The sequence below is a fragment of the Chrysemys picta genome, chromosome 9 (genome assembly GCF_011386835.1).
Source record: "Chrysemys picta bellii isolate R12L10 chromosome 9, ASM1138683v2, whole genome shotgun sequence".
NCBI lineage: Eukaryota > Metazoa > Chordata > Testudines > Emydidae > Chrysemys > Chrysemys picta.
Genome location: NC_088799.1, coordinates 43,333,497 through 43,405,585, shown reverse-complemented (window position 1 = coordinate 43,405,585; position 72,089 = coordinate 43,333,497). Strand labels below are relative to the sequence as shown.

Sequence of the window (72,089 nt, the reverse complement as noted above, 5' to 3'; positions counted from 1 at the left end):
GCATTATAATTCTTTCCATGTCAACCCACAGTGACATCACAAACAGAAATTTTCATTTTATTTCCTGTTAGCTACACTATAATGTCTGTGTTGTCTCCTACCCACAAGTATGTAGGGGGAGAATGAGTCCTCATTTAAGGGGAAGACTGTCATGCTGACTCAAACTCTGAACTAAGAGTTTGTGGTTCTTCCAGGCCACAGCAACACTACAAACTTTGTTTAAAGAAAATTATGTAGGCCTACAACTGCAAATGTTTGAGTGGGCATACTTGGCTGCTGACGTTGGTGCTGCACGTACTCACAAGCAGGGCTGGGCTCCACAGGTAGGTATCCCTGTGTGCCTCACACCGCTGTCTAGTGCAAAACCTTTTGGGAATTTCTCACAATGTGTTGTGGGGTAGACATGAGTCACCCAGAGTTCTCTGGGAGCTAGGGGTCAAGTTGACAGCATGCTACTTTCTCCATCCCATAATGCCATCTATATCCCACAATTTTTGCATTTGGCATTCACAGAGCAGCTGCAGCTGGTGAAGTATCACTTCTGGGCCCAAGAAACTAGCCCAGGTGGGTGGGATCACATTGTAATGCAGGTTCATGGCAAGAAGTATGACTGCAGAACTTTTGGATGCAAAAGGCCACATTTCTAGATCTGTGTGCCGAGCTTGCCCCAGCCCTTCTGAGAGGGACACCAGAATGAGAGCAGCACTGACAGTGGAGAAGCGAGTGGCGATCGCACTATGGGAAGTTGCAATACCAGATTGCTACTGGTCAGTGGGAAATCATTTTGGGGTTGAAGAATCCACAGTGGGGCCATTGTCATACAAGTGTGTAGGGCATTAATCATCTCCTGCTACACGGGACTGACATTGTGCAGGACACAGTGGGTGGATCTGCAGAAATAGATGCTTTGGGTGCTGCTAGGAACGGTGCAGTACTTGCTATATGTTTATAGGCGTGAAACTTCCTTGCACTGGCCCTGCCTGCCAGGGCAGGGGGGAGAAATTTCAGTTGCATGAAACAATATAATTTCAGCCCCTATTCCACGGGCACAAGTATAGGCCAATGCTGCTGAACACTGGCACAAGTTTTCACAGGTAGTGGTGGTTTTAGCTACAGTCTCACTCCTGAGGGTAACAAAGGCACAGAAAGCATAGCTGCTACTGGTGTCCTGAAGCTGCCCAAGGCTGTATGCTACTAGACTGTTTACTGCAGTGGTGCCAGTTGAACTCATTGCAGAGTGGCGTGGGAAAGTGTCCTACCACAGAGGAAGAAATGAGGCTGCAGTTCCTAGAAACCTTCAGGAGTAGATTGCAGAGTATTGGTGTGAAAGTTGCACCAAGATCTCTCAAGAGATTACACAGATAAACTGCTCTTCATGCCCCACCTAACCCAACAGGGGAATGAAAAGCAGCTGCCAACTCTACCTCTTTGTTGTACTGCTACCTCTTCTCATACAAGTAAAACAAAAGTTGATGAAAAATCTATGTCTGTGTCTTGTTAACTCAGGCACCATCTTTACATTTAAACATTGCATACACGCACCCAAGGTCCCCTCCCTTCATTGGATTAGTTCATGCTCAGCTGGCAGGACTGGCTGACTGTGGTGGAGACCATGGCTTGCGGCATGACTGGGTCCCACCGCTGAATCTCTTCCCTCTTCCTCCTCACTGTTCATGGCAGGGGTCTCTGTCTCAGGCTCCTCCAAAGTACCCATGGTAGTCTATGGGGTACTTTTGGGGTCTCTGCCAAATGTGGCATGCAGTTGATTGTAATAGTGGCAGGTCTGTGGCTCAGCACCAGATCAATTATTGGCCTCCCTGGCCTTGTAGTGTGCCTGGCACAGTTCCTTCACTTTCACACAGCACTGCTGCTGATCCCTGTCATATCCCTTTACCTGCATCCCCTGCACAATCTTTTCATAGATGTTCATTCACATTTCTACAACTGGCCCATAGCTGTGCTTGCACGGTATTTTCATCCCGCAGGCCCAGGAGATGCAATACCCTGTCTAGTCCAAGCAGGAGCGCATCTAGTTCCTCTCTGAGTGTGGAGCTGGCGTGGTTGGTTGGGTAGTTGCACATAAAAAGGGAGAGCTGCAGGGCATATTCACCAAGGCTGGCAATCAGGAAAAGACATTTCAAAAATATGCTGAGGGGTGTAGTTTCCAGTCTCCATAACCCATGGGCAGTGGAGTTTATAACTGTGACCAAACTGGTCACTGTCACAGGGAAAAGTGCATTGTGGGACAACCTCTGGAGGACACTTATGCTCAACACTGGTCATGAGATATATACTCTTGCACTATGTTGACCTCAGCTGATTAACCATGCGGTGACAGCGTGCTTACATCGTCTGGAGACAAATTTTACAAATGCACCAACAGGTTAATGCAAGGTGACTTATGTCAGCCTCACTTTGTAGTGCACAGCAGGCCTCCGTGTGGCATTTGCTTATTTTACATTGTGAAAAATTTGGCTCACTGGTGAAAATAGCAAAATGACGCCCTTCACTAGATCTGCATATTCTTGAGAAAACATGCACAATTCTCAGGTTTTCTGTGCAGCACATGCTATAATGGAAGGTGCTGCACTATGGCTCCAGTTACTTTGCCCTACATGGTATTTGATTTGCATTAGAGACATCTCTTTTGAGTTCTTATACTGCCACTGTGTGACAGTAAACAGTAATGCATATACAGATGGCCACAGCTGAACAGTCTTCTCTGTCAAGTGAGAACTCATAACCAGATGATGGTTAACTTATCACCATTATTATTATTTGTATTACCATAATAATTAGAAGCCCCGGCTATGGACCAGGACTCCCATTCAGTTAGCCTCTGTACAAACATTGAGCAATTCAGCTTTCAGATCCTGGGGTTAGGAGAAGATAAGGAGAAATGAGGACTCCAAGGGGAGAGAGAATGGGGGGGGGTGTACCCAATAGGGCAGCAGGAGAGAGAAAAAGGGAAACACTCACAGGGTAGACCTAGAGAAGCCAGGGGAGAACAGAAGAACAAAGGGACACTAGGAAAAGGAATTCCTACACAGTGCCCTTCCCATTGTTCAAGGATAGGGGTGAAAAGACCCAATGCTGTCCTCTGACCTGTTGCTAACAGCAGATGGGTGACTAGTCTTTTCTGAGTTTCAGAGTAGCAGCCGTGTTAGTCAGTATCCACAAAAAGAACAGGAGTACTTGTGGCACCTTACTAACAAATTTATTTGAGCCTAAGCTTTTGTGGACAAAAACCCACTTCATCAGACGCATGCAGTGGAAAATACAGTAGGAAGATATATATATATATATATATATATATATATATATATATATATATATATATATATATATATATATTACACACACACACACACACTGAGCACATGAAACAATGGGTGTTACCATACACACTATAACAGGGGTCAGCAACGTTCAGCACGCGGCTCACCAGGGTAAGCACCCTGGCGGGCCGGGCCAGTTTTATTTACCTGCTGACACGGCAGGTTCGGCCGATCGCGGCCCCCATTGGCCACCGTTCGCCGTCCCGGGCCAATGGGGGCGGTGAGAAGCGGTGCGGGCGAGCGATGTGCTGGCTGCGGCTTCTTGCCACCCCCATTGGCCCAGGACAGCAAACCGTGGACAGTGGGGGCTGAGATCGGCCGAACCTGCCGCGTCAGCAGGTAAATAAAACTGGCCCGGCCCGCCAGGGTGCTTACCCTGGCGAGCTGCGTGCCGAACTTTGCCGACCCTTGCACTATAACGAGAGTGATCAGTTAAGGTGAACTATTACCAGCAGGAGAGGGAAAAAAAATACTTTTTGTAGTGGTAATCAAAATGGACCATTTCCAGCAGTTGACAAGAAGGTGTAAGGAACCATAGGGGGGAAAAATAAACATGGGGTAATAGTTTTACTTTGTGTAATGACCCATCCACGCCCAGTCTTTATTCAAGCCTAATTTAATGGTGTCCAATTTGCAAATTAATTACAATTCACCAGTCTCTCATTGGAGTCTGTTTTTGAAGTTTTTTTGTTGTAATATTGTGACTTTTAGGTCTGTAATCGAGTGACATGGGAGATTGAAGTGTTCCCCAACAGGTTTTTGAATGTTATAATTCTTGACATCTGATTTGTGTCCATTTATTCTTTTACGTAGAGACTGCCTGGTTTGGCCAATGTACATGGCAGAGGGGCATTGCTGGCATTATCTTTGAAAACTCATGGTGATTGGGGGAGGTCCCAGATGACTGGAAAAAGGCTAATGTATTGCCCATCTTTAAAAAAGGGAAGGAGGAGGATCCGGGGAACTACGGGCCAGTCAGCCTCACCTCAGTCCCTGGAAAAATCATGGAGCAGGTCCTCAAGGAATCAATTCTGAAGCACTTAGAGGAGAGGAAACTGATCAGGAACAGTCAGCATGGATTCACCAAGGGCAAGTCATGCCTGACTAACCTAATTGCCTTCTATGAGGAGATAACTGGGTCTGTGGATGAGGGGAAAGCAGTGGATGTGTTATTCCTTGACTTTAGCAAAGCTTTTGATACAGTCTCCCACAGTATTCTTTCAGCAAGTTAAAGAAGTATGGGCTGGATGAATGGACTAGAGGTGGATAGAAAGCTAGAAATGGACTAAAGGTGGATAGACTATAAGGTGGATAGAAAGCTGGCTAGATCGTCGAGCTCAACGGGTAGTGATCAACGGCTCCATGTCTAGTTGGCAGCCGGTTTCAAGCGGAGTGCCCCAAGGGTCAGTTCTGGGGCCAGTTTTGTTCAATATCTTCATTAATGATCTGGAGGATGGCATGGACTGCACTCTCAGTAAGTTTGCAGATGACACTAAACTGGAAGGAGTGTAGATACGCTGGAGGGTAGGGATAGGATACAGAGGGACCTAGACAAATTAGAGGATTGGGCCAAAAGAAACCTCTATTCGACATTGGTGAGGCCTCATCTGGAGTACTGTGTCCAGTTTTGGGCCCCACACTACAAGAAGGATGTGGAAAAAATGGAAAGAGTCCAGCGGAGGGCAACAAAAATGATTAGGGGGCTGGAGCACATGACTTATGAGGAGAAGCTGAGGGAACTGGGATTGTTTAGTCTCCAGAAGAGAAGAATGAGGGGGGATTTGATAGCTGCCTTCAACTACCTGAAAGGGGGTTCCAAAGAGGATAGATCTAGACTGTTCTCAGTGGTACCTGATGACAGAACAAGGAGTAATGGTCTCAAGTTGCAGTGGGGGAGGTTTAGGTTGGATATTAGGAAAAACTTTTTCACTAGGAGGGTGGTGAAACATTGGAATGGGTTACCTAGGGAGGTGGTGGAATCTCCTTCCTTAGAGGTTTTTAAGGTCAGGCTTGACAAAGCCTTGGCTGGGATGATTTAGTTGGGAATTGGTCCTGCTTTGAGCAGGGGGTTGGACTAGATGACCTCCTGAGGCCCCTTCCAACCCTGATATTCTATGATATATCACATTTGTAGATGTGCAGGTGAAGGAGCCTCTGATAGTGTGGCTGATGTGATTAGGTCCTTTTCTGGATGTCTCCAGAACCGGGCCCTCAGAAAGCCCACGGTCATATTTGCATAAATGTGAATGCCAACTCCTACCCTCATTGCCCCAATGGCAAATGAAGCATATTTTCATCTCTGTGTCCTCAGGGCAGATGACAAATGTACTCCCTTCCCCGCACACAGCAACCACAGGGCAGCTCATCCACTGTCTCTGTGAGGCTATGCAACTCCCTCACTCATCCTCTGGGTTTCTCTTCTCTCTTCCTCCTGAATTCCCTCATCTTATTGTTAATATCATTATTCATCATTTATTGAATGGTAGCATCCAAAGGCCTCTGTCAGGATCAGGGCCCTGTTGTGCTGGGAGCTGGACAAACATGAAGAGACATTCCCTTCTCTGGAGGGCTTCTTCCTCTATTTCTCTGTTCCCTCTCCCTTATGTCTAAATCCCTGTTAATTATATCCATCCAGTATTGTCTCCTGTCCTTTCCCTTCTAGCTCGTGACCCTCACTGTTTCTGTTCCCCTAGAGGTCTCTCGTCTCTGTATCCCCTCTTTGAGAACTAGAGACTGAAGTGGGAGATGGGAGCCAGTGCTGTTGATCTTGTCTCCTCCGTATATGCATCCACTGCAGGCTGAGTGGCTGGCCAGGGAAAGGAGAGGGGAAGTTCCTCCTGCCTGCCCAATCAGCAGCCAGAAAAGCCCCTAATGACAGCCAGTAGGCGAAGCACTTTCAAGAAAATCCACAAGAGAGCCAGAAAAGCTGGAGTAGGAAGGGCTGTGGGCAGCCAGAGTTAAGATCAGAAAGCTGGAGCCTCCAGACAGATGCAGAAGTTAGATAGCTCTCCATTCCCCCTTCTAACCTCCCTCCTGTTACCCAAGCGGAATGAGAATGAAGAAAACCCTTCAGCTCCCCTCCCGCTCCCCTCACAACTCCCTTCCAGTGCCCAGTGGACAACATGTGAAGAGAAGTTCCCAATCTCAAAGGACCTCTCCTCCTACAGATGCTGACACCTACCTGAACCTCCACAGGGTCCTTTATCCCAAAATGGCCTGGAAGCCATTAAGTCTTTTCAGGTATTGCCAGCTTTAATGATTTTATCATGAATCTCGCAATACTTGATGTTTTTCTTAAGGCACCCAGCTCCTGGAGTCAAGGATTAACTGTAAATCTCAGCTTTCATTGAAAAACAAGTAACTTTCTACACCTCAGAGTTGCAGAGAAAAGCCTGAAAATGTGGCCTCTAATGATTCTAATCAAAGCAGATAAAAAGAATCCAACATGTATTTTTTTTAAATCTCATGATTTTTAAACCAATCTCCTATTTTTGGGGCCTGACCAATTGAATGTTTGAGGTTAGCAATAGAATCACAGAAATTATGACTGGAAGGGACCTGCCCGAACTGCCGAAGGGAAAAAAAAAAAAAAAAGCCGCCAGGACTGCGCTGCCCCAAGAATGGACGGAATGCTGCCCCTTCCCATGTGCCACCCTAGGCATGTGTTTTCTCCACTGGTGCCTGGAGCCGGCCCTGAGTCCAGTCCCTGCACTGAGGCAGGACTAAGTATTATCAAGACCATCCCTGGCAAGCATTTGTCTAACCTGGTCTTAAAAATGTCTAATGATGGAGATTCCACAACCTCTGTAGGTAATTTATTCCAGTGCTTAACCATCTTTACACGGTTAGAGGAGCTTTATCTAGGGGTGAAGGATTTAAAGTGATGCTAATTTCCTGGAAGTAGTAAGTTTTCACCCCGTACCCTTTTGTATTTCTGTTGTTTGGCTAACACTCTTTGGATCTCACTCCCACTTCCTGAACCATCCTTGGAGCAGACCTGCTGATAAAAGGGGCAAACATACTCAGTCTTATTTTTACACTCATTCTAGCTTATTGTATTCTTGCACATTATTGCCACACTATAGGGACTATTCATCCTGCTGTCTCCAACAGATGATTAAACAACACACTAAACTACGAGCTAGGAAGCTATGAAATCTGCTGTAGCCCTGCACTTTATTGCAATGGTCCTGTACATTATGGTATTATCTGTTAGTGAGCCACCCGTAAGAAAAATTGTGACGTACAGGGAAAGGTAAGAAAGCGTATATGCATATATCTGGCCACAGGAGTGCAGTGTTACCTACACTTGCCAGGTGTAGTGCACGAGTGTAGCTGTGTGAAATATGCATCTTTATAATGAGAACCCCTATGCCTAGGAAGAGTGGCTGTGTGAAAGGATTTAACAAACATACTTCCATAGGGCACAGGCAAGTGGTATTCATGGGGTTCCAGTAACTGGCTGAAGCTTCTGTCTTTAAGGAAATTACTCCAAGCCATTGGTAATCAGAAGAGACTTTCCTTTTATATGGAAATAGCCTCTTAGAGAGGAACCAGAAAAGGTCAGCACCTCTTTACAGTGAATTTCTGCTCAGAATGACATTTTTTCCCATGTGAACACTTATTTCAGACATCCAGGAGCTCCAGAGACACCCAAAGTGACTGAGAATTTCTTCTAAAAACACCATCACGGGCCTCCTGAGAATGGCAGCAGAGTCCTGCTCCGAGTCTCTTCAATTAGTGCTTGGACAACTCAATGGTTCTCAATCTGCGGCCCATGGGCCACTTGCAGCCCAATCAGTACAGAGATGGCCCATGTGACATCCTCAGTGCCATACTGGTAGTACTGGATGCCTCCCACGTAAGTTAACACACTGTGGTCTGCATATGCAGCCCACAATAGTAAATAGGTTGAAAACAACAGGCTTGGAGCAAGTCAGTCGGGCATTACCAGAAGGGGTTTCATGGTGTCACCAAGACAGAGTTCTGCTCTGATCTCCTACCTCTAAAGTGTCCACAGCTCCAAAATGATACAGGCCAACAGACAACTCTTGCAACAAAATCTTATTTAGATCATTGTTAAACATTTATCTGCTTATCTTTCACAGGCAACAAGTGAGACCAAACTAGATTTTCAAGGTCGTGTCTAAGCCCTGAAGCAACAGAAGGGTCACAGAGGCTGGCATCAGGGACTCAGGACCATGGGAGCAGTCAGAGATAATAATGAAGAGGCCCAATTAGCTCTCTCCCCTAAATGTATCCCTATTTTTGGGAATACTCTTTATTTAATTATAATATTTTCATGGCCATTGTAGCAGAAGCTGCCTTTCTAGTCTTTTTTTTAATATAAATTAGAATATCATTGAATTTAGAGATGGGGAACACATATTAAGCCCTTGCTCATGCCACTACAGGATTGTTCAATACAGTATATTCTCTAGTTCCTTGTTCAGTCTAGTTGCCTCTTAAGCAATGAGATTTCATCACTTCCTTTAGAAAAGTCTGTTAAAGAATTTCCTGAACAGCAGCCTAATTTATCTGTTCCTTAAATTCATCAAATCACACCCCTGGAGCAACCCTAAACAATTCCTATGTACATTTTAATTACCTTGTATTTAGGGATGTCATTTGGCAAAGATACATTTCATTAGGTATATGGGTCAAACAGTAAGTATTCATAGTCAGAATATAGTTTTCAGCCTCAGGTATGTGAAATATTTGGGGATTCAAAATTCAGATCAGGATAATAACATAAATAATGCTTCCCAATAGGTCAAAGAAAACCTGTGGGTAAAACCACAGAAAACACAAAGATAAACACTCCCCAACACCACCAACACGCCATCCAACCATGTATAGATACTTGGGTACGGGGAAAGAGTATTGCTCATTCCCTAGGTGGGGAAGTGGGAAGCAGCACATCATTATTTGTATTGTGTGTCCAAGGACAAAGAAATTCAACTTCAGGGGAAAAAGCTACACTACATGACTGGGATTTAACCTTGTGTGGATGCCACAACTCAACTATGCTAAAAATCCTCTGATTCACACTAACTGGGGAGGCAAGCACCAGCATCAGTGTCAACCAAAAGATGTGACATACAGCTTTGACCACAAGTGTGACCCTTCGGCCCAATCTGTAATTGGGTCCAGTGAAATAGCTGAGAAGAATTCAACAAGTTATGTCTCAGTACCATCCATGGAAACATTTGAGTGTCCATCCAATTCTCTCCTCTTTCTGCTCAGCAGGGGGGATAAACTTACTTCTGCTTAGCAGTCCCCATTGTAAGTACTCATTATTTCAATTGGGGCATCAAGGCCATCACCACAAACAGCACATAGATCAGTATCATTTCTAACAGGAGTCCAAAGGGAAAAAGATGGGTTTGCGGACAGTGCTTGGGAGAATACCACTAACTCTGTATACTCATGCCACTAAAATGAGATGCTTCTCACAGTACCTTGTATAGATCTTCAGAATATGATTGGCCCTCTTATTTCTTGGGAGTTTTGATCAGCAGGGAAATAGTTAACAATACTGACATTTAAAATATCATAATTATGCTTCAGAACCATTGAAATGAATTGGAACAGTTCAGACCTCTCAATGTGCAAAATGTACATATAGTGTGGAGAACAGGATTTCACTAGTTTTGCATTGATGTGGCATATCAGATGGTGATTCGTGTCTCATGTAGAGTGGATAATATTAAATCTGATGATGGGAATTGTCTTGCAGTTCACCACTACATAATCTCTTCAACTGAATGGGTCCTATATACTTCCAAAGAAGAATGATTTTCAATTTCATAACGTAAAACATCACGGACTACTCAATTTTCACATGTGTATTAGGACAGCAATTTCACAGGTTAATTATTTGCCACACAATAAATGTTCATTCTTCAAACTGCCTGAAGGACCCACATCCTTCACCCTGAAAACAGATGGCAAAATTGGGGGAAACAAACATGCCAATACATAGAGAAATGCTACAATGATATCATTGTACATCAGACTTCTGACATAATTAAGGCCTTTTTCATATGCAAATTCTTTAGAATTGAGTAGCACTTCTATATGATGGTAATTGGATGCTTTATAAATGTCTAGACAATCAAAAGAGATATTGCAGTGGAACCTGTGACAATGGAGACCACATACTAGAGTTAATGAAATCTAAATCAGTATTGAACTGGACAGGATTTGTAGAATATACCAGTGAAGGACCTTAATAAAACACTATGAGCTCACATTTTAACAGAGACACTGCTGAAGTTTCTTTGTCTTAAAATTAAACTTGTTGAACACTTATCTAATTTTGCAGCTCTACAGAAAGGCTTTCAAACCAAGTTGGAGTTTTTAAGCTGATACTAGTTGCAGTGCAAAACTTAAACCAAAGCTTTAAACTCACTTTGCATTGCACTGCAGGGGAAAGTGACAATCTCCAATTCTTATTGCAACATGTAGTCTGATGGATCTATTAATCAAAGGTAAAACAAATTGGGTTTTAGCTGTGACCATATTAACCCTTATTTGTAGTGTTTAAATTGGCCTGTTGAATGCTTCAAAAGCAATCATGGTAGATTTGCTTCCTATCCTTTTCCATGTTCCTGCTGTTAGTTCAGATAAAGCAGTTTCCATCAGGCAAAGACAAAAATTAAAAAGTAGAATTGAGTTAGAATCTAAAAGTAGCCAGGGGCTATTTACCACAATAGGGAACCAAGCCTGAATGTTCTAAGAAATCACTAAATGAAGATACACTTAAGTATATTCAGGACACACCAAATTAAAGTTATGTTGCATCAGCACATCCATATTTAAATGGACAAGGGAAAACTATTTACCCATGTAACTATTTCTTTCAGGACAATATCCTCACGGGACTCCCGCTCTCAGGTCCCAAGCCTTCTGTCAGGAAAGCCTGAAGTGAGATGGCTGCACCATGCCCACTCCACACACACATACCCATTCCAGTGGTAAGTGGAACGGCCCAACTGCCTCCACCAGTCAGTTCCCTTATTGAGTTAAAGGTTGAAGTGCTGATCAAGGCCAACCTGTGTTGTTAGCCGTAGAAGTTGTAAGCATAGCAGCATGTCCCCGGTCAGGATAAACACAAGGCAATACAGGATATCTGTGACACATCACACTCCCTCACAGGGCAGAGCCCCCAAATGGAAGGGAGGGGAGTTGTTTCCTTTATTTTAGAGATACCATTACCCCGGGATTCTCACTCTTGGAGAGTAAGGTGTGTGAGATTTCCTACAGGATCAAAGCAAGCACAAGCACAACCCTGGGTGTGAGGAAGGCTGGAGTCAACATAAAATATTTCGTTTTGTTGGTTGGCTAGTTTATGCTCATCTACTTCAGAAAGAGAGAGGCCAAAGGAGAATTCTTTGCTAGAGGTTGAATCCAAGAAACAGAGTTTGGTCAATTTTGGAGCACAGTCTTCTTGGCAGCGTGCAATTGAAATTTCTCTGAGGAAGGATGCTCTTCCTTGGATCAGATGAGACTCAAGATGGCCCATGGAGTTTAAAAGCAACCAACTCACAGCACTGCGTAATGGACAGAGTCAGTCATCCAGACGTGCTCATCTCAGCGACAGCACTGCTCCGGGAACTGGTGCCAAATGAAAAAACGAAAAAAAAACAAAAAATGGAGTGAACTTTCTAAGGGCTTTAGTCCACCCCAAGGACCCTTAATGTTGAGTGTAGGTTTGGAGGGCTGTACCACCTCCTCTCCATATGCCCTCCAGCACCTGCACATTCCCGTGGGGGGGGAAGGGGGGGTACAGTCCAACTGACATTGTCTCCAACTGTCAGTTCCCTTAGCAGGTGAAAGGTTAAAATGCTGATCCAGGCCAATTTGTGGTGTTAGCTGTGGAGATTGGAAGCATGGCAGCAAGCGTTTCCAGTTGTATATTTGTCCTCAGTGAGGCAGGTGTCAGGATGACATTGGCAGGTCGACAGGGTTGTCTTGGAGATAAATCCCAGCTAAGTCCAGATCTTCAACCTATCCTTGTCAAGCTGGATATAGGCTTCACTAGGCCCTGGCTCACTCTGCCAGATGGGATCACTGCCCCCAAGAAAATGCCCCCCCCCCACACCCATGCTAGACACCCAGGCTCAGAGGAAGACTGGTTCAAAGAAGCTTTTCTTAGCTCTGCAAGGACCACACATTAATACCCCACAACACAGGTTGGGAGCTTAATGGGGTGGGGGTCCAAAAGCATCAAGCCTGCATGAGCCTGCACAGGGTGATGCAGACACACTTCTCCAGCTAATTCCTGCTAAGGTGAAGTTGCTGCCAAGTGTAGCTGGCTGAGGGTAGCCTGCAAGACAGCCCCAAAGGGGAAAGGGGGCTTTGCATGGGGAACTGACAAGCAACCAGCAATCGGCTAGAAATGCTGCAGGAACCCTCAGGAGGGAGCAGCGAGAAGTGGGAATGGCTGTGGCTGCTCCTAGGGACGGCCAGAGGGAGCTCCTATCCATCACAGTAATGGAATGGGAACTGACAGTTGGAGGCAGTTGGGCCGTACTACTTGGATGGCAGTATTGGAATGTTCCAACAGTTGGGGGCAGGGGGCAGCCACAACCCTCATTGCCTTTGAAGTTCCAACCCTCACCCCTCTCCCAAAAACTGGAGAAGCCGCCCTTCAAGTAACAGTCCAAACCCTTGGTGAGATCTATTATTCATTCCCTTGGGGGTGACAATGGAGCCTCCAAGCAACTACTTGACCATTTCAGATGCTCAACAGATCAGTCTAGGACCTCATTTCCCAAGAAGCTACTCTGGCCACAACTGACTTTTCGCTTTGGGAAAGCTTCTGGAATGTACATTGATAGCTTCCCTGTATAACCACTGTGTAACTCCAATCAAAATCCCTGTGTGTTACCGTTCATCTGCTCACATTCCCAGATAAGCAGCTATTCTAAACTGGAGTTAAGGTTGAACATGTGTGAGTAACACATTATAGTGATGCTAGTGATCCCCAAACTCACGAGTAAGGTAACATTTAAAACAAAACATGTTATGGTAGGGAAATGCTCAGTTAAGGCACCCAAACTGTAACACTACATCTGCTTTGTACATCTCTCTTTTCTTTGCTCCCTTCCCATTTTTCTGTCCTGCTTCTTTCCCTTCCCTCTCTCACAGAACAGCCTTCATCACCCGCAGCTCTCTTAACACACGGACCCCAGTCCAGAGTACACCGTTTTTCCAAATTCCCCTTATCCCATCTGCCCCATTCTTTTCACTTCATGCCCTTCAATGCCCCATGGTCCATCGTCTGTCCTGCTCTCTACCTATATCTTCTCTCTTCCATAATCTCTTACCTTCTGCCCTTACCACTCATCTGTCTCTTGCCTTCTCCTTCCCCACACCCCCCACTAACCTACCTCCAATCCTACCAGGCCATTCAGGACCCGCAGCTCCAATCCATCCACCTCTTGTCCTCCATCTATTCTCTGTCCTTTCAACCTCAGCAGTCTTCTGCCCCAACTAATTTTGTCCTCAAATCCATTGTTTTCTCCACAAGCCTCTCCACTCACTTCCCCCCCCCGCCACATGTACACAATCTAGCTTCTGTCTTCAACTCTCCAATGCATCTTCTTTCCCTGCAGTCTTCCCAGTCCCAGCTCTATGCCCATCATTCAGTTCCCTCCTCCCACCCATCTGAATAATTCTTAGGCTCCTCAGATCCTCCAATCAAGTTCTGCCTGAGGCAACCCCCTACCCTGTCCTCCACCTCAGCCTCCAATCCACCCTCTAGATTTGGCCTACATTCTTTGCCTGCCCTCCAGCTCAACCATTCAACAGATGCTCTACTCCAGGGGTTCTCAAAGTGGGGGTCAAGATGCCTCAGGGAGTCATGAGGTTATTACATGGGGGGTCACTAGCTGTCAGCCTCCACCCCAAACCCCACTTCACCTCCAGCATTTATAATAGTGTTAAATATAAAAAAAAGTTTTTAATTTATAAGGGGGGGGTCGTACTCAGAGACTTGCTGTGTGAAAGGGGTCACCAGTACAAAAGTTTGAGAACCACTGCTCTACTCCATCTCAAACCACTACCTCCAATCACATCCCCCACCCCCCCGCCCGCCCTTCTCTGGCCTTCGCCATATCCTCCATCCTACCAGGCCCATCAATTCATAGTCTGGTCCCCACTCAACCCATCCTTTTCTACCTCCAAATGCTCACTCAATCCATCCTCTGTGACTCCCTGCCCCCACACTGTGCATGTCTGCTCAGTCCCCTGGAAATTGATTCTCTCTCTCCTGGCAGCCTCCTCATCAAATTGATTTTTCCTTCCCAGGCTCCGCAGGACTCCCCGCAACTGGATTTCCCCTACCTTTCCACTCCCCACTTGGTGGGAGGAGGGGGTTCCCCATAAATACATTTGATGGTTTCATGAGATGGGAGCAATCCTGTGCAGGGCCCTACAGGTCTTAGGCTCAAGCAATGGAGCACCTCTTCCCCTGCCCTGTATGGAAAGTGGCACAGACCATCTCCACAAAGTTATGAGCCTGGGAAAATCTCTGCTTCCAGACCACAGAGGGACAACCCAAAGCTGTTTAAAAGTCTATGGATATTCATCTGATCATTCCCTTTGGCCATGTTCGCTCCTCCCTTCTGTGTTTGTTTTCTGGTCCACTTCGCAGACACAAATGTTCAAATTTGCAACATTCCTAACTTGTACTGAGAACTAAATTCAAAAATGCATTTGTGGAATAAATTCAGACATTGGGATTTGCTTGCTGATATTCTTTGAGCAAAATGATTGGTTGAATTTGTTAAAGTAGTTGTCTTGTGAATTATATACTCTCACATATTCTTGACAGACTCATTAAAAGTCCATTGTAATAGGATTTTCCAAAATTTCTTCCTTTATCCTTCAAATGTTATTCTGCCAGGCATAAGATTTAAGAAAGTAATGGCCAAAATGGAGAGACTTCCAGATGATATGAAAACAATTAGAACATACGGATTTCTTATTTTGGTCAATATTGAGATTTATTGTCCCCAGAGATAAATATTGACCTCCGCTTCTCCTCAGTCAATATTCACCTTACGGCAATAAACTGATATTTGCCGTAAAATCTCTCATTAGAATGCACAGCCCAGACTTCAACTTCCATTAATAGTTCTCTTTTTCAGAACCGTAGGAATTTCCTGTCGTCTGACTGCAAAGGAATGCAGTAGAAAGCTTCATCCAGAGAAATGTCAGAAAGTCAACTTTGTAAAAGTATAACATTTTAGCTTTTGATGATGTCTGGTCATGGTCAGTCATGAAGAGCAGCAGTTTTGGAGACTGCAGTTGTTACAAGACGCATCTTTTTTACTGAACTCTCATAGTTGTGGTGAATAGCCTGGTGAGGAGCACAGTAAAAGAATCTAAATGGAAGAGAATAAAAAAAAGCAACTACAGTACTTCAAAAATTGACCAGAGGGGGTGATGGGTGCAGGCTCTGGGAGAGAGTTTGGGGACAGGAGGGGGTGCAGGCTCTGGAATGGAGTTTGGATGTAGGCTCTGAGCTGGAGCAGGGGTGTAGGAGGGGGTGAGGGGTGCAGGCTCTGGGAGGGAGTTTGGGGGTAGGAGGGGGTGTGTGGGAAGGGGTGGCGGTGCAGGATCTGGGAGGGAGTTTTGGGATGGAACGGGGTGCTGGGTGCAGGCTCCGGGCTGGGGCAGGCAGTGCGGTAGGGGCTAAGGGGTGCAAGCTCTGGGACAGAGTTTGGGGGCAAGAGGCGGGTGTAGGAAGGGGAGGGGGTGCAGACTCTGGGAGGGGGTGGTGGGGTGCGGTGTTTACCTGGGGGGCTCCTAAGCAGGGCGGGCCGGGGTGCCTCCGTGTGCTGCTACCCCCAGGCACTGCCCCCCAGCTTCCTATTGGCCGCCGGGGCGCTTGGAGCAGGATACAGACCCACCACGCCCACGGCTGCAGTGGAGCAAGCAGGCAGGAAGCCGCTCAGCTCTTCTGCGCTGCCAGTGGTGGGCGGGGGCCCCGGGCAGTTTTAAATCACATGGGGGACACATGGGGGGAGTGCCCGGGGGGGTGGCAGGCAGGGCCAAAAGAGAGTCCTGGCCTCAAACGTTGCTGAAGCCGGGCCCCGGGCCAGGAATATTCCTGGTGCCCAGGCACCATGGGCCCATAGAACTCGCCGCCCATGGTATGGAGAAGTCCCCAGCAGGTGTACACAGAGCCAGCACAACCAAGTTCTATGCCACTCACCTTGCAGCTCCAGGAGCTGGAGATGGGAAAGTGAGCTAGAGTAATGTTCTGTTCTAGCTATCCCCAGCTGGCACAAGTTAGAGTAGCCCCTAAGGCTGGGCCAGACTATCAGGGAGACATAATTGATTGCTACTCCAGGATACTCAGCTTCTCTTCTCTCCTGCTCTTCTGGGCTACCCTTTGTCATCCTTGGTCAGGTACTCCCTAAATGTCAGACAGAGCCAACTGAGCTCCTACCTTCGCTCCTACCCCACTGGTGACTGCATTTCTCAGTCATCCCTAGAGGTGATCCCTCCAAACCCAGGATGATGGCACACTGGTATAGCAGCTTCCACTGCTGCTGTCTGTGCTTGATCTGTACTGGGACAAAACAGGTGGTTTCAGTTTCCGTAGCTAACAATCTGGTGCCTCTCAAACAACCGTGTTACAGAAAAACCCGACCCTTTAAATAAAGAAACAACTAAGAAATCAGAGGTAAAAGATTTTATTAACAGGTCAGATTTCTCTAACAGACAAAATATACAAAGCATTTTAAGTTTTGTTACTAGACAACTGCTGTTTTGATCCTATGAACTGTGATTACTTTAGTTCACGCTAAAGAACTAAGGCCTTGTTCTTAAGTTCATGGATTGCACATATAGCATATTTAATGACCAGTTAAAACATGCAGAATCAGAAGGAAAAGGGAAAAAAGTTTATATTTCCACCTGAGTGCAGGTTGGTTGAGATTCCTAAAAGCAAAAATAAATGCAGGGCTTAAATTTACCAGTTTGCTGTATTTGCATCAAGCAAACTGATATCTGCTCATTTCCCTCCCCCGCTCCCAATATACATTAGTGATCCACTTTGCAAAGTAGAGTTAGGACAAAAGAGAGAATTTTGTGTTTTGAAAATCTAATTATACATAAAGCACATACCCTACTGGTGTTGGGGGAAACATACCTTACTAAGCTGTGTGAATTGTACAGGACTTTTCATTTTCCATAAACTTAAACATTAGAGTAAGTCTAAAAAAATCTGCATTCTGATAGGTTAAAATTTAACAATTTCTTTATATAGGTTTATATAAAAAATAACCCTCAATATCTCAGGACAGACAAATTACCGTTGTGCTGCATGCTTGCCTAAAACTTCTGCTTTTGGTTTCATATAATTAATTCACAGCATTACTACTTTAAAGTTGTCTATCACAAAACATCTCTTTTTTTTTTTGGTTCTGCTGAGTTAATGATTGTACTTGCTTTTACTTTATCTTTCCTCTTTCTAAAACATTAAGCTCATTTCAACAGATGGGGAACAAGTCCAGATTTGCTGGAAACCAATTAAAAAGACTGTGCCAATTTGAAATTAACTCCATTCACACAAGCAAAAACAAAAAACTGCCTGCATTTCAAGGGCCTACTTAATTTTAACTATAGTTATGGAGCAAAGTGAAAAATATATTTTTTTTTTGTGCTGATCAATAGACATGCAGTTCAGTTCACACTATTTCTATGCACTATATTGATCAACCAAATCTTGGTCTTGTTTCAATGTCTATACAAGGATTCCATCACATCTGTAGTTCAGCATTTTTAAAAAAAACTATATGGGTGTTGAGTGGTCTCTTTTAACATGCCAGTTAGTTCTGCAAGATTGTACTATGGCTAGACAATACTTATTGGCATAAAAATAGCCCACATAAGTGCTTGTGATGCTACAAAAGGAGGACTGTTTCACACTATACAAGAGAACTCTCTCAAAAAACACAGACTGTTCACACTGATGCTGCTACCTCTACAAGCTCTGAAGCTGGGGTCACCGCTTGCGCTTGCAAGATGGGCCACGGACACATTAAAGATCCTGGCAGGTTAAAGTAAGGAAAATGAACGTAAAAAAAAAAAACCTGAAAAAGCTGCTTAACTATTACATTAAGATCTTCAAAGTCCCCAAACAAGCAGACCCCCTTTACATGCCACTTGCATAAAAGTGGAGGCAGAGAACTCTGCCGAATTCCAATGAAGGGCTGTTCCTTGCCCCTAGCATACAACCAATTAGCTGGTCTGCCTCCAGGCCCCAGGGAGAAGGGGAGTACCCCATAGCTCAGACTGTCAGACAGAGAAGGGATATGTGAAATGGGATAGGACCACAAGCCTCTGGTAGTGTGAGACCAGTGGAGATATTCAGATAGAAAATAAGTATGGAATCTTTCTTTTTAAAATATGGATTGCAGTAGTTAGAACAGTATGGGGCAGATTCTTAACCGGTGTAAAGTTTCATAGTTCCATTGATTTCAAGGACTGCAATGGAGCGATGACAATTTACACCAGTTGAGGCTCTGCCCCTTTATTTACTTCAGGAAAATATGTGGAAAGTGAAGGCCTGTCTGTCCAGTATAAAAAGATAAATGTTTGCGCTCAATATGTTGGGCTAAATGCTGAAGAACAGTGTCCTCCTGGTGAAAATATCACAATGTGCTATCAAAAGTTACCCAAAGCTGGGCCTATTATTTGTGCTGGGATATAAATATACTCTTGTGTTCCATTCACTTCTTTGTGGTCATGAAGCAATGAAGCTTGAATCAGTCTCTATTCAATTTAGTCACTCTTTTTTGCCTTTGACTCCTTCCAGAATCCACCCTCCCACTCCCCACCCTACCCCCACCTGCAGATCAGCTGAGGGGCACAGAATGGTCAATGGGTACAGAATCAGATAGTCCTTGCTCAGAAAAGTACACTGTGAGATAATTTCAGAGCAATGTGCACAAGGAGTGTGTAAAGGCTCCATTTGTTGTTTGTGAAATAGGCTTTTAGCAGGCACGCTCACTGGATGACTTGGAACAAGAATTTACACTAAGAGTTATTACTTAGTTTGGCAGAAATTCTCTATGTGCAGAACTTCCCTAGATGCAGCATTTGCAAACCTCAGACCTGTATTCTTACTGCATCTAACAGCGTTCTGCTAGTTACTACATCCAAATGGTAACCCCCCTTCAATGGCATTATTTTACTTTGGCTTTTCTGTGCCACCATTATGTCTGCATGAAACCACCCACTGATTCCAGCAGATGAAACATTTCTACACTGCATGCTATTTCTTACCCTTCATTTCCATCCCCACACTTCCCAGAGCACGTATCCTCCATGATGGGATTCCTGTCCTGCTGTGTTCACAAATGGCTGAGTCTATTCTGAGTTGCATTTTGGTTTACTGTGTAAATTTAAGCCCAACAAAGAGTCCCAAGTAAGTAGTACATACAGTACAGAGACAATAGAGTCCAATGTATAATCACAAGGGATCGGAGAAGTTAGTGCTGCCCAAGCAGGGGAGAGTAAAAAAGTAAGACAGATGATCACTTCTAAGGAGAGGATCCGTTTGTGCAAGCAAAGCAGAGGAGGGTTACATTTGAAGAGCTGCTTCATGACTTTTTGCAGATAACAGTTTCAACCACAAAAGTGTTTTCAAAGTGGCGAATGTGATTACAGTTTCCAGCCTCACGTCGATTGATACCTACATGAGACCAAAAACAAAAGCCAAGTTAGGATGGTTGCATTATGTAGGTGTGTCTGGGATGGGGCAGGGAAAAAAAAAAATCAGATGAGATGCAAACAACTCTAGCATGCTGAAATATAACTGTATAGCAAAAAGGAAAGCCATGCAAATTCACTTCCCCCGGAAAACAATGTAATATCCAGTCCACAATCCTGCAATGAGAACCAAGTGCTTCTCAGCTCCTTGGAGCTCTGGTCAAGTGTAGTGAGGCTCATGCGACATCTAATGGTCTCGGACACTATCCGGTGGTCCCGAGACATCTATACAGAGCACATCACCGGCCACCACCAATACTGAGAGTGAGCCGGTGTGACTTCGCGCACCCACAATGAGGAAGAGACCTGAAGACTTCCTCTGTTGGACCTTATCCCCAAACCCTGAACCCACTGAACCAAACTGAACTCCACCATATGAAGGTTATCTTATCCTCATTACCCGGCCCGCTTATTTATACCTATGATTGCCTGTAATTCCTGTATGAGTGATGTACCTCACTGCTTGCTGACTGTACCTTCATTCATCCACCTTACACCCCCCCCCCCCATTGGGGATATTGCAGACTGTATGTATTCTGTGCTATCCAACATTAAAATACTAACATCCCCCTATATTCTGTATGTTACCCCCGATGACTAATAACTGAAGTTTCAACACTCTGTATCATCTATTGTAAACATTTTCTAATAAAATTTTAAATCTGTTCTTATTAGTTTAATCCCTGCACCAGAGTGAAGCCCTTACTACCCAGTTTCTAGCCGGGGAAAGTAATAGGGAGTGTAGAAAAGTTGGTTTCGGTGTACAGCTTCTTAATATTAGCTCAAAAATCAAGAGATAGTATGACTCAAGAGACAGTACAACAGGGCACCCAATGAAGCAAATGGGTGCTTAAATACTTGCCACCCCAGTTTAAGTTTCCGTTTATTCAACTGTCCTGGAGTAAGTTTGAGCCTCTTCAGAAAACAAATATTGCACACTCCAGCATCCCTAATACCTTAACCGTTTTCTGCACTGCAGAAGCTATTTTCGATTATAGCTTTGCATGGCAGCTATTCCACACTGCTGCAACAAAGCACGTGATTACCTATTTTTGTATCTATATCTATCAGCATTTCTAGAATCATAGTATCATCACAGAACCCATTTACCCTTGTTGGTGCAGTAGGTTAATAGAGAAAGGAAGCAGGAAGTGAGGAGTATATTTTTTTCCAAAAGAAGATAAAGGATAAATATTTTAACGGGTAGGTGCGGGAAGAACCAAGCTGAGACTCCCTGGGATAAATGGAGCCTCCAGCTATGGAGATTCTAACCAACATGCTAAAAGGCTTGCAACCCTCCTCTTTCCCTGCCTGTCAAAAATCTCATCTGATCCAATCAATCAAACATATATTACATTGTAGGAAAATAAAGACTTTGGATAGTGAGTACGTTAAAAATGCTGGGGTTAAAAAGCTTTTGTGGCTACATTAGCTTTGAATATAAGGCACTCACAGATGAATTTCTTCACATCGCCTTAGGGACTAAAATAGTTTAAGGGTTTCTCTACACCTGAAAATAAATCCAGAACAAGGTCGGTGTGACTTTAAAGCAGATTAACTATTCCTGATTAATTTGGTGTGCAGATGTGTATATTCTGGGATCAGTATGCCTTATTCCAAATTAGCTTAAAACCATTTCCAAAGTGGAATAGTTAATCAGGAATACCTATTCTGGAATAAATCCCAACATAGACAATGCCTAGTGCTCCCTATTCACCACTTCTTCAGTCTCACTATTTTATTAGAGGTGTAAACCCCATAATAGGGCTCAGTTAAAGTCTATTTGCAGATTTTATCTGCTCTCAATAGCTACCACTGAAGTGGGTGTGTATATGAGGGATATTTTTGAAAAATTTCCCTGCATTGCTAACACTAGTTCAGTCCTAGAAGCTCTCATGTAAATGGACAGCTGGCTCTTACAGGCATTTTATCAACCTTTCTATTAGGCTAATACACACACTGGTAAAAATTCCTGCAGCAGCCAGTACACAATTACACTGGAGCTTCCAATGTCACTAATAGGGATGGAGCTGCACTGGTGTTTGCAACGGTGGGAAAGTTTTGAAAAGCTTGCGGCTATTCCCAAGGAGTCTGTACCTCTCATCACCATGAGTCAATCGCTACTGTCAGCAGTTGTGAATCAGTGGAAAACAGGATTAATACAATCAAGCACCACAAGAATCTTACGTCTTCTAGCAGTCCTCCGCTTCAGCCTGTAAGTCTCTTTGCCGTTGCACAGGCGGTAGATAAAGGAGCCAAGCTGCTCCATGTCATTGACATGCTCTGTAACGATCATCTCCTCTTGGATTATGTACGTCTGAGGCAGGTATGTTCCTTTCTGAAATTACATTTTTTTCCAAAAATTAAATAAAATCAATTTGATATCCAATCTGAGTTCCGGCTGCCTGGTTTTTAGTGGACTAATATTATTGTTTATGTAATAAAGATAATGGGCTCGCCAACTGATCTGATCAGATCTTGTCCCAGAACAGAGTTTTGCAAGGACCCTCAGTATGAATGACAAGGACACTGAGAACAAAATACAGCCTTAAAGACTTTTACTGACATAAATGGAATAGTAATCAAATGGAAAACAAATCAACCAGAACGAAAAAGGAAATAGTATTGTTCTAGAGGTATGTGGTATTATTTATTATATAAACTTCCAAGATTAATATAGTCACATCCTTCCTTGATAACCTGGTAGAAAGAGACAAAAGGACCAACCTCGTCTCTGGCATGCCAAAAGAGTCTGATGGTCCAGGTTCCTCAATTCTCAAGTGGAAGATGAAAAACTCAGGAGGAGCGAAAGAGCTAGAAAGCTACAGAAAAACCCAAGAAAACTTAACCTAAAACAACTCAACATGGTGGCTTGCCCCTCTTATAGAGCATGAGCACTCTGTGCCCCCCTTCCATGTCCAAACTTCATTTCCTCACCCACATAATATTGGGGGGCACTTAATCCATAAAATGGCATATTCATACGTATTAACGACAATTAGCTCATTCTCACATCTGTTATTTCTCGCCTGAACCAGGCTGGTGGTGGTTATTTCCATGTTCTTTGCGGTGGACCTCTTAAGTGCAATTGGCGGGTCACTTATCTAAGCTAAAGGTCACAAACGGATGTATGCTAACCTGATTTAGCTCATACAGCATGTAGCATATATGTTCCTTGCATTACTGCCAAAAATACCCTAATGCAAAGCTATACATCTATTATCTATTATAATAAAACAAACAACAAACCCATACGAAAGGATATAATAAAGCTACACCCCCTTTCAGGAAAACAAACAGAACTGCCTCCTCATAGCTCATCAGAAAGAGCTCATCAGAAAGAGCTCTCTTTTTTTAAAATCGATGTATCAAAATATTTAAGGTCTGAAGCTCCATTTGCTGGGATTTTATACATCCCATCCATCCAATAGTTGTTCCCACTGGGAAACTGACCAAAAGCATCAGAAACCAGATGGTTTGGGATATACACAAGGATCAGCGGTGCAAAATGAACGGAAGGCTATAAATAAACATGTGTTGGGGCAGGAGGGGCGTTATGATAAATACTGGTATCATTAAAATATTAGGATACAGAATCTTAAGCTATTATTCAAGCAAAATTGGGGGCATAATTGCCCCCAAGCCTCAATGTAGATGAAGGCCCATATTTTAAATTCATTTTAAAGGTCAAAAAGAAACACTGCTCAGACACTGAGCACACCTCAAAAGCTTGATTGGCCTTCAATATTTCTTCCCACTTACTGATTTCTTTAGAATATCCAGGATTACTGTATCTATTTCCTGTTCTGATGGCTTTAGATAGTGACCATTTCAAATCATTTCTGACAGCTCACCCCATACACACCATCTTTATAAATTGCACTTTGCAGTATAATGGTAGGCCTTCAAACTCCTAGAAAGGAGAAGGATCCACCTAGCATTTATCATTTTTTCTTCACAACAGTCATAGAGAAAAATCATACATGTGTTTGTATATATTTTTAGAGACAGCCGTGATATCATATTGAGGAATGATCAGATATTTGCGTCAGAGCTATATTGGCAATAAAAGGGATCAGGAGGAAAATTTGCTTGGGAGCTTTAGAACACAGACTCAAAGTTAGCTGTGCCTTTATTTGAAGATTCATTTTTCATTCATGGTGACCTTTCACTTAAGTCCTTCATCCAGTCTACATTAACTCTTCTTAACAAATCCTCTGCTCACCATCAACCCTTAGGCCAGGTCTACACTACCCCCCTAATTCGAACTAAGGTACGCAACTTCAGCTACGTGAATAACGTAGCTGAAGTTCAAAGTACCTTAGTTCGAACTTACCTTGGTCCACACTCGGCAGGCAGGCTCCCCCGTCGACTCCGCGGTACTCCTCTCGCCGAGCTGGAGTACCGCAGTCGACGGCGAGCACTTCCGGGTTCGACTTATCGCGTCCAGACTAGACGCGATAAGTCGAACCCAGAAGTTCGATTGCCAGCCGCCGAACTAGCGGGTAAGTGTAGCCAAGGCCTTACTTCTACAAACCTGATAGAGGCCAATTTAAATGTGGTCAGAAAAAAATCAAGCAGTGATAGCGAGTTTTCAGATCCTAGGCCTTTAATTACCACTGGCCAAAAAACTGGTTATGTCCTTAGAGAATGAATGGGAAACAGGCCATCTTAACACAGTGCTGTGCTGCTGGACTGGCACAGTTTACTGGATCAATAAAACTCTCTTGCAATACTGCAGTATCAGTCAATTAGTGGAAGTTCTTATATGCTAACACCACAGTTCTATAAAAGTTAGGTTATTGATCCATCTGCATTAGAGGAAGAGAAAGAGACTGCATGACGAGTTCAATTACCGGCACAACTATCATGTTAGTATACAAGGATGGAGAGCAGAATTCCTCTTGTCCCCAATGTGTGGGAAAGACAGAGTCAATCTAGTTTCTTCAGTCTTTAGATTGTTATTTGTGGGAGCTAAAACAATTGAGCACCATTGTTCCTCAATCCCAGGACTTAATTATGAGGTAATGACATTGTTACCCATTTCTTTTCAAAGGGCTGCTTATAAGAGAAAAGACAAAAACACAGTTTTAAGCATCTCGCTATAGGAAAAATAGAACCTCAGGAGATGCAGCTATTCTGAAGCTTTCAATATGGAACCACTTGGACTGACAGGTTCTGGCTCATCTATATTGATCACTGCAGGGGTGCTTTGTCACAGGCATTTCAGTTCCCCTCCTCTAACTAGATGAGGGTTCTTAGATTTCTCTCTCTCTCTCTCTTTTAATCTACACAAAATGACCTGGAGAGACAAACACAGGGGACATCGAATGATAATTTCATCTCTTTACCCATTCAATCCTAGCCTATCCTGTAAGGAAGCCAATTAGTGCCTTTTTGTTGTACTGACTTTCATGTAGACATCAGTCTAGGAACCAGACTGGGATCCCCAAACTTGTTTCACAGAGATCCAAAACAGTCATCAGATGATAACAAGTTTTGGTCAATGATGACTTGGGCTGGACTCAAATCAGCAGACCAGAGGTAAAAGGCCATCTGGCCCAGGACCAACCTGAGCCATCCAGTTCCCTCAGTAAGGATTTTGAAAAAGAGTGAGCTTCCTGGAAGGGAGGGGGTGTTCTAACATTTATCAATCCAATAGGTCACCAAGACAGGTGCTCACCCAAAAGGGAAGGGTTTAAAGCTGGGCAAAACTAGGTCTACACTTAAAACACATGTAGGGCATCATTTTAAAGATACACGTGTGCAAATGCACATACAAGTCGAGCATTCACCCAGGCAAATGACTGATTATTCAGCTAAAACAGACATTTACACACGGATACCCGATTTGCATATAGTTTCACTCACATCTTGAACGTCAGACCTTTAATCCCGTGTGAGAAAAAGTATGTTACTACCTCTGTAATTTAGCTATCAGTAACGACAAACTGGCATTTTCGTTGACAGGATTTAATATTAGCTTTTCTGTTTCTCTATTGTTTTGTTATGCAGTCAATAATCCTGGGTCCTCCTTTTCCTTAGACTCTTATCAACATACATAAGCTTATCTTTTCTGTTTTTTTCTACTCTTAGGACTGGTTACATTTAGTGAAAAGAGAATATAACAGGGAAACAAACTAAACGGTCCTTGAAACCTGCTACAATTATATAATCTATAAAAGGTATCAGAGCATTTCCTTTCTGCTCTTAACAGATACAAAGTAGGGGGGATAAAAATAATCTTATACAAATCTATACATGCCTGAGTTACCACACTGTCTGCAAAAAAATACGGTTTCAGTTAAACTCTGGAACCTTAACTGTACACAAAAATATAGTCATATCTGATGCCTGTTTTCACAGGTACAGCAGTTTCTTTTCAAGGAAAAATTCTAATTGATGCACAGGAGTTATCTCAACAGAAGTCTATTAAAAAAAATAGCATCCAGACATACCTTCATATTAACCAGCAATTCCCAGAGATTGCGAGGTGGCATCACAATAGTGGTGTTCAGTTCAATGACATAGCATTTATCCAGGGCTATGTCATGATAGGCAGTCAATCCCTAGATCCAAAACAGAGAGATCTTTCTGATTAGTCCAAAGGGAGAGTGAACTAAAAATTATAAAATCCTACAAAATGGGGTGGAGTAGTGGCATCATCCACCAACAGGATCCATTAAAGTCTAAATTGATACTATTTAAAAACAAAAACAAAAAAACACCCACTTACCACAGTAATCCCCTTTGGGGCAAAGCCGCAGATTCAAGTTATCTAGAAAAATGTTACTTAAAATAGACTGTCAAGGCTCCTTCCCCACTCTGAACTTTAGGGTACAGATGTGGGGGCCTGCATGAAAACTTCTAAGCTTAACTACCAGCTTAGATCTGGTCCGTTGCCACCACGCCCAACGTGCTAATTCCCTTCCCTGGGTAGCCTTGAGAGACTCTTCACCAATTCCCTGGTGAATACAGATCCAAACCCCTTGGATCTTAAAACAAGCAGAAATTAACCATCCCCCCTCCTTTCTCCCACCAACTCCTGATGGATCAAAATCCAACCCCCTTGGATCTAAAAACAAGGAAAATCAATCAGGTTCTTTAAAAGAAGGCTTTTAATTAAAGAAAAAGGTAAAAATCATCTCTGTAAAATCAGGATGGAAAATAACTTTACAGGGTAATCAAACTTAAAGAGCCCAGAGGACCCCCCTCTAGCCTTAGGTTCAAAGTTACAGCAAACAGAGGTAAACACCCTAGCAAAAGGTACATTTACAAGTTGAGAAAACAAAGATAAAACTATCACGCCTTGCCTGGCTGTACTTACAAGTTTGAAATATGAGACACTTGTTCAGAAAGATTTGGAGAGCATGGATTGATGTCTGGTCCCTCTTAGTCCCAAGAGCGAACAACCCCCAAAACAAAGAGCACAAACAAAAACCTTCCCCCCACCAAGATTTGAAAGAATCTTGTCCCCTTATTGGTCCTTTGGGTCAGGTGTCAGCCAGGTTACCTGAGCTTCTTAACCCTTTACAGGTAAAAGGATTTTGGAGTCTCTGGCCAGGAGGGATTTTATAGTATTGTACACAGGAGAGCTGTTACCCTTCCCTTTATAGTTATGACATAGACATTAAGTTTTTGCCTCTCTCTATAGAATCTTATCTGTCCACAGCCCTGACAACCCCTTACTACTCTTCCTTTCTATAACATCCAGCAATTAAGCCCTTACGCACATGTGTAACTTTAAACGTGCTTACATCTACCCTTGTTCAGCAAAGCACTTGAGCATTCACCAATAAAGAGCACAGAAGCTTGGCTCAGGTATACAACAAACATATTAAAGTATCCCAGGTAGGCAACACTAGCTCCTGTGGGGTTTACTAAAACTGTATCTTTCATGCCATCAAAAGAGCCCTATCTCCATGTGCAGTTACTATTTATTTAAAGCTTCACCAAAAGGTGCAGCAAACCAATGTGGCAGAAAAGAATTTTCCAGTTTCTTCTTAAGGCAGAATTTAAGTGCATGCATATGTGGGTGAAGAGGGGGGTTGAGGTGGGTAGCAGTAGGATACTACGGACTACACAACCTCAGATAAGTGTTGTGTAGAAAAAAACAGATGTCAATGTCATTATGTTCCTCTGGACACTTATGGACCAGATCCTCAAGCTATTGTAAAGCAAAGCTCTAACGACATCAATGGTCCTACAGTGATTTACACCAGCTGAGGATCTGGCCCTTTATCCCTTGAGTTGTTCAGGAAGTTGCTCCTTGGATTAAGTCACCATTTAGGTAGAAGGGAATTAAAACAAAACTTGCAACACTCTGCCAATAGCTCAGCCACGAAAACAGTAACAATGTGAGTTTTAGGAAGGGCAACAGTCCCTCTCATTGTAACAGTCACCAGAAGGAAGCTGAAGATACAATACGAGGAAAGGATGGCAAAGGGGAATTGAGGATGTGTTACTGTAAAAAGGTTATTTTGAACCCTGCAAAACTAGGAATTCTGTGAAGAAAACTCAGCACGTCCTTGTGGTCCGTTATGCTATTACACACATTAGTGGAATGCAGGTGAGTGTGTGAGCAGCCTGGGTTTACACCAAGTCATTAAACTTCAGATATTTGACATCACTGCTTGTGCAGGTACCGTACCACCTGATGCATTAGCTATTTGAGCAGTACTTACATAAAAACATGAATATCAGAGGGACTCATTGGTCTCAGAGCATTCCTAAGCCTGACTTCTCCCATTACTCCACAGAACACTTCTTTATTTGGTCTCTCTCTGCACTGTGGTTTGATCTACACACTCAAGCGGGCACCGCTGAACCAAACACTTTCAAAGAGTTAGCCTTATAACTGTATGTGGGAGGATAGTGAACTGGATCATTACTGAATTTATGGGATTTAAAGAGATCCCATCTGTATAGTCTAGTCATCTGACTCATTTAACAGCGGTGGCTATGCACGGCCTTATGTGAGATAGAGATTCCATGTCCAGTTATGTGCTATCTGTGCTGCTGTGGTTGGGAGTAAAGCAGAAGCAACTCACTTAAACCTCAAGGAAGAGGTTATGCAATCCAACACTTGACAGAAACCTCTGGTCAATTATGAACTGATGCCAACAGATTTGAAGGATTCCTGCCCAGTAACACTCAGCTGAAAAGATGGTGGTTGTAACAGTACCTTCAGCAGGTAAAGCAATGGAAATATTGGGGGTTCTTAGAACGCCAACAGAACCGGGAGGCACTTAAACAAGAATCCAGAGTATGCAGCTCTTACGACTATGGTCTCGATGCTATACTTAAGTCTTAAAGGTGCACTCAGAAACCAAAGCTGAGTTATGCACTCAAACTCATAACATCAAAAGTAAAAATATGACAGGTAATACATTACTTTGAGCACCAAATTAGTCTGTGGAACTCAGTGCTCAGGATATTGAGGCAAACAGGTTGGGACATTTCACATAAGGTCATATGTGGGAACAATATCACTTCTCATTCTTCAGGGCATAACATGATTACCAGCAGATGATTAGGAACATCAATGATCAGGAACAAGTTTCCTGCATGGTTTAGAACTACACAATTAGGTGATTAAAACTTTCTGTGCCTTCCTCTAAACTCCTGTTATTTCCCACAGTCAGGGGAAGGATTCTGGTGGATGATTAGTCAGCACTGGCATGGCAGCTCTTATGTTTTAACTATAATAACGAAAAACCATTGCCTACAGAAATTCCTCACCCGCTGGAAATCGTGGATTATATCTGCAGGGTCACTCCCCCCAAACTGGGGAACTGGGATGTTGATCTGCTCATAGTTCTCCTCAATGTAAATCTTCACATCCTCATGCAACTCCAACTGCCCCTTAAATGGCGAGTAGAGCGAGTCTTCGAAGAGGACCCCACAGTGGAACACACTCTCCCGGGGAAGCTGTGGAAACTAGAACAAAGTGGAGACGGAACATACATACACACACCCCATTACAAATCTCATCAAGAAACAACGCTTTGCATGGCACTGAAGGAGGGCACAAAGCAATGCCACTAAGCTTGTTTCACAGAACATATACCTGAGAGCATTTAGGAACAAGTCTGTCAATGTGTTATTAGTCAGGTCACTGCAGTGCAAAAACACCCCTCATTAGTAGCTGTTTTCTAGTCCTATAGATGCACGAGAGCCCTCTCACCCACCATACAAACCCAAATGGAGCACAGTTTACAGCAGTGTTATCTTCCTCCATAGAACAGTTACGGTTGCCATAAGCAGAGAGGTTCATTCTAACTGGACTTGCAGTTTGCACACGAAACCATTAGGAATTTTCTACTTCACTGTAGACGTGGTTTCACTCTACCTAAATTCATCACAAGCAGGCACCACTGGACCCCGTTTGTTCATTAACCCACGGCATACAAAAACAAGAGGAGGATAAAAGGATGGAGTCTGATCACCGTGACCAGATAGGTGGTTACAGTATGCCTGAGACCTTGCACACACAGCCTTGATGCCAGGAAGCACCACTGTCAATGTTTAATGGTTTTCTCTCCGTTATTGGATATAAACTATCCTTTGCTCTTGCGTGCAGCACACAATGAAGATGTCCAATGTAAAGCCTTGAATGAATCATCTTGCACTTAGTGCTATTCAGATCACCTCCTTTTGTTCAGATAGCAGCGATACTGGATGTTGTCCTCCACCCAGTCAATAGTCAGCTTAAATGTTATGTGACAACAGGCTTTTTGTAAACCAATCTGATGTAAAAATAACCCCAGCAACTGCGTCTATGGGTAAGATGTGAAAAAATGGTCAGAAAATTGTCACAGGGTTTAAAGCTCATTTATAAAGACAGGTGGAGATAACTTATTTGTATACCTGAAAATGCAGATTAGAAATTAATTTTGCAGCAAGGAAATTTATTGAGCAAGGGAGCATATAGAAGACTAAATTGCTGAGTGGATAAAAGCTGGACACATAGATCCTGCAGTCCTCAGAGAATTAATTTGGTAATAGCTGTTCAATAGACAGCAGTCCTCACCATAAAGCCCTTATACAGCTATGACTGGGTGTATTTTTGGCTAAAAATTCAGCTAGCAAGAAAGCTATGCAGTCTGCCTCTTAAAATGAGGGCAAGGGATTTTTCTTTTTTAAACAAAGTATGTGAATTCAGTGCTTATGAAAATGGTTGGGGGAGGGGAAATCCTCCTTTCTGCTTCAGCACAAGCACAGAATATACAGAATTCCCCACAAGAGCTCCATCAATGCACTTCAGTCTGGAGTCTCCTTTGAGCAGAAACCATCAATCACACACAGATCTGGCTTCTTATTTTATATGACAACTTAGATTGTGACTCGAGTGGGGATCTGAACCTGGGTCTGGGGCACTAATCTACTGCAACTTCCCCTCACCCTCACCCTTATCCAGCCATTGCTCAGTCTCTTGAGCCATCACCTCTGTCCTTTCTTCCATGCCACCTCTTATGTGTGGTCTGACCCACCTGAGTTATCCACAAGGCTCTGCCCCCTCAGCTTTTAAGATCTCTTTCTCAAAATCCCACTATGAATATGCTGCCTACAATGACTAGATGATTTGTACAGAAAAATCCCTTTGTTGTTCCTCTTCCCTGACTTCCATTTACTTGTCATTGACTGTGACTCCTCAGGGCAGGGGCCATCCCTTCTTGTATATTTGGAAAGTACTTTGTACATCAGGGCACTACCACAAGCAGCAGCAACTGGCCACCAATGGGGTAGAAATTTTCAAGTCAAGATCGAAACAGCTGGCAGGTTTTGCCCTAGAACTGTGGGCAAAATAAGCTACATTCCCTCCTTCCCCAAAGCAACTGAATTCTAGTTGGCCCACCCAGCACACAGATCCTAAAAGTCACCAAAAGTTATATTTTACAAGTCATATTTTCAACAAAAGAATATGATTAATTCATCATCCTCAAACATTTCTAGGGAATCATTAGATAACACTAATTGAATAGAAGGGTTTTGTTTAAATTACCTCTGCCACAATATAGAAGAGCTGAACAGTCAAGAAGTTTCAGAAAGATCCCAGCTTTCATATTAAATAGCATTATATTGGGAAGCAGTGTGGCCAAATGGTTAGAGCACTCAACTGAGACTCCGGAGGTCTGAGTTCTAATCCAAGTTCTGTCACTACCCTGCTGAAAGACCCTGACCAGGTCATTTCACGTGTCTATGCCTGGTTCCCTTGTCTATTTAGATTTAAGTTCTTTGAGGCAGGCACTGTCTCTCTCACTACGTATCTATAAAGTGCATGGCACAATAGGGCCCCTAGGCACTAGTGTAATATAAATAATACACCAATCTCTTTCTAGAGTTGAGGGCAATCTGACCTACATAACAGAAAACAATTCCCCCCCACCCAGATGCATTTTTAAAGGGGCCCTCACGTGTATATTCTTTGAAGTGTATTGAACAGATGCTGTTTAACTGCTGTGTACTTAGACTAAGAAGGAGGCACCTAACAGAAGGCACCTAATTCAACTAGACTTGGGCACCTAACTCCTGCAGGCTTCATGGAAAACCCACACTAATTTTCCAATAGCATTTCCTATTGTGCTTTAGTAATATATTTACTATGTGTACTGCAGTAGGGCCAGAAACCCGAGTCCCATTGTGCTAGATGCTGTACATACAGATCACAAAGAAACAGTCTCTTAAGCTCTGTGTTCTTTCCAACCACTTCTGCTCCTTCCTGGCAAAACACTCTTTAAAAATGGTTTATGACTAAGACCAGTAAAGTTATGTTTGTGACACAGGAGTGACAGGACATTTACATATACCCTGGAAAAACAAAAGGCTTTTGGACTGTGTATTCCTGCTATTCCATATACAGGTCAGATTGTATAGAGCCATGCTCATTTTGTGTCCACCCAAGTCAGTGCATTTGTAGGTGTGGACGCACACACAGCCCAACAGGAATCGGCAAAAGCCATGTGCATTTGCATATAAGCCCAGACTAGCTTCATATATTTGCCTAGGCATCTACTTTGCACATGCACAATCACATGCAGACAAATGCACGTGAATCTACTTGCTGGAAATCAGTCTCAATTTTGAAAGTAATCTTAAAGCAACTTCATGTATAAAAGACATGTACTGCTCCTGCTTTGTGTGTACTGAAAATGCAATGGGCTATATCAAATGTAACTGCTAATCACAAGACAGGGATATGGATAGCTTAAGCAAAGCCAGTTATATTGTGACATAGTACAGAAAAATCAAAGAGAAATTGTCCTAATGTTTTATGCTGCAAGAAAAAGTTGTTGGTTTTGGAAAATTTTCATGTACTCTTCAGAGCAGGGACTGTCTCTTATTGTGTGTCTGTACAGTGCCTAGTGCAAAATGGGGCCCTGATCTAGGCTGGGACAGGTAGGTGCTACCATAAAAAAGGTTTGTTTGTTTTTTAAATAAATGAGGCAGGTGTTGTGGCTGCTTAAATTTATTTGGGGGGGAGGAAAGGGGGAGGCAGGAGAACTGGAATTTTCAGATTGTATAGTACCTGGGTAATGAAGAAATATCTGTAGACATACATGGATGCAAACACAAGGCACAGGAGCAAAACAATGAGGCCCATAGTCAAGTAGCATAACCCACTGAGAGACGACCTCCTTGTTTGCATTGGGAGAGGCTGCTCCTCCTCCTCCTGTGAAAAAAAAGAACAAAAACATTAGTCAGATGCGGTAGGAGGAGATCGGAAGAGCAACAACATGTTGTTTAAAGCCCACTCATGGTAATATGAAGCACAGCTAATAAATGCAGATCAGGGTCTTTCAAGGTAATCTCACATGGGTATCCTGGGAACCTTATGTGACAATATCATTCCAGTAGGGATGACAAGGACACATTTCATACCTTTTCATTATTTTTTTATATATATATATATATATATATATATATACACACACACACTACTCTCAGCAAGCTGGCCAGATTCCAGAGATTCACCTTTTTTTTAAATTTCTGATAAGTCTCAACAACAAAGCAAACAGGAAAATTATATAACTAGAAGTTATGAAATAAAATGCCTGATAAATATTAATGCATTTCTCCCATATCTGTGCTCAAGTTCCTTTTAAAAAATATGAAAATCAACAGAAGAGCTGAATTTTTCAAGGACAGTCCTTGGAGTAAATAAAACAGAGGACAGGGATATGCTTGTTTTAAAGAGCTGCCTAATGATAGGGGTGCAATGATTTTATCAACCATCTGTGTTCAAAACATTACCCTAGCTCCCACGTATCATATTCCAACACACCTTTAACACACACTCAAGGTACATGGGGCTTGGAACAAAAGAGAAAAGAGTTTGGAAGGGAAATAAACTCATGTTTCAGGGCATTAGTCAATCTCTGACAGAGGTCGGAATAAACCTTCCCTAAGTATAGATTATTCAATAATTTCCCACTTCAGGGACTTTAGCACTTTCCTGTGAAGCAGCTGGCTCTGGCCACTGTTGGACACAGGATATTTGACCTGATGGACCAATGTTCTGATCTTTTATGACCTCTTTCCCCCCCCCCCCCAAAAAAAAATAATCTCTAGAACATTAAGATTGGGGACATAAGGACACTCTAGGATCCTGGCACAGGGGGATGAAAATTGACAGGCAAGTTTAGAGGTGCTCAGATTTCCAAAAGGAAGAATGTAAAGCGACATTCCAGCAAAACAAGCAGATAATGCAGATTGGAACTGCACACACGCTTTATTTGTGAGAAGGAAAGGATGGAATCTCTCAACAGAAATAATAACTGATCCCAAGCACTTAAAAAAGGACCGACTTTGGTTGGCCTGAAGAGTGTTACAACTTATAGGGCAATACTCGAGATATCTTTTTTTTTTTTTTTAATAAAAATCTAGCCCTTTTTTGTATCTAGAACCTAGACAAAATAAATTATGCTCCGTGCTCCAGGGCTGGTTGTGCAGAAGAATGACCAAAATCCTATTGACAAGTATGTGCCAGCATTTTATATTCTCTCACATGTTGTTTACAATCTTGTTTTATGCAAAATGTCATGTTAACTTCAAGATCCATTACAAATCCAAAGGAAAAAGGTGAGATTTGCCGAACAGTAATTAGAGGTATGATTAGCCATGCAAACAAAGGAGTTGCTTCTTCTTTTGTATGGCTCGTGTAGAGCACCAACTACAATTTCATCTGCAGTTGATTAAGCTAGATGGCTACATCAGGAGTAGCAGAATTTATTGCAGAGATGAACAAGATGTCCGTGGAAGGTCAAACCCAGGAACCTTCTATGTGGGATCCAGCACAAGGTGCTTATTTTTAAAGTCTTGTTTAGCCCAATCTGCTTTCCAAGCCTTAAGTTCTGCAAGTCTTTCTGGGAACATTCACTTAGCCTCATGCAATCAGGCTATGATCAGAAGGTGGCTTGGAAAGCAGACTGGACTAAAAAAGCCACAGTAAGAGCTGTCCAAGTTCCCTTCTTCTCCACCAGAGAAATAAAAAGCATTTTGACTTTGACTTGAGACCTGCCCCCACCCCTTCCTCCACTACTGAACTGCAGTAGAATGATCCCAAGCCTTGAACCCATAGATCTTCCTTCCCCAAAGGCAAAAGTGGTCTTCCTGGGCAAAACCTTTATAGGCCTGGATAGCAGCCCTCTATCTTAGTTGAAGTCAGTGGGGCAGATTCTCTGGCTCACTCTGTTCCCTTTGTTCTGCTCAGGCAGGCTGCCCGTTCCTAGCTGGAAATTCTCTTGGTATAGCATAGGTCAATGAGATGTAGAGACAGTGTTGCCAGTTCCTACACCATCCTCCCCACAACCTTCAGTGCAGAGGGGCATGTCAGGAAGAAAAGGAGGACAGTTACTATCTGGTGTATGTTAGAGCAGCCTCTAGGCTGCACTAACTTGTCTCCAGGAAAACAGCTGGCCAGAGAATTAGGGAACTGTAATCGGCTCTGACAGTCCCACCTCTACCATGCCAGTCAGCAAATAATCTGAGCCTACACTGCTAACCTCATTTGTATACAACTTCACTGCACTATTAATTCCCAGCTGACACGGATCAGACAGATTTTCTACTTTTTTATGATTATTATTCAGACAGGTATATCTGCAAAGACAAGAATGTGAGTGGCGTCAGAAGAACTGCAAACCCCAAGCACCTCCAGGAAAAGCTAACCTAAATTTGTTTTCCCCACTTGCTTGCACAACACATACAACTTCACAATACATTGCCAAGTCCCAATGCTGTGGGATTAGTGCATAATCAATTCTTCACTGCTTCTTCATCAAGAGAGTAAAGAAGTTGAAGAAAATTTAAGCTCTCTCCCATCACAGAGTGAGCAGTTCAAAGCAGTGACTATTCAAAACCAAACAATCGCATTTATAAAGGAAGTTAAGGGATCTCTACCAGCAATGCTGAGGTGGGAAAATCATGCTACATGGCAACGGCCTTGAAAAAACAGACTTTGCTGAATATTAGTGCTCACAGACATGATGCAGAGAGAGAGTGAGGGTGGATTAAAAAAAAAAAAATGGTGGTCCTGCTACTAAAACTCGAGCAACAACAGCCAAGAAAAATGTTAACACTTATGAGTGAATTACTTGAAACGAGTGCCAGGTTCCTGTAAGAGATAATGCATCCACAGCTTTCTCAGCAAGTTGCCTCATGTGGATGCTAACACTGCATGGAGAGGATGATCTGGGGTGTGAGCATTTGGAGAGGATTCAGAAATATCAAAGCACATAAAACTTTAACTTAAAGAGTGTTTTCACGTGAAAAACAATTGAACTGGGCAAATTCCCCTCATTTGCCTTTTCATAGTGCAGCGAAAATAGACTTGCTCCGTGAGAGGAACAGTATAGCAGGCTGCTCTCTCTAGCACAGAGGTGGGCAAACTACGGCCCGCAGGATCGTCCTGCCCAGCCCCTGAGCTCCCGACCGGGGAGGCTAGCCCCCGGCCCCTCCCCCGCAGAGCCACGCCACCACGTGGGCAGCGCTCTGGGCAGTGGAGCTGCGTGCTCCTGCACGACCGGCACGGCAACCAGACATGCTGCTCTGCATGCTTTGCTCGGCGTGGTAAGTGGGCTGGGGGGTTGTATAAGGGGCAGGGAGTCCCAGGGGGCAGTCAGGGGACAGGGAGCGGTTAAATGGGACAGCGGTTCAGGGATGGGGAACAGGGGGGTTGGGGGGTTCTGAGGGGGGCAGTCAGGGAGTGAGAAGTGGGAGGGTGGATAGGGGGCGAGGGCCAGGCTGTTTGGGGAAGCACAGCCTTCCCTACACGGCTCTCCATCCAGTTTTGCAACCCCAATGTGGCCCTCGGACCAAAAAGTTTGCCCACCCCGCTCTAGCACACAACACAAAATGGAATTCTGATCTCTGCAAAGTATCCCTGTGGCAAGATAAAAATGCTTGGAATTTTGCAGAAGGGAAAAAAAAAAAATAAAAAAAAAACCTAGCTTGAGTCAGGAAAAGCAAAGAACCCATGAAAGAGTAAAGCCAGAGAGTAAATGAAGAAAGTTAAGGGTACGCGAGGAAAGAAACTGACTCACCAGCAGTCATGTTCTAGTGGAGCAAGGCTCAGCCAGCAAAGTTAAAGATGCTGCCTTTCAAGTAAAGGAGAACTATTAACCATGACAAAATACATTGTAAAGATCACTTGCCCCACCGATCACCTCAGCCCAGCAGATTAAAAACTTGCAAGGTGAGAAGTAACATTTGTCACCATGAACAAACTGACACTTATTTGCTTTTAAATTACAATCTGCATTTGAGCCTCTGGGCCAGAGGCAGAGTCACTTATAAGGCCTGCTCCACACTAACCCCCCACTTTGAACTAAGATACGCAACTTCAGCTACGTGAATAACGTAGCTGAAGTCAAAGTACCTTAGTTCGAACTTACCGCGGGTCCAGATGCGGCAGGCAGGCTCCCCCGTCAACTCCGCGTACTCCTCTCGCGGAGCAGGAGTACCGGCGTCGATGGCGAGCACTTCCGGGATTGATCCGGGATCGATTTATCGCGTCTAGACAAGACGCGATAAATCGATCCCAGAAGATCGATTGCTTACCGCCGGACCAGGAGGTAAGTATAGACCTACCCTAAGACACACAGAATGGAAGCTCTTGGAAAAACTGGTGTACAACCTGCTTTAACCACATCTTTAAACTTTAGAAAAAGCATCCACATCTGCTATTGGGCTGTCACACTACTAGAGTCACAAGGTATGTATGTTCTCAGTAACATCGCTACTTCCTGTATTACAAATGAAAATTGCCCATTAGACTCTTTAAACAAATTCATCGCAGTTGATTCATTAACAGCTTCTTGCCCTGAGAATGTTTGACTCCCTAACATGGAAGCAGTTTTTCCTTTAACTAATCTTAATAAGAAAATCAGTCCATCTCAGAATTAGACACAGCACATATCTCAAAGGAAACCAGTACACCATTGGGAAGCCCAGTAACATATCATACTCACAGTATTCTTTACTGAAGTTTTGCAGGGCTAGCATCCTCCCCACCTTTCATAGTTCTAGCATTGGGAAGCATTTTTTTAAATAATAAAATATAAAAAGGTCTTCCAGAAAAAGAACCACTCTCTTGGGAGGTCAATATTATAACTCGACAAGGTTAAAAACGTGTCTCAATATTTTGTGTGCAAATTTCTGTTCATCAAGATCTATTTTCCTGAATCATGTAGGACATCAGACCAGATGCTGCTCATTAGCTCAAGCTCAAAAGCAGTCTGAGGGGAAAGTGTGACCTAGGGGCAGCAAGAGAAGGGCCTTGAGGGAGAAAGCTTCCAAGCAAGCCAAGCTCAGGAGAAAGCTGAGACTGAGAGTCAGCTTAATGGAAAGACAAACCACAGAAAGGGGACAAGAGTTGGACACTAACCCAGGACATGGCTACACTCAGGGCCGGCTCTAGGTTTTTTGTTGCCCCAAGCAAAAAAATTTTTGGCTTTTACATGTTTGCACTTTGCAGTTTTGTTTTGACTGTTTAAAATTTTAAAAAAATGAAAACAGAGAAGTTGTAGTTAGTGAAATAAAACAATTTCCTACTAGTGTAATTTTAACATTTAATTTTAACAAAAACACAATTACAAACAATTTGAGTTCAACTAAATACTGTAATGAAAAATGTTAGTGTCTTCCAGTTTCTCATAAATTAAAAAAATTTATATGAACTGAATTTTTCTGGTTTTTATACTTGCATAGTCTTTTAATAAGTCAGTGAAATCTAAATTTTTTGCAATAGTACTTTCAATTGAAATTAATGCCAGTCCTGACATACGATTTTGAGACATGGTGGACCTCAAATAAATTTTTAGTAATTTCAGTTTTGAGAAACTGCGCTCACCAGAAGCCACTGATACTGGTAATGTTAAAAGAATGCGTAATGCTATAGCAGTGTTTGGAGTGAAAAAATCATTTCTTGCTATAAATTCTAATACTTTTAAAGGAGAAGTTTTAGGACTTATTAGCTCAGATAAAGCTATTAATTCATCATACAATTCTACTGCATCAATGTCAGCAGCATTATCAGTACTGAGCGCTAAATGTAGGTCTTGGCACTGCTTCATGAGGTCTTCTTTGGAAAACTGATTTTTAATATTTCCAATATCGTATAAAAATTCGAAAGTTTCACAATGACCATGCAACTGACAAAATCTTTCTTCAATGGAAGTTATAGCTACATCCAAAATACAATAGAAACATTCAACTTTAAACCTTTTGTTTGGATCGAGAATAGGATCATCATGACCCTCATAACAAAACTGTCTTGTTTTTTTCCCGACGAATGAATTTTTGAGGTGCAAACGTTGGTTCAAAATCAAGATCCTCTGCTATTGTTGTTGCTTCTTTGACAGTTTCTTCAAATCCTTCATCTGAACCGTATTTTTTTGAATAAAATGCTGGAATATTTAAAATCATCTTTGCCTCGGATATGTCTATGGTTATGTTCTACATAACTTTGCTGGTCAAATTAATTTGATTTAGAATATTGTGCCAAATAACCGTGCAACATGAAAATTGAAACTGCATCATTTTCTGAACCAATGTTTCAGCTTCATGTCGAAATGAAGGATCATACGACAAGTCCTGGCTTATTTCGAATAGTGCATCGTAAATCTCTCCTGATGAATATCGGAATGGTCTAATAGCTTCTATCCTGCTTTCCCATCTAGTTTGACTCAGAGGTTTAAGTGTGAGTTTTTGTTCAAGATGCTTCTTCAAGAGTGCCCAACGGTGTGTGGAAGCACTAAAAAAGTTGTAAATTGCTTGCACTGTGGTAAAATATGAAACGGCATCTTTAGATGATTTGGCGGCATCACTGATAACCAGTTTGAGCGAATGCGCATGGCAAGGAATGAAAAAAGCTTGATTGTTTAAATTCAATATTCTTTGCTGTACACCTGCATGTCGTCCTCGCATGTTTGTGCCGTTATCGTACCCTTGGCCGCGCATATTTTCTAAAGGTATTCCATAGTGTTCCAATCTCTGTAGAATTACATCTGTGAGGGCTTTCCCAGTAGTTTCATTCACTGGTATAAATTCTAGAAAGTGTTCACAAATTTTCACTTCTGCATTTTCATCAATTTTCAGAAATCGTTAAACTATTGACATTTGCTCGGTTTTGCACAGCTCTTGAGTACAAACAACTATAATTGAGTAATATTTGGCATGTTTCAAATTCGATAAAATTTCATTACGCACTCCATTAGAAATGAATTCTATTATCTCATTTTGTGTATTTTTACCCAAATAATGGGTGTGAATCTTTCCATCTTTAACTCTTCGTACATGCTCAGCCATAACATTATCAAATTTTGCCAATAACTCAACCAATTTTAAGAAATTTCCATTGTTATTCTCATAAAAAATATCCGAGGATCCATGGAATGCGAGGCACTGTTCGGCTAGGAAATTAATGATTGCCAGTAAATGTTCCAACACTGCTTGCCAACGTAGAATTTCTGAATTTAGTTGACGTCGCTGTACCGCATCGATTGTTGTACCGGTACGTAATCTGTTTGACAGCTCAATCCAATTTGTCAATGAGCGTAAATGATTTTTTGATGTTTCATGTTCTTTCAAATGCTGATGCAAATTTCCCTAGTCATTAAAACCTGCAGTTGCCAGAAAAATGTCCGAGTTACAGAACAGTTTGTAGCAAAAACAAAAAACTACATCTTTGGTCTGTGAATATACTAACCACGATCTATTAATTTGTTCCCCATTTTTCATTTTTTTTCTTCATACTGGATGGCATAAATCGACGATTCGACTCATTAAATGGATATTCAAATGTAGGATTAGTTTTTTCACAATAATAATTTGCATTGTATCAGCAATTATTGTCGGCCATGTACTTGGATCCAATCCTACGTCAGTCTCTCCACCTTCCAATAATTTTTCTTCAGTTTTAGATTTGGATAACAGTTCTTCATTTCTGGACTCTTCAGCTGAAGTAGTAAATCTTTGGATGGATTGTGATTGTTCATCTTTATGAGTTAGTGAAGATAATCTTTGGTCAGATTGTTGTTCATCTTTATCAGTTGATAAAGGTAATCTTTGGATCGATCGGTCTTCATCAGTTGATGAATAATCACCTTCAATGCATTGCTTAGAGTTTTCTCCTTGATTGTCGACTTTTTTTAAAATACTTTTTTGAAGTACGAGATAGTTTTTCTAATCCTTTTTGCTGTTTCTCTTTGTTGCCTGTAGGCAGCACCAGAAAGTCGTTTTCGTCCCGGCATTTTAGCCCTATAACCACTGGCACCGACGCGAAACGGAAATTAGCACGAATGGCGCCGATAGGGCAGCACAGTACACGCACGTAATCGTGATTTGAGTGACCGTGTCACAATGTGACATGATATTTTTCACGTCACACTCCTACTGCACTACTGTACTTGCAGTAGGTAAGGCGCTAGTCATTGGGGCGAGAGAGCTCCCCACGAGCTCGGATACACACTGGACCCCAGTGCTGAGGCCGCCCAGCTGGGAGCCCGAGGGGCATGCAATGGAGAGAGCTCTGTGGCTGGAGGAGCCAAGGAAGAGATGCTGTCCCTCTCTGCCAGGTCGCTTACCCCCTGTAGGAGAGGAGGCAGAAGGAGACTCCAGGCACTGGAGTGCTGTGAGGAGCTGGAGAGGGAGGCAGCAGCTTCTGGGGCTCCAGCAGGCAGAAGCTCCCCAGGGGTCCTGGGGACCCTCCCGCCTGGTTCGACTCTTACCTTGCTGCGGATCTGGCCTGAGGTGGAGTCATCTCCAGTCACCACCGCTCCCAGGGCCGGGGTTGGGGCTGCTGCTGGATCCTAGCACTGCTCATCCTTGGGCTTCACCTTGGCCCTGGCACAAGCTGGGCTCAGCCCGGGCTGCCGTTCCGCTCCCCTCTCCTGGCAGGAGGCAGCGCAGAGAGGAGGAGGAGGCAGAGGCGGGGACAAGCTGAGGAGGAGCGGACTGCCCGGGCGCCATGTTCCCCCGTCCTCTGCAGCCGGAGCAGGGCCGTGCTACCAGCTTCTGCCTGAGGGGGGGGGCGCTGCCCACGGGAGAGCGGAGCTAACAAGCTGAAGAGTGGCCCGTCCTCTGCAGCCGGGACAGGGCCGCGCTACCGGCTCCCGCTGCCAGCGCCCACCCCCCAGGCGGAGCCGGTAGCACGGCCCTGCCCCGGCTGCAGAGGATGGGCCGCTCCTCGGCTTGTTCGCGCCACTCTCCCACGGGCAACGGCCACTCCTCTCCCCGCCCGGGCGGGAGCCGGTAGCGCGGCCCTGCCCCAGCTGCAGAGGATGGGCCGCTCCTCGGCTTGCAGCGGCGGGGACAAGCCGAGGAGGAGCTGTCTGTCCTCTGCAGCCGGGGCAGGGCCGCGCTGCCGGCTCCCGCCTGAGGGGGGTGGGGTGGCCGCTGCCCGCAGGAGAGTGGCGGGGACACGCTCCCCACTTAGCCGGCTTCGTGCCCCGTCGCACCCGGCAGCAGAACAGGATCCAGCCCAGGACGCTGCTTGAGGTGTGGCCCCAGCATTTTGCCGCCCCAGGCACCTGCTTGTTTACCTGGTGCCTAGAGTCGCCCCTGGCTACACTTGCAGATGTAGAGTGCTTTGAGTTAAACCAGCTTTCATAGAGTGCAATAGGGAAAGCACTGCAATCTGTCCACACAGACAGCTGCAAGCGCACTGGCGTGGCCACATTAGCAGCTCTTGCAACAGCCACAGAGAGCAGTGCATTGTGGTAGCTATCCCAGCATGCAAGTGGCTGCAACATGCTTTTCAAATGGGGACGGCAGGTGGAGTGTAACAGGGAGTGTGTTGTGTGTATGTGGGGGGAGAGAGAGTGGGTTTTGGGGGGGGGCTGAGAGCATGTCAGCATGCTAGCATGCTGTCTTGTAAGTTCAGACTGCAGCAGACTCCCTATCTCCCCCCCTCTCTCTCTTACACACACACACACACACACACACACACACACACACAGAGCACTCCACAGTAATGGTTGCTTTGTCTCAGAGCAGATAAGCATGCTGGCTGTCTGAAACAGAGCTTTCAAAGAGCATAGCCGCATTCCTGCAGTGATTACAAAACAATGACAAGAGTGGCCACTTGACTTAAGGGGATTATGGGAGGTTTCCAGAGGCTGATCAGAGCGCAGTAATGCAACACCTCGTTCACACTGATGCCCGGGCGTTTCAGCCAAGGCGCACCAAGCGTTAATCTTCTCGCCGAGGTGGAGTACCAGCACTCTAGCTCTGTAGTCAGAGCACTCTATGTGCCTTGCCAGTGTGGACAGGGAGTGAGCTAGGGCACCCAGGGCTGCTTTAATGCACTCTAACTCACAAGTGTAGCCAAGCCCCCAGAGTGTATGGTACGAGGGCTCTAACCACTGACAGTAAATCACATGAGAAGCGTCTGGTGTGTGACATTACATCATTGTCCCCAATGTCCCTGGGATTTCACTACATGCTGATAATGCTAATTTAACATTGTAACACAAGGCACATAATCTAGTAGTACAATGAAGGTCACTGTAGTGAGCAAACCACACATTTGGTACTGACAAAGAATATTTAAACACAGCAGAGCAGACAGCCTTACTGAAAAAAGAACCAGTTAATCTGGGATACGTCTGCATCATGGATTTAGCAGTAAGCTCACACTGCTCACTGTCTGGAGCGGAGAGGAGCACAAGCACATTTTCCCATGTGGGGGTAGGGAACCATCCATTACTAAACAAGGGAGCTTGTGTCCCTTGGCTTTTACCCAAGTATTCTAGTGAACAGGCTGCACAGCACAGGGATAGAGAGAGGCAATCTAAGCTAGCGGGCCTGAATAATCAACCTCGCTGAATTTGGTTTGATCTGCAGGCATGCATGCACTGAAGATATTTCTAAGTCCCTGCCAGCAGACAGGGCACTGAAATATACAAGAATTCCTGTTTTCTGATCAAACAGGCTCTTTGGTATGGTTCAGTGCTCTGCCTGCTCACAAGAACAGAGCAGAGGAGCAGCATGCGTGTACAGAATGTCAGACATCCTGAGCATCTCTGACGTACTGTCAGGGCAGTTCCATGGACATGAAGTCACGTTACAGGCTGATTGGCAGAATGTACTTAAAATTAAGGCAGATACAAAAACCCTCTCTCTTTGTTTGGGGTTTTTCTTTTAATTTTAAACAAACAGACAGCAAGCTTAAGGGAGAAAAGATCAAGATCAACAGTGTCCTGTTTAACTATTTACGAACTCATATAGCAGTTGCACCTATGGGCCAAACAGGTCAGGGCTCAGTTGTGCTAGGCGTTGGACAGAATCTGTGAACATAGTGAGTTACAGATCCAAGGTCTAAAGAATATAAAAATGGGGAAACAATCAAGTAGATCAGGTGCTAGGTTTTGTAGGGCCTGATACAACGTGCAGGGCCTCAGGTAGACTTCCATAAACCGGAGCACACATCTGGGATGGGAGGGTTAGACAGCTGAATAGGCTGGGTTTGCAGCACTTGGAAGAGTGGGGTCAGGGTGCTTCCTATTACTGAAGGGAAAAGGGGGGGAGCAGAGAGAATCAGCTGGATAGGGAGGCTTCCTGCAACTGGGAGGGGTTGGACCTTATGGAGTTCTTTAAGGTGAGGAGTGTTGCCAGGCTATTTGAGAGGGGGAAGTCCTGGGTACAAGCTACGGCGGTGCTGACAAAGCCAGGCTCCCCCAAAAGCATGGGGATTTATTGCGGCGGCAAGTGCAGCATGTGCCTGGCCCAACAAATAAATATCTATCTACAATGATTTTTAAAATAATAAGCTCTTTGGGGCAGAGACTGTCCTTTTGTTCTGTGTTTGTACAGCACCTAGCACAATGGGATCCTGCTCCATGACTGGCCTGCTAGGCACTACCACAATGCCAATAAATAGTCATAACAATACTAATACACACATGCCACACTCACAGCGTGCACCAATCTGTGTACTTGAAATGGAAACTGAAAATGGGGATGAAGCTCCCCAGCAACACAGGAATAGCTGGCAAGTTGCAGGAAGGGAAATAATATCCATTTCCTTACAAGTGCATCAAGCAGTCATACATGCTTCCTCGCTGAGCCCCAAGAGAGGGAATGCAGCAAATCTGTACTACCCCTTCTCGTTAGGCATGCTTCCAAGTGAGTGGCTGTTTGCATCACAGAGCTCGGAGGGTTTGCACGTTTCCTGTACATTTGCACCACACATAAGGCTGCAGAAGGAAAGGACATCTGGCAATACAGAATAGGGAAGGATGCATAAAGGGAAAGGAGAAACAGAATACAAAGTCCAACACAGGTTTCTGCTAATAGGGGATCAGCAGAGTATTGCAGAGACAGAACATTCATCAACTCACATTACAAGGCAGCCATGCACTCTAGGTTTCCGATGCCTGATGTAGAAGGACTCTAACATGACTCAATCCTCCTTGGGTGGGAGAATGATGGAGCAAAAATTGGACTTTATGAAGGCAATTTTTTGGACTGAGGTTGAAGTAAGAAAAAGCAGAACCAAGAGAGGAAGCTTGTCAAAGCTCAGACGTCCTTGTGGAAAAAAGAGAGGTGGTAGGGTCAGAAAGATGGATTTGTAGAAAAGGCACAGGACAGAGTCAGGAGCCTTAGATTCTATTACTGGCTCTGCCAGTGAGTTTACGAGTGACCCTGTGCATGTCCTTAACCTTTCTGTGCCTCAGTTTCCCCCATTTGATAACACCTATATCTCAGGAGGGTGGAGAAGTTTAATGAAAGAGGAGATTTTCAAAAGCACAAAGGGCAGTTAGGAACCCAACTCCTACTGACTTTCCATGGGAATTGTACACTTAGGTGTCCTTTGTGCCTTTGAACATCTCCCCCTAAATGTGTGTAGCATGCTTTGGAATCTTTGGCCTAGAAAACTAGAGTATTATTAACAAAGCACAGTAATGGCAACCATTTAGCCTGGTCTTTAGCTTTGCTTATGAATACTGCATCAGGATTATGAAAAAAAGATATCAGGTTTGATCTCTCCTTCCTAATGACCGTGTGATGGGGATGATAAATGAAAGTGAAGGAACGGAAGTTGTGTCATGTCACACTTTACACCTTTCATAAATCATATCCCACCTGAGTCCTCTAGCTGAGATGGATTTAACTCCTGCCCTTTTCTTGTACCTGTCTCTTTGGCTTTTAAAATAGTTCTGTCTGCCTTATTTTGTCAGCTGCTGCCAAGAGATCAAAACATGAGACTTTAACAACGTCCCCAGAAAAGTGTTAAGGGCATTCAGACCTTCAAAGCTTATTGCTTTTTAGTACAGCACTCTATTTCCACCAGAATGGCATTTAATTACATAGACGAATTATTATTTATCACTTTCTCCTGAAATCTTCTGCGTGGGATTCAAGACATTCATTCCCCTTTCATTTTGGTGTGATCTGCAATTACTTTAAAATAAACACATATTCCTGTTGATAATGCAATACTAAAATTAGCTAAGGTCAAACACGCTTGTATGTAGTCAGCTGTTTAATGGACTTGTCTATATACCAACTCTTTTCTTTGCTTTTATACATTTGTGTGCTCTTCAGATTTGGAATCCTTTGTCCTAGATTTATCAGGGTTTAATGGGTAAGAGAGACTGCCTGACAAATGTTCTAAATATGCATCCCAAAAGTGGGGCAGATTTGGGGGATTAAAAATAATAGAAGTTATTTTGACATTCTAAACTGAATTGAAGGTAAGGAGTAGCAACTTAGGAGAAGCAGCTTGAAGTGGGATGCAGCTTTAAGAGGAAACTCTACAATCAATAGATAATCTGAACGGCAGAACAGCATCTTCAGAGAGCTGTTTGTTGTTTTAAAAGAACAGTCTGCATTCTGGAAGTGTAAGGTATGGTAACAGAACTATAAACACCACAAGCAGACTGCAAACCTTGAGAGCACACAGCAAAATAAAATTCTGGAAACAAATACAGATTTACACAATGGTGCAATTTTCTAATTCTGGCAACCAAAGGTCAGTGTCAATTATGGGAAGAGATAAACGGGTCAAGCTTCCTGTATCCAAGATTTGCAATCATCATTGTGTGTCCAATTTCTCCAACATTAGCAACCACTTAATGGAATTTTAAAAGGTCTGTATGAAAAGCACCTTTGACGACTTTGGGAAGAAATAAAATATACTTAATTTCTTGTGAGTCTTCTAGCCACGCTGTGGTGCATATAGCAGTGATGGTCAGACCTCAAAAAAGGTTCAGAAAAGCTCTAACATACTTACAAAAATTTTTTAGATCATCTTCCTAAGGAAAAAAAATGCCCCAATCTCCACGTCAAAATGCACCCCGCACCTTCCTTCTAACACCAAAGCACACTTCCCTTCCACCAATCCTCCAGTCCATTGCCTTCATACCATGAGACTCTGGCAATGTAACTGTGCATTCAGTATCAGTGCTTTCCATATTTAGAGGCATTACAGAGTTCAGGGAAGTACCAAGGAGTCATCTGCACCATAGGAGCTCAAACCAAGTACCTCTGGGGGGAAGGTAACAGCTAACAGTGGAATAGTCATCCAAGCAGGGCTTTAGAGCTGTGCCCCGGCTCCACTCCAGCTCCAGGCAAAAACCTGCAGCTCCACTGTGCCGAAGCTGCTCTGCCCTCCAGCTCCAGGCTCCGCTCCAAAGCCCTGCATCCAAGGTTCGGTGTCAGAGAGGGGCAGCAGATTACATACAGGGATCTTAAGGAAGAAAATCTAGTGGGATGCAGATAAGGAATGAGCTGATGAATTAATGGGGGAGGAGAGGTAAATATTTTTTAAAGGCAAATTTAAGAAGGCTAAGATCTATAGTAGCTGAAATTTCTTCTGAACCACTTCAACAATTTTCCACAGTAAAAAGGTTTCCTGGTATATGGGGATAAGTGCTCCTGCTTTTTATCATCAGAATTGGTTGTAAGCAGGTAGGAGAGGCCAGTGAAATAAACAGAAATGGGAAGTGACATATAAGCAGGAGACAGTGTCTTGAATATGGCCAGGGGTGCGAATCAGAGGTGCCATACTGCAGCAATATTATGAAGGGTCCACGAACATCATTTCCTGTAGCAAAACAAAGAATCTGGACATCTTATGGACTGTGAAGCACTTTTAATGCTCTGATTTAGAAACGAAAAAATATTGCATCATGGTTTCCAAGGCAACCAGTTCTTCCTGTGCAAAGCATTTATACAGGGTGTTTGTACAGGGCCCCAAAAGCAGCATTTCCACTGAGAACACAAACAGTAGCTTTTTGACTCAGAGGTGTAGGAGACAAAAATTATATGCTATAATTAACAGACTATCACATTTAAAGACAAAAAGGTCACAATTAATCTAATCACATCTTTAAACAATAAAACCCCATGTGACTAGAAACAAAATTTAACTGCCTGTTTCTAGCCTTTTTGCAACAATGTGAATTAGAATATCAACATTAACTGCTAATGAATTAAAACACAGCTTTGCTGCTAGATGACAAAAATAGAAGGATGTTAAATATGCAGCTTAATGTGTGTGAGCATTCAGAGTTCTGTGATCATGTTTTCATTCTCTCCAACCAGTAAAAAGGGGTATTCAACCTCTTTCCCCCAACCTGTCCTTTCTTCAAAGATTCGGGGAACCAAGAGACTGTTCCATTTTCCCCCTTAGTGAAGGTTAGGGGATATTTGTTTAATTTATATAAATATATATCTTTGGCAGATGCATAATAGCTTTCAACTGAAGTTCTTCCAGCTTCCCTCATGGTTTCCCAGGAGGAAAACCATGTAAGGCATTAGCAGCACTAACAAAGCCTATTCTGGTAAGACTCTTAGCTAGATTTCCAAGCCCAAGTAAAATAGAAGTGAAGACAGAAGAGAATAAAGGGTTGTGGTGAAGACTTAGGCACAAATTTTCAAATCTAAGTGCTTACAATAAGGCTCCTAAGGCCATATTAAAGCATTCAAATAAAAGTGGCCTGATTTTCATAAATCAACAGGAACTGCAGGCACACAACAACTCTGAAAAATCAGGCCAGGTTTTTTTTTTTTAGATCCTTAGGTATGGATTTATGAGCATGACTTTGCGCACCCAGGTTTGAGAAATTTGTCCTTTACAAAATGTGAAAAAACCCTTATCTAGTACATGCAAACAAGGAATCAAAACTATTCAATGCCACAAAAGCAAAAATAAATACAGATCAGGCAGCTATTTGCAGAGACCTTCCACTGAGACAGCCTGCTAATCTCCTTGCAAATACAAATGCCACAATGGATCATGTAAAACTCAGACAGAGGGCTTGTCCACATTTAAAATACTACAGCAGCACAGCTGCAGTAGTGCTTCAGTGTAGACACTATCTACGTCACTGGATTTTTCACACTCCTGAGCGACGTAGCTAGGGCAACCTAATTTTCCAGCATAGACAAACCCAGAGAATACCAGCCTTTTTTTGTCTGACTGTACAAGTAATGCCAAAACAAAAGCCACGTAGGTTATTGACTTATTATGATGGGCTAATGAATTTTACAAAAGAAGAAAAGGCTCTGCAGTCTTGTTTTGGAACAGACAACATTCCAAAAAAACCTCCCACCATCAAAAGGTTTTGCATTTCCTCTGAAGTTATTCATCTCTACTAGTGTTTTTGAATCCTGGGGGAATTTTTTATTTTGTACATTAGCAATAGGGCATTTCATTATTTTGTTGTATCAATGAAGTTAGTAATGCTTTCCCCTTAGACTCCAAGTCCCATTAGTTCACGCTTCAGGTCCAAATAAATGTACAATTTAAGAACAATACCAACTTTTTGAGCTTCTGTAAAGATATAGGCTGAGATTTGCAAAAATGATTAATGATTTTAGATGCCTCTGTTTTTCAACATTCAACCTGAGACACACTAAAAAGGGGCCCAGCTGGGGCCACTCCTACCCCCAACACTGCAATGGAGACCCTCCCCCAAGTACAATGTGGGGGCAGTAGATCTCGGGGCATCTCCCCTCCTCCCCACCATGTGGGTTTAGAAGAAAGCTGCAAAGCAGAGCCAGCCAGAGGCTCCAGCTGCTAAAGGAAGAAGTGGCCAAAGCAGAGGCCTCTGGTCCTTTGGGGTTAGGGCTGCCAGGCATCCAGTTTTCGACTGGAATGCCCGGTCGAAAAGGGACTCTGGCGGCTCCAGTCAGCACCACTAATCGGGCAGTTAAAAGTCCAGTCAGCAGCATAGGAGGGCTAAGGCAGGCTCCCTGCCTGCCCTGGTTCCGCACGGCTCCCAGAAGTGGCCGGCATGTCCAACTCCTAGGCGCAGGGGAGGTACCACGTGCTGGCCCCACAGCTCCCATTGGCTGGGAACCATGGCCAATGGGAGCTGCAGAGGCGGTGTCTGCGGGTGTGGGCAGTGCGCAGAGCCCTCTGGCCCCTGCACCTAGGAGTTAGACATGCTGGCAACTTCCAGGAGCTGCAGGGAGGCAGGGCAGCCAGGGAGCCTGCCTTAGCCCCACTGCTTGGCCAACCGAGAGCCGCCTGAGATAAGTGCCACCAGGCTGGAGCCCGCACCTCAAACCGCCTCCCACACCCCAACCCCCTGTCCCAGCCCTGAGCCTCCTCCTGTACCCCAAGCTCCTCATACTCAGCCCCACCCCCAAGCCCACACCCCAGCCCTGAGCCCCCTCTCCCACATGCAAACTCCCTCCCAGAGCCTGCACTCCACACCCCCTCCCACACCCCAACTCCCTGCTCCAGCCTGGAGTCCCCTCTCGCACCCTGAACCCCTCATTTCTGGCCCCACCCCGGAGCCCACATCTATAGCTGGAGCCCTCGCCACCTCCCAACCCCATGCCCCTGCCGGTGATGGCTGGGCTCTGGGAAGGAAGATGTGTGAGTGTTTGTGTGTGTCTCTGTATTGTTACAGCCATATTTGCTGACAGGTATTTTGAAATCTATTACCAAAATATTTGAAACTGGCGTGATTATTATTATTTTGACAAATAAAACTTGCAGAATGTTAAAATATTGTGTGCAGAATTTTACTTTTTTGGGCAAATAATTTTAAATGTTTTGGCACAAAATTCCCCCAAGAGTATGACTCAGGTTAGCAAGGAGCCAGGACCCTGACCCTAGGATCCTGTTAGGAGGGTAGGTCAGAGCCCAAGTCCCAGTCCAAACCCTCTCAGTTTGCAGTGTGGACACAGGTCAAGGCACAGACCCGAATCAGAAGGTCTGCGTAGTGCAGTGTGGATGCATTAGCACGGTTGAGACACCTGGGTCCAGCAATTGTAAGCCCAGGTTTATAACACAGAATGGATGATCAGGCACAGGCCTTGAAACACCGAGTCCACAAGCAGGTTTACAATGCAGCATAAACAGGGCCGTGGAGAATGTACTACAGTTTTGACTGGATTTCTGTGCCCTGTGCTGACTGGCTGTTTGCTCCAACCATCCCTCTCCCCCCACTCATAGTCTCTTCACCTCAGTGTTACTCCTCTTCCCTGTGCCCCTCCACCCCCATCCTTCGATGACCCATCTCCCTTCTCTTAACTGATCCCCCTCCTAACTAAATCCATCCAAAAAACCCCCACAAAATTATGGAGCATGACAATTGCTGCCGTCACACTGTTCACTCTGCTTGTGTGTTTCTCCGCCCCGCCCCAGTCTGTCTTGTCTACTTAGACTGTAAACTCTTCGGGGCAGCGACCATCCTTCTGTTCTGCAATTTGTCCAGTGACAGCAAATGGGGCCCTGGTCCATGACTAGGGCTCCTAGGAGATAGGGTCATACAAATAATAAATGGAACCAGATTTTCAGATTCTAGTGTGCTCAGTGCTTTGTGAAATTCGGAACCCTTTAAGATGTCTTCAGTTGGACACGAAAAACCATTACTCACTTCCAGAAATCTTGGCCATGACCCTGTTATAGGGCCATGCCACTTGGATCACGTTCCTGCGGCAAGCCGCAGTACGACCAGCATGCCTGCCTCAGGTTCCCTGAAACAGTCCAGTCTCTTAGTGCCCCTAGCTCTGGTTGGGTTAATTTATTACCAAAGAAAGCCCCCTTCGCCACCCCCATGCACACAACTCCTCCCAACTCCATTGTTCCAACACATTAAATCTAGCCCCAGTGTCCCCCCACCATGCCTTGGCATTTCCCACCTTACCCAGCTCTCCAGTGCAACCCCAGCGTCCACCACCAGGCACACCCCAGTTCTCCAGCACAGTCCTTGTACCAGAACATGCACTCCAGCTCTTCTGACTGGAGTGAAACCCCACTCTTCCCTGCAAGAATCCCTACAGTCTCTCTGCTGGGAGCATCCTTGCCAGGGAAGCATCCTTCACTCCCCCTGACCCTCCCATGGTTCCTCTGGGTCCAGCTCTCTGGCCCTGAAGATGTCAGTGGGTAAGCTCCTCCACTGCGACTCTTCTGCCCTCTCCAGCCCCTAGCTTGAGCTCAGAGCCAGCAGGCTCTCAGACCCCTACACTGCCACTTTTCATTCAGTGGAAATGCTCCTGGTGAGGATGCGGACGCACCCCATCGACAGAAGGAGGCTAGTGTGGACATCAGCCACACTATGTTAGGTCGACTTAGGGCTGCAGTGTAGACATGCCCTGACTCTCACCAGGACTCTCCAACTCACTGGGACTCTCCCTGACCTTTTACAGCCCCCAGGTGCTGCCCTGCCCTCTTAATTGGCCGAACTGGGAGCATTTGTTCTGTCACAGAGGAGTTGGACGTGCTTCAGTTACAAGGGCCAGCCACCCTGTGAAAGACCCTTTTTGTAATTCTCTGCGTAAGTTACACTGACTGCAACAGGATCTGAAAAATCTTGGCAAAATAAGTCTTGCACTAAAAAGTTTACCGCACACAGGAATTGTTTTCGGTTTTTAAAAACCCAGTGAGACAAACTCAGTCTTCTCAGGTTTGTTATTAAAAGAGTCTTGGGAGTTAGGAGATTAGGTGATAGCTCACTAATGATCTAGACAGCATAGGAAATAAAATCAGGGAGTTTTTTTTTCTTTTTTTTAAGTTAGAACAGTATTTGCCAAAACTGATGACTCTGTGAGCTAGAATGTATGGCATTAGAAAAAAAAATACCAGTCTCTCAAAGGAAAATAAATCTTCCCTCTAACTTCATGCATGTGCAAACAAACAGCAAGCACAAAAACAGATCACTTGCAAAAATGAATCTTCCTTAGAAAGGACTCAGTTAGATTTTTTTTCTGATCTACAATTAGTATTTTCTTGAATAGAAAAACTGCCCTCACTTGAGCAGCAATATATTATTATAATCAAAACAACTGACTCCTGAAGAAGTCATTGACATATGGATAGATAAAAATATACAGTATATACCTATCTTTCTATGACAGAGGAAAAAGAAACTTTTAAACAAATGGGGGGGGGGGGCAGCAATAGCAGTGTTGCTATTATATGGCTCCCAGACCTCATGGAGAGGTGGTGATCCAATTAACACCTTTATGGGATTGAAAACAAAAGGCTTAATTTGACTTTGGGTTGATCACAGTGTGAGATTCACTATTCTACATGTCCCTTTTGAGAGATGGCTTCCTCTTCAGTGGGCATGGACAATCACAACAGCCGTGTTCTACTAGAACCAAAATAACATTGGTCACTAGTGGATGGCTCAGGAATGCAAGAGACAGAAATGTCATGGGAGCTGGTCCCAGCCAAAGGAGGGAATTCATGTCCAGATGAGATAACTGAATAACCATTAACCTCACTGTGTTCAGAAAATATACAAAGCTCATCTCTTCCACTTAGCTTTCTTGTAACAGTTTCTTCTCAAACATGTAGACAGACACACACCCCACTCACACAAACCACTACAAAAAATCCAACTACTAAACTTGTCAAGCTATTTTGCCTACAGGTAGGGAAAGGAGAGAGTGCTGTTATTTCTAAATACTTGGGAAGCATTCAAATACCACAATGACAGGAGCCATATAAGTACTGAGATAGAAATCTCTAATAAGCATTTCTATCTCAGCTACTTACTCCAGCTGTAATAATGCACGGTCATGAATGTAATGCTCAGAGAAACAGAATGACAGAGAGAGGTTTCAACAAGATATAACATGATAGATGTATTTTGATTATAGTTTATAACATAGGCTTAGAGAACCACAGGACTTTTATACCAGCAGAGACTACTCTGTGATAGAGTACTTAGAAATCTTTGTAGGGTGGAAAATACCAAAGAAACCCACCACAGCAGCATTCAAGTTCAAAAAGAGGAGCCTAGTTAAATGGAAATTAAAAGGAAGAGTCACAAGAGCGAAATGCCTGCCAGCTGCATGGAAACTTTTTAAAAACATCACAATAGACAAACTATATGTATACCCAAAACAAAATAACAACAACAGTAAGAGTACCCAAAAACCACCACTATGGCTAAGCAACAGAGTAAAACAGGCAGAGACAAAAAAGCATCCTTTAAACTTTGGAAGGCAAATCAAACTGAGGAAACTAGAAGAGAGCATAAACTCTGGCAAGTCAAGTGTAAAAGTATAATTAGGCAGTCCAACAAATTTGAAGAGCAACTAGCAAAAGACTCAAAACTAACAGCAATTTTTTTTTTTAAGTACATCAGAAGCAGGAAGCCTGCCAAACAACCAGTGAGGCCATTGGATGACTGAGGTACTAAAGGAGCACTCAAGGAAGACAGGGCCATTGCAGAGAAGCTAAATAAATTTTTTGCCTCAGTCTTCTCTGCACAGTACATGAGGAAGATTCCCACACCTGTGTGATTCTTTTTAGATGACAAATCTGAGGAATTGTCATAGATTGAGATGTCAATAGAGGTGGTTTTGGAACAAACTGATAAATTAAACAGTAATAAGTCACTGTGTGGGTCACACTCACCTCTCGCGGGCGCCCCCTGGCCAAGTGCATGTGCCTGCACACTCTCTGTTTGTGGTGGGTCTTCAGTGACTCAGCCCTCCGGCCGAGTCATACACAGTCTGCCTGACAGCTAAAAGCAACAAGTCCAACAGGGGCCTCTCTCAGTGCCCTCTGTGATGTCTCTCTCAGTTTGTCCCTGCTCCAGAATAAAGCAGTGCCCCAGAGCTCCTTCCCTGGAAGCAGTGTCTTCACCCTCTCAGGGCCTTTCTGGCTCCAGCTCTTCAGCTGGGCCACTACAGTTCCCCTTCTGGGCTGTCTCAAAGTCTAGGCCAGTTTCCTAGTGGTTGGTGATGGTGGGGAAGGGGACCCAGTCCCACCTTCTACTCCAGGTCCCAGCCCAGGAACCCTATAGATAGCAGCTGTCCGCAATGGCCCTTTAAATAAATTGTGTTACTGCTATAATTCCCTGGGCCACTGCCCCACGGTTCCCGAACATTCTTCACCCTTACCTTAGGGCCTTGTCCATGTGGAGTCCCAGCAGCCAGCCTGGAGCACCATCCACTCTCCTCCAGCTCTAGCAAGGAACTGAACTCGCTCTGGCCCTGCAGCTTTTCTTATACTAACCTGCTGGGCCCTGATTGGCTGCTTCACACACAGCTGCTTTAGGCATCTTGGAGGACCTCTCTACTCCCCTTTTCTGGGGCGGGGTGTGGCAGGACCTCAGGGCTAGTCCACCCGGTCACAGTCACCAAGACTAGATGGTATTCATGCAAGAGTTCTGAAGGAACTCACATATGAAATTGCAGAACCACTAACTGTGGTATCACTATAGCTAAAATCAGCCTCTGTATGAGATGGGTGGAGGATAACTAATGCTACACCAATTTTTTTTAAAAGGCTCCAGAGGCGATCCTGGCAATTACAGCCTGGTAAACCTCACTTCAGTACCAGACAAACCGGCTGAAACTATAATAAAGAACAGAATTATCAGGCACATAGATGAGCATGATCTGTTGTGGAACACTTTCAACATGACTTTTGTAAAGGAAAATCATGCCTCTCCAATCGATTAGAATTCTCTGAGGGGGTCAAACAAATATGGACAAGGGTGATCCAGTGGATATAGTGTACTGTCAGAAAGCCTTTGACAAGGTCCCTCACCAAAGGCTCTTAAGCAAAATAAGCAGTCAAGAGATAAAAAAGAAGGTCCTTTAATGGACTGGTTAAAAGATAGGGGGAAAGGGTAGGATTAAACATTTTTTACATTGGAGAGAAGTAAACATCAGTGTCCCCCAAGGATCTATACTGGTACCTGTGCTGTTCAACATATTCATAAATGATCTGGAAAAGGGAGTAAACAGTGAGGAGCAAAGTTGGCAGATGATACCAAATTACTCAAGACAGTTAAGTCTAAAGCAGACGGTGAAGAGTTACAAAGGGATCTCACAACATCGAGTGACTGGCAGATGAAAACAAAATAAAATGGCAGATGAAATTCAATGTTGATAAATGCAAAGTAATACACATTGGAAAACATAATCCGGAGTCTGAATTAGCTGTTACCGCTCAAGAAAGACCTTGGGAGTCACTGTGGATAATTCTTTGCAAACATCCACTCAATGTGCAGCTGCAGTCAAAAATAATTAAGACAATGTTATGAACCATTAGGAAATGGATAGGTAATAAGACAGAAAATATCATAATGCCACTATATAAATCTATGATATGCTGTTAGCCAAGATGGTCAGGGACGCAACAAAATGCACTGGGTGTCCCTAAATCTCTGACTGCTAGAAGCTGGAACTGGATGACAGAGAATGGCTCACTTGAAAATTGCCCTGCTCTCTTCATTTCCTCTGAAGCATCTTGCACCAGCCACTGTCGGAAGACAGGATACTGAACTAAATGGACCAATGGTTTGACCCAGTATGAACATTCTTATGTTCTTATGAAATACTGTCTTCAGACAGACTGGCAAAGAGCTTACTGCATCTCAAAAGGAATGTCTCAAACTTTAAAAAGAAAAAAAATCACTCTCAAGTGCCCTGGGAGGCGGGGGGGGAGGCAGCTGGATCACTATGTTCCACATAGAGATAAGCTTACTGCCTCTTTCTCATATTCATTCCACTCATGCCTATTAAAATTACTATCCCTTTCTGAGACACTCAACTAGATCCCCATGCTTTGCCACAATGCTTATTGTACTACTAACTTTTCAAGGGGAAAGGTATAGTGAGGAAGGGAGGTTAATGAAAGATCCGTTTTCATGCTAGTAACACACCTATTTACAATTTTGTATTGACTTGGAATCCTGTTCAGTTTTTAAAACGTCTACTAAGATTGAGGGTTCACTTTTAAGAAACCAAAATTCACAGGCTCAGAAAGCCTCTAACACTTCAGCCTACATCTCATTTGCTGAAAGAGATTCCCACGTTTCTAACCCCAGTATTATTTAGCACTTCTGTTAGAAATAGCTATTTTACCAACTTTTTTGTCCTCCAGTTTTAGCAGCAGCCTATATTATCCTTGATTAGAATATCCAGCAACAAGGTCTAAAATCCAATTAAGATCATATCATTCCATAAGAGTGGACCCCGCAGGAAATAGTTGCCTTCCCAATCCCAAACAGTGCCTTCCCAATCCTCCCACCTCTGCCCTTCCCCCCCACCCCAATACACTGGAAAGCTGATAACCAGAGACCATGATTGTTTTAAAATGTCAGATTCTGGTCTCATGACCACTGCAGCAAAATGAAGAGAAAGTTCTTTCAGCCCTGATGGATATGTAAGACTTGGGGATAGAGAAAAAACAAAACCAAACATATCTTCAAAGCAACATCTAATTTAATTTAAGTACAAACAACTTCAGAAGCTTGAACTCTTGACTCTAATGCTTGTAAACAAAATTAGATGAACATATTCAAAATAAACCTACTTAGATGTCACATGCTTGTGTTACTGTCTCTACTATCATATGACGTTTATTTACATCCCCTCTTCTTTGCTCCCCAGGTTGGGACTAAGATGTGCACTCAGTACACTTGTACTGGGTTCGATCTCAGAGGGCCCCCTGACAACTCAGTCTGAGTGGGCAGCATTGCGACCTGGCATACAGGGTCACAGCGCTGCTCAGGTTTGGCCTGGCCACCCCTCTGCCATGATGGTGCGGCAGACAGGCCAAATTTCAGTGAGTGCGATCGTGACCTGGCATACGGGGTCAGAGTGTTGTTAAGATTTGGCTTGGCTGCACCTGCATCATGACAGGTGGGTGCCAGGCCAAATTTGAGTGAAGAGGTGGAGGAACTGGGGGAGGGAAATTTCTGTAGTGCACAGGGCCCCCAAATTCTTTAACCCAGCACTGTTGTTCCACAAGCCATCCTGCATGGAAGTCACACACCAGAGCCTGACTCTCACTATATGAGGGCTGGAACCATACTAGCAGAATGACTTTGGCTAAACACGGTGTAACTGCTAGTTTAGACCTGGTGTTGAGCAGCTTTTACAACCAGGAAAAGCACAGTCCATTCCCATGTAGCCATCTAGGTTTTTATCTTGTGCTCATCACCACAGAAAATGTTGTATTAATTTAGATGGAAAATATGAGCTAAAGGTGTTAACATAACCCAGTTACTGTTGAACATTAAAACAGTATTAAACAAGGTCTAGCGTTTGGTAGGCAGAGACCTCAGCCTGTGTAATACCATGGAAAACACACCATTAAAATTCCTGTTAACCTTTTATTAAAGATACAGAAAAGAAGGAAAAACAGTTAAAGCATTTGAAATGTAAAGCATTAAGTAAGGCATTTTAACAACATTTCTTGTTCCCTTTCCCTTCAGCTGTAGAGCATTTCAGAAGGAAAACAAACCCTTGTTTGACAGTATCTTAGATGGCATTAAAGATGGTAATAACTAGGTAAGCGAAGAAATCAGTTGAGATGGACTACAGCTGATGTAGCTGCTGCTGTTAAAATCCAATCCCGTTTTATCTCTGGTAGTAATTATGAGTCAGCTAGAGCCAGTAAGGGTGGCAATGTCATCTGGATCCCTCTCTCTGGCCTGGTCTCATGAAGATACCTCTCAAGATCAGGCTGACAAAAAGGCTCAGGGTTGCAGGAGACATGGGGGATGGCATGCATGATGGTGAAGCTTGCTCCAGTAGCCTCTGTCTGTTTTTTCATTCTGGGTTTTTTTCCTTACGTTTTTCTCACAAAATCTCTTCCTTTTAAGAAACCACAAAGGGAGTGATGGGTGGAACAATCTATCCCCTCATTATTCTGTCCATTAGTTAGGAGGGATAGCTCAGTGGTTTGAGCATTGGCCTGCTAAACCCAGGGTTATGAGCTCCATCCTTGAGGGGGCCATTTAGGGATCTGGGGGGAAAATCTGTCAGGGATGGTACTTGGTCCTGCTGTGAAGGCAGGGAACTGGACTCGATGACCTTTCAAGGTCCCTTCCAGTCCTACACTTCTATGATTCTAATTCTGACATACCAGTTTTGGCTCATTAATTTACAGCTCCACATCTCTTGTTTTTAACAAGCATAATTTCAACAGTCCTTGAATCATATCAACTTGGCCTTTTTGTTTTGACTAATACCGTTATTTTATCTCCCTTTTGTACCTTTTCCTATCAACATTTGTTATTTAGGTTATTGAAACATCTTAAGAATTTTTACATACTTTTTACAGTACAACTTTGTTCAGGTAAACTCAATGACAAATAGTTGCAATTTGTCATTGGTAAGTTCAGGGGCAGAGCCACATCCAACTCTCCCTGTCTGGAGCATGAGGGAAAAACAGAAAGGAGAAGAAATCAGAGTGGATGTGGTGGCTTGATGTTCAGTCTCCGCAACAGGAGACAATGCTCACCTCACACTGTGGCACAGAGGACCTAACCTTCCGCATTTCAAAGTGACCTTTTGCTTTTTATTGGGAAATTTGATTATGGCAGTCACTGAAGTGGGGGAGGGTCATTATTGTGGGAGCAAAGAAATACAGTGCACCCAGGAAGAAAATCCCCAAGGCCCCATAATTGCCAGAAAAGGAATTTAGGCCTTTTTACACTGTTAACTCCTTTAGAGCCAGGTAACTCATGCTCACAGTAAGTACTCCCTGTTACTCCAACAGCCAGACCTATTCTTCTTGTGCTGGTTGTAATCATCATCAGAGCTGTCACAGTGGATGCTAGGTTTCAAAGTAGCAGCCGTGTTAGTCTGTATCCGCATCCGAAGAAGTGGGCTGTAGTCCACGAAAGCTTATGCTCTAATAAATTTGTTAGTCTCTAAGGTGCCACAAGTACTCCTGTTCTTTTAGTGGATGCTAGCAACTCTGCAGGGAGAAAATCAGGATGCCACAAAAGGAAGGTCCATCTGATATGAGGGAGGCCACACAAAAAGAAGGAAAGGATTTAGGCTCCATCAAGGGGTGCAGGATGATCACAGGGCAGCAGACATGGACGCACAATAAGCACGTCCAGCATCACACAGTGATGAACAGAATAGCCATGACTCAAAGCCCATGGAAGAAAACAGAAAGATTCCCATTGACTTCAATGGACTTTGGACCAGGCTCAAGATGAAAAGCATGAATAGGAATTCAAAATTTTAGGTCCCAATCCTGCTCCGATTAAATCAATGGCAAAATTTCCATTTGATTTCAATAGGAAAGGGATAAGGCTGCTAGTTCTTCCAATGCTGGATAATTCCCTACACCCACACCAAGTTAACACATTGCCCATTTTGTGTCAGGAAGATTTTTTTTTTTTAAACATTTAAAAATTTCCCCTTCCTTAATTTCATCCCATTACTTCCAGCTGTATCCCCCTCCTACATCCCCAGGTCCCTCAGGCCATGCTAAGTATTTCTGCTCCCTCTCTGTGTTTACAAATATTTAAAAAGTGTTGATTAGATCTGAGAGATATTCACCAATCTAATCATTAACAATGCTTTTCAATCTTTCATTTTAAATCAATCCCTCAAGCTCCTGATCATTTTATGACTCATTTCTGCATTCCCTTCAATTGGCATCTATCTCCCTAAGAAATTAAAAGCCCACAGCTGAACATATATTCCAAGTGCAGTCTTACCAGAGCCATACTGAGCACTATTGCCGTCCTGCTTGCTGACACCCAACACTACATTTGTTAGAAGTAGCATTTTGCTTCACACTCAGCAGAGTGGGGAGCTCAGCCACAGTTTCTGACCAAAGGCAACTGAACTGCAACCAGGCAAAAAGAGGGCTGGAAATTAGGAATACCTTCTTCCAATAGGGTTGCCAGGTGTCTGGTTTCCAACCGGAATGCCCAGTTGAAAAGGGATCCTGGTGGCTCCGGTCAGCACCGCTAACCGGGCTGTTAAAAGTCTGGTCGGCAGCACAGCAGGACTACAGCAGGCTCCCTGCATGCTGTGGCTCCATGCGGCTCCTAGAAGCAGCAGCATGTTCCCCCTCTGGCTCCTACATGTACGGGCAGCCAGGGGGCTCCGTGCGCTACCCCCCACCCCAAGTGCTGGCTGCAGCTCCCATTGGCTGCTATTCCCAGCCAATGGGAGCTGCAAGGGCAGCGCCTGCAAATGGGGCAGCACACAGAGCCGCCTGGCCATGCCTCTGCATAGGAGCTGGAGGGGGGACATGCCGCTGCTTCCAGGAGCTGCTTGAGGTAAGCGCCGCCCAGAGTCTGCACCCCTCACCCCCTCCAAACCCCTGCCCCAGCCCTGATCCCTTAACCCATAAACCCCTCGATCTGAGCCCGGAGCACCCTCCTGCACCCCCAACCCCTCATCCCCAGCCCCACCTCAGAGCCCACACCCCCAGCCCTCACTTCTGGCGCCCCAACCTCCTGCCCCAGCCCTGATCCCCCTCCCACCCTCTGAACCCCTCGATCCCAGCCTGGAGCACCCTCCTACACCCCAAACCACTCAACCCCAGCCCAACCCCAAAGCCTCAGCCCAGAGTCCCCTTCCATACACCGAACCCCTCGGCTCCACCCTCCAGCCCGGAGCCCCCTCCCACACCCGGAGCTGGAGCCGGAGCCCTCATCCGCTCTGCACCCCAACCCCCTGAGCCAGCCCAGTGAATATGAGCAAGTGAGGGAGGGTGGGGAGAGCGAGTGAGAGAGGGATGGAGTGAGAGGGGGGGTGGGACAGGGCAAGGGTGTTCGGTTTTGTGTGAGTTGAAAGTTGGCAACCCTATCTTCCAAACCCCCTTATCCCACTTTCCCATAAGAGATTTTTAAGAAACCCCTTACTCCAGATCTTGCACCATCCTTGTAGGATAGTTACCCATTACTACTGGGGTGGAGAGCTGAGGCCATCACAGTTTAGGTCTGTTAATCTTGAGTGCCTTTTTAAAGGCGGTCTAGACAAATCTTTTGACTTCACATGTGTGTCATGATCATACACAAACAAAAGACAATAAGCTGTTTTGTCATCAGTGTATTTGAAAATATCTGCATATATAACTGTACTTTTCCACTTCAAAATCAATCTTGTAGTCTGATTAAAACTTACACTGAAAGCAGTTAAGTATCTTGAAATACATTTTAATAAAAGATAATATAAGTCATTCCGCTGACTACATAACCCCCAAAGTGTTTCCACAGTCAGCAAGGCTGTTAAGAGTCTTCCAGGTTGTGTTAATGACAAGTAGATTGTTTTCACTACAAAATCTTCAAATATTGTGATTGCCTCAAAATTATGTGGATTTTCTGATTGAGTTTGAATGACAATGTCTCTCCAAATGAAACCAATCACCTCAACCGTGCAGCAGGGAAGTACAATGCTGCATCACTTGGGCTTGCTGTCAGACTCCTCATTTACTAACTTTTTATAATTAGGGGTCTCCCAAATTCATAGCCATGAAAACTGCATCACAAACTATGAAATCTAGTCTCCCTCAGGAAATCTAGTAACCAGCCACCCAGATCTGAAAACAGAGTGGACAGTGGTGGCTATTGGCCCAGTGCCCAGCTCTGAAGGCAGCATCACCGAAAGCAGCAGTGCAGAAGAAAGGGTAGCAATACCACGGCCCCCCTACTCCTTCCCCTATTGAATGATAAACCCCACTGAGTAAGTAAAAGTTGTTCCATTATACAACTTACTCACACAAAGAAATATGTCCTCCTTTTGGTCCAGTTAGCATGAGTTACACACACACACACACAAGATAATATCAATAAATATCTAATCCTTTAAAGTGTGGTTCTACTCTGGAAAGTGAAAGAAAAATACCACTCTCTCACATGCTCCCTATGTGCATTCATTGTCACAGACTTGGTGCTGCTAACTTTCAATTTGATCACAAATCTTGCAATATTTGGTGTTTTTCTTAAAGCCCCAACTGCTGGACTCCAGAGACTGCTCAAGAGTCCCAGCTTTCATTTTAAAAAACAGTATATTTCTTTGGGGCTGGAGGAAAAAAATAAAGCTTGAAAACATGACCCAAGTGCATCCTAAAACTCAGAAACCAAAAGGCAAAGAAAAATGACCCAATATTCGTTTTTGTTTTTGTTTTAAAGCTTGTGATTTAAGCCAACTTCATGATTGTTGAATGCTTGGCGTTGGTAACACTGCTGATTGAAGTAAGCTTTTGCTACTTTTTAACTCCTGTTTTCAAAGACCAGAGGAAGGGAAGATGGATCCTATTCTGACTCATGCAACATCAGCAAAATTATTAACTAAGTTCCAGTTGTAGAAATCTTTATTGTAGATGACATGCGAGCCAAAAGAGACCCACTTGATTTTCCAATTCTAGGTTGAGTTTTCAGGGTTGAAAGTTCGAGGGAGAAGGAGGAAGAGAAAAGAAATAACTCTTATTTGTGAACTGAGCAAATTGGATCCGAAAACCAGGGAGAGATCATAAATGGTCATACTTTATATTAAGGTTCCATTTATAAATAGCTTATAAAGGGTTAATGATTAATAGATATTATAAGTCTGTTACACACACACTAGCAATATGTTTTATGTACAGTTATAAGCACATCAGTAGGGGGTCAAGTATCAGGGGGTAGCCGGTGGCATCTGTAACTTTCACTCTATGCATCCGAAGAAGTGAGGTTTTTACCCACGAAAGCTTATGCCCAAATAAATCTGTTAGTCTTTAAGGTGCCACCAGACTCCTTGTTGTATCAGTAGGGGGTGTTAGAGAAGATCATGGTTTTGATCAACCTATTGACCTACTGGACTCTAAAAATTAAACAATTTATTAAACCACCTATTATTAATCCTTTATAAATGGAACCTTCATAGAGAATTCCACAATCCTGTTCTGGCAGACACTTTCCAGAGCCAGAATGCACTTCAGAACACCCAGCTTGGTATCAGCAGCATGGATACATTACAATTTTTCTCAACACAGTGGGATATCAGGATGTAATAAATAATCAGACTTTGCACACACTTTCAGGGAGGGGTATAAAATGTTGCTTAAATGACACCATCTGTTTCACAAGCATTTTAAATCAGATGGTGTTGTCAGTTAGGCTGGCCCTGATCCTGTAAGTTGTTCAGTTCAGGCAGACCCTCCACATGCACACCTGCATGGACCTTCAGTAACTTCCATCCCCCAAAAAACACCTTGCAGGATGAGCCCGTAACAGTTCATGTGATTAGAGGAGCACTTAAAGATTCCCATCCATATGTGACAATACTGACCTCTTCATTCCAATTGAGGGGTACTATATACACAGCCACTAGCATGCAATAAGCACGGCCAATTATCGCATTCCTTGGTTGGGACACATCAGTGTCAATTAGATCCCAGGATCCCAAGAACAACCTAGTACTCCCAAGAGGTAATAATACCCCCAAAACACTCTGTACCTGGCAGGATCCCAATCTACACAGGGCTCCCCCCACCCTCAGCTGATGCCTCCCTTTGTGTCCCTCCCACTTGTCGCCTCTGTGCAAGACCTTTCCTTTCTCAATCATCCATCACCGAAAGCAAATCAAAGCCAGCTAAGTAAATTCAAGTTGGGAACATCAACTCCTATCTTGGAAAAAATGAATAATCTGAACACAATTGTGCCATGCTCTTAGTTACACTTTATCACCACTTCCTCCCCCTTGCCAAGACCCCAGAATTTCCTCAAGGCCCCAGATTTTCATTTCTCCCACTCTCTTCTCCACACTAATGAAGAACTTCAATCAAAAGATGTTCTCATTTGATCATCATCCTGGAACAATTAGCCCCAGATCACCTCCACCCAAGTGAATGCCTAGGGCCAAAAGGCATTATTTGCTGCAATGTTTGTATTAATTGGTCTCATCTTGTATTTTTATTGCCCAAGCAGGACCACTCCCTACAACAGTATGCCCAGCTGCCTCTCAACATGCCCATTTCTCACCCTAGGACAAACCAATGTCCACAATGCCATACAGCTTTGTTCTTTTAGGGTGTCTGTTCATGCAAGAAAATGACAAGCATTAGCTACACTGAGCCCTCCCATTCCCCCGCCCCTGCAAAAAAAAAAAAAAAAAAAAAAGCTTACAGAGAATTCACATCAGGTCTAACTTGGTGTGGGCAGGGAGGTGAAAAATGGGTATAATTAATATTAAAAGCTGCCCAATGCTTCTGTTTTTCTTTTGCTACCATCAAGCGAACACCTGATGTCTCCCCCTCTCACATCCCAGCTTCTCCCTGATTGAGCAGTACAATTATAATCTTGTACCTATGTCATCACAATCTATTGCCATGGAACCGGCTGATGTCACAAATTCAACATTATATGACTTCAGGAACAGGTAGGAAAGAATGGGCCCTTGTTTCAATAGGCAGCCCTTTAACAGCAAACCTAAGTGAAGCCAGCTATGGGGGTGGGGAAGAACACGTGTCAGGTAAACGAGTCCAGATGTCCCAGTAACAAGTCAACAGTGTGCCAAGATCTGCTGATGTCTTTTTAATTCCAAGTCAATCTACCGTCCAGACAAAGGGGGCTGCAGCTCACAAGAGTCAAGGTCAGTTTCCTAAATAACAGGGACGAAGACATGCCCAGCCAGGGACGCAGGCTATCTGGAGATGGGTTTGGGGTGGTTGAAGGAGGAAGAGATCTCCCCATACAGACTCAGCTATATAGAAACAAACTAACAGAAAAAGCCCAAATGGTAAACGGGGCTCTGCTTGCCCAAATCTGGCTGTTTTATTTATGTTCCAGGCAGGCTTTGGAGTCGGGGCTATTTAAATCTCCAAGGGAAATGACAGCCATTCCTTCTAGGTAGGAGGGAAAACGTGCAGGAGAAAGATCAACAACAAGAAGAACGCGGCAGGACTGCAGCAAAGGAGTGGGGTGATACTGAGGAAGCCTAAAACTAAGCAAAAGCAGGCACCAGAGCCATCGCGAACATCATTTCTTGGCTCCTCAACACCACCAGGGCACTACTGCCCAGGGGATGGAAGAGAGAAACTGCCTTTGCAAGCAGGATTGCACTTTAAAAACCTCTGTAGCAAAATAAGAGACTTACAAACCAGAGTAGGAGGCACTGCACATTTTTTACCCAGCCAGCATGCACTCTCTGTGCCCCAGCTCGCTGCTCTGTCTCTCCAGCTCTGGGGCCTAAAGTGACCCACAGGCCCCCTTGGCCACCCAGAGTAGCAAAGCACAATGGGGGGGGGGCGAAGAGGCTCAGGGCTCCCCAGATTCACAATACACTGAGGAAGCAAGAACAGATACGTTCGATAGCGCTCCCCCCCCCCCCCCCCCCCAAAAAATAAAAACAAACACAGGACTCAGTGGGTTGGGAACTGGGTAGGGGATGGGATAACATATCTGGACACATACACACCCAGCTCATGGCAGGGGGGAGATAATGGGGGCTGCCTGTCTAGAGCCCCCAGCGCCAGGCTCACCGTGCATGGGGGTGGGGGTCAGTAGTGTGGAGGCGCTGCCCTGTCTGGAGCCCCAGCGCCAGGCTCACCGCGCACGGGCGGGGAGTCAGTAGTGTGGGGGCGCTGCCCTGTCTGGAGCCCCAGCGCCAGGCTCACCGTGCATGGGGGTGGGGGTCAGTAGTGTGGAGGCGCTGCCCTGTCTGGAGCCCCAGCGCCAGGCTCACCGTGCACGGAGGAGCCCCATACTCCAAGGCCGGACCGCCCGCAAAGCGGCCACCCCGGCTCCCCTGGCACCGCGGCGGCTGGAGGCGCGCTGCACCCTGCTGCTCCCCCGGCCCGGGGCGGAGAACAAGGGGCACCCGCTGGAGCCCGCGCCCCGACTCACCCCGCACGGAGGCAGAAGAATTTCCGAATTGGCCCCATCGCCCTCTGCCGCCTTCTCCGGCTTGAGCCCGGCCGCCGGCTGCGGGAAGCTGATCTTCACCATGGCTCGGCTCGGCTCGGCGCTGCGCCCCGGGACAGCCCGCTCACACCCAGCAGCACCAGCGCAGGCGCCGCAAGTCAGGCCCTGCAAGAGTTAATGGCCGCTCCGTGCTCCCCCTCCGGGGACCCGCGCTGGGTTGTGAAACTGGCCTCTCTGGGTGGAAACGGCGCCCCTGGGTTTCTGGATCCAGGGGATGGGGGAGAAGAGGAGCTCCTTCCTTGCAACACACCTACAGCGTTTCCCAGCGCGCTGGGTTTGCAGGGCGCCTTTTGCGCTGCAGGAGCTGATCGGAAGCACATACATGAAAAAGTTACAGCGTCTGCAACCGCTTGCCCAGGAACGCTTTAGCCCCCTTCCTCCTTTTGCCCTTTTCTTCCCTCCTAGTAATCCCCCTCCTCCCTTTCTGCATACAAATGACAAAGATTTGGGTCAGTTACATGGATAAAGTATTTCCCCCATCATGGCTAGAGTCATACTTGCCATGAATTAGTCCTATTACAACACACAACAGTGGAAACTGGACTTTGTTTTCTCACTTCAGCATTCCAGTTTTAAAACAAAAATTCTCATGCATTTCTTAAATGTATTTGGAAAGCATTGACCACTAACCAGATCCTGATACCTTTCTTTGGGGTTTAGTAATGCTTTGCCCCAAGAGTAGTTTATTAACTCCAATGAAACCACTGATGGAGTAAGGTACTAGTCAATGTAAGAATATAAAATCTAGCCCTAAATGTTAAAATACTGTAGCATCTGGCTTAAATTGGCAAACCCAACAGCTGAAAGTTAAGGCTGGAATTCATACTTGATCACCTCCATTGTTTAGGGATTGCAGAGACTTTTGCATACCAAACATTCTACATTAATAATAATAAATAAAACTTAGCACTTCTATGACAAAACATCCTAGATTCAAGAGAGACAATGGGGGAGGACACAAACTCTGCCTAACCTTGCTTTTCTCCATGTAAGAGAGAACGCTAGTTTTCATGGTTTTATGCATTTAATTTACTCTCTTGTAAGTTTAAGAAAAATATTTCTCATGGAGGCATTGTGATCTATGGTATAAATATGCATTAGATAATTGAAAGGTATATACAGACCAGATTCTTCAGATACAGGGTGCACCCCTATATGTGATGCCCCTCATCCCTGTTTCACATCCTCTCCTCATACGAATCCCCCCTAAAACAAAAAATCAATCCTGTATTGCCTTCGGCCTACAAGAAGTGAGTTAATTTACCTTTAATAAATAAGTTTAATGGAACAAACATGACGTGCCCGTAGCATAAATGAGCAACCACATGATTTTATCAGTGTAAACCTTGTCTTTTCGTATTCCATCCCCTTCATTACACTCACTGCTTGTGTCATGTCTAAAATTAGGCCCTCATCCTGCAATCACTTCACTTGGACCTTAGGTTGCATGCTCTTCAGGACAGGGACCTCTGCCTTTGTGTGCCTAGCATGCCTTCAGGTACTGTATAAATAAATACTAACAATGTGGAGCACATATCATCCTATATTTTGGGAAAAGGGCTGATTTTACAAGATGTTTAGTAATGTGCACCACTGAAGAGCATACTCAAGCTCTCAATGTTACAAGTTAAAAATCCATTCTTATACATATAAAGATGATTAATGCACCAGCCAGCAGTCACATTTTAAACGTCAACTATCTATGAGATTTGTTTTCTAGAACACAACCACTATTGCTTATGTATCACTTGAACCATATGCATACAGGTCTCTGCTGAGGTTTGATAAGATTAGACATCCTCAGAAGGATGATGCAGTGGTTGCCTCAGGAATATGGCAACATATGGCCCCCATCCTGCAAAGACTTATGCATTGTAAGTAACCACAGGAGTCAAGCCAGTAAAGTTAAATATGTGCATATGTCTTTGAACGATCACAACCAATCATCTTTTCCTAAGGCATATAAACTAGCGGTGGGGAAGTTTAGGCTTGAAATTAGATGAAGGTTTCTAACCATCAGAGGGGTGAAATTTTGGAACAGCCTTCCGAGGGAAACAGTGGGGGCGAAAGACCTCTCTGGCTTTAAGATTAAGCTTGATAAGTTTATGGAGGGAATGGTTTGATGGGATAACGTGATTTTAGTCAATCAATCAACAGCGTGCCATCGCTGGTAAATAGTATCAATGGTCAATGAAGGTCTGGCTGGAGAATCTTGCCTGCATGCTCGGGGTTCTACTGATCACCATATTTGGGGTCGGGAAGGAATTTTCCTCCAGGGTAGATTGGCAGAGGCCCTGGAGGTTTTTCGCCTTCCTCCGCAGCACGGGGCGGGGGTCACTAGCTGGAGGATTCTCTGCGACTTGAAGTCCTTAAATCACAGGATTTGGGGACTTCAATAGCTGAGTCAAGGGAAAGGGAGTGGGTCAGCTTTTGTGGCCTGCATCATGCGGGAGGTCAGACTAGATGATCATACTGGTCCCTTCTGACCTTAAAGTCTATGAGTCTATAACCACACAATCAGTATCATCAGGATGTCTCTAAGAACATAAGAATGGCCATACTAGGTCAGACCAATGGTCCATCTAGCCCAGTATCCTGTTTTCCGACAGTGGCTAATGCCAGATGCTTCAGAGGGAATGAACAGAACAGGTAATCATTGAGTGATCCATCCCCTGTCATCCACTCCCAGCTTCTGGCAAACAGAGGCTAGAGACACCCAGTGCACAGGTTTGCATCCCTGACCATGAACTTATGTAGTTCTTTTCTGAACTCATTATAGTTTTGGCCTTCAGAACATCCCCTGGCAATGAGTTTCACAGGTTGACTATGCATTGTGTAAATAAGTACTTCCTTTTGTTTGTTTTAAATCTGCTGCCTATTAATTTCATTGGGTGACCCCTGGTTCTTGTGTTTCATAAAGGAATAAGTAACACTTCCTTACTCACTTTATCCACACCATTTATAATTTTATAGACCTCTATCATATCCCCCTTTAGTCATCTCTTTTCCAAGATGAAACATCTCATTTTTAATCTCACCTCATACAGAAGCTGTTCCATACGGCTAATCATTTTTGTTGCCCTTCTCTGTACCTTTTCCAATTCTCATATCTCGTTTGAGATGGGGTGACCAGAACTGCACACTATATTGAAGGTACCCTTTGTTTTCTGTCTTTTAACCAGTTACTGATCTATGAGAGAACTTCCCTCTCATCCTATGACTGCTTACTTTGCTTAAGAGATTTGATGAGGGACCTTGTCAAAGGCTTTCTGAAAGTCTAAGTACATTACATCCATTGGATCACCCTTGTCCACATGTTTGTTGACATCCTCAAAGAATTCTAATAGATTGGTGATACATGATTTCCCTTTACAAAAGCCGTGTTGACTCTTTCCCCAACAAATCGTGTTCATCTATGTATCTGATAATTCTGTTTTTTACTGTAGTTTCAACCAATTTGCCTAGAATTGAAGTTAGGCCAATTAGGATCTCCTAAAACAACAGGTATAGAGGGACAGGTGATTCAATCATTATTTCTGCCAATATCAAACTAACAAGTGAAAATGTCTAATATTTCAACCTTTATTTCGTCAATTTTATAAATGTATTAATGAGACACTCAACTTGAAACTAATCAATTTCACCAAAATTAAGTCTTTTAGGTACGTTAACTTGCCTGTGTCTATCCCCCATCTCCCAATTTTTTAAAGCAAAATTGATGTTTTTCTCCCATGTTGTGTAAGAGCTTCTCATTGGTATGCTGGTCCTCAAGAGCCAGTGGAGGAAGTCTCATGAGGCCAGGCTATCCTGTTACAAGAGCTCTGCAGTAGATGTAGACCTAAAGGATGGCAGAAGCAGACACTAAGAAAGAGAAAGTTCTGGGGAAACAGGTGGTATCTGGGAAAAACCCAGGTTACTATTTGGACCAGGAGGTCAGGCAGATTTAGACTTGGGTTGCTAGCCTCAGCAGCTGCCATACCACATTGCTATTTTAACCATGAGTCTGTTTATGCTGGGAATCACATCTCCCAGGTGTAGTGTAGACATACCCTTTAGGGCCTGGAATCAGGAGCCTCATAGTATAGGGTAGAGCAGGGCTCCCCGTCTCTCAGCAGACCAAGCCAAGCTCTGGGAAGAAGTGTATCTTATAATCTGCCTCTACCTTCAGAGTAGGAGAGATAGTGGTAGGAAGAGGAGGAGCTGCTAGCCTTTCCTTGGTGTAGGGAGAATGAGAGCAGCCTGGACTGCAGGCTGCAGAGGAGAGTTGGGAGAAATACCCTTCACCGGTTTTATTTCAGTTTTGTTTAACTGTCAGCTTATTTAAAGCCAGCTCTAGGCTGCAGCCTGCTATAGGCCTACACAA

At 44.1% G+C, this 72,089-nt stretch overlaps 1 protein-coding gene across 1 annotated transcript; it reads right to left on the bottom strand.

Annotated features, from left to right (window-relative positions):
- Positions 1–17,034: 17,034 nt before the first annotated feature.
- Positions 17,035–68,075, bottom strand: ITM2C (integral membrane protein 2C). The gene is made up of 6 exons (XM_008165838.4): positions 67,649–68,075; positions 33,661–33,804; positions 29,874–30,071; positions 26,591–26,701; positions 22,320–22,470; positions 17,035–20,055 (listed from the first exon to the last, which is right to left on the bottom strand). The coding sequence occupies exons 1-6, from the start codon at positions 67,748–67,750 to the stop codon at positions 19,964–19,966; spliced, it is 798 nt and encodes a 265-aa protein (XP_008164060.2). The 5' UTR covers positions 67,751–68,075; the 3' UTR covers positions 17,035–19,963.
- Positions 68,076–72,089: the final 4,014 nt, after the last annotated feature.

Bases quoted from the DNA above. Each gene is read 5' to 3' on its own strand.
- ITM2C (XM_008165838.4), bottom strand. From the start codon at position 67,750: ATGGTGAAGATCAGCTTCCCGCAGCCGGCGGCCGGGCTCAAGCCGGAG. The intron at 26,702-29,873 runs GTGAGGAATTTC...TTTTGGATCTAG, and splicing joins TAATCCACGATTTCCAGCGG to GGATTGACTGCCTATCATGA. The intron at 22,471-26,590 runs GTATGTCTGGAT...ATGTAATTTCAG, and splicing joins AATTGCTGGTTAATATGAAG to AAAGGAACATACCTGCCTCA.